The sequence below is a fragment of the Dufourea novaeangliae genome, unplaced genomic scaffold (assembly GCF_001272555.1).
Source record: "Dufourea novaeangliae isolate 0120121106 unplaced genomic scaffold, ASM127255v1 scaffold88, whole genome shotgun sequence".
In the NCBI taxonomy this organism is placed as follows: domain Eukaryota; kingdom Metazoa; phylum Arthropoda; class Insecta; order Hymenoptera; family Halictidae; genus Dufourea; species Dufourea novaeangliae.
Window position 1 is genome coordinate 498,945 of NW_015373960.1, and position 69,177 is coordinate 568,121.

The following is a 69,177-nucleotide window of genomic DNA, read 5'->3' on the forward strand; positions in this document are numbered from 1 at the left end:
TTCCCCTCCTAAATACGCAGCGAGCACGAAAGCGTCTTGTCTTCATCTCGGAACATCCGACCAACGAAACGAACCGACTTGTTCGTTGCTTCTTTCGGCATCGTTCGCGATAGCTCGACCGCGAGGTAAATGTTACAGCGGCGATAAAATATCGTTCTGGTAATAGCAATATCCGCGTCATGCCGGCTTGCCGCGCAAAAACGCGCAAGGGAACGGGGATAGGGGAGAACAGAGAAAGAGGTTTTCCGAAGATCGCGAAGAGATGCATCGGAGAACGGACCGCGGCTACCAGGAAGAACGGTCAGCGTTCGAACAGTGGCCGGGTGGCAGGGGGTCAAACAAGGCAATAAGTAAGATTAATTCGGTCGCGTCGGATGATAGAAGTTCACCAGGATCGCGGCAAGGACGATGCCCAGCCGTCGACCGTGGCGGCGACGCGATCGACGATTAGTAGCCTCGAGTTTTTGCAATTCCGTGCGGCTAAGCCGGCCGGAGAGCCCACTGACTCTCGTAATAAGTCGATTTGACTCGGTCGGTCACGGTGATATTTTACTATCGTTCCGAGTTAGGCATTTTTCCTGGATTCGCCGACGCCGCCACCGCCGCGCGACGACTGGCTCGAGATTACGCTCGCGGTTGCGGCGAAAGAAACTTTTGCTCGCTCGCAGAAGCTTCAGGTGCGCGGCGGTCTGTTCACGATTCCCTCGAGTAATTCTCGCGATCGGTACTTTACCCGCGGGATGATACGTACATACACAAATTACTCGTTCGCCGGATTAAGCGCTACTTCCTTAATGCATTTTACCGGTTCTAGAAATGTTGCCGATCGAAAACGACGACTAAGAACGATCCCACCGCGAGGCGTACCTTAATCAGCAACACGCGTCCATCCTCCGATATTTCTGGATATCTGGTTTCCGTATCGTTTTCTCCATAGGCGAGATTGCATTCCGGATGATTCGAAACTCGGTATCCTTGGTTTCTTATTATTCTGCCTTTTTGAAGACCTTTAGAAACACCAGAATAACAGTAGAAGTAAAGATAGTTCGAATATCATAAGTTCATTGCAAAAATTACAATTGACGACAGTTGTCATCCACGCGATCACTCCAGGGTGAAGCGTAACGACGCGATCGGCCCGCAACGGTAGGCTCGTACGAAGCCTCGCGCACGCAATTGCGGATAATTTCCATTCCGATAAACCGACCACTAAATAAACAAGAACTGTCGCTAACGAGCTTCTTCGCTCCGGGTGCCTACAATTTCACGAGAGTAATAATTGCCACCGTGGTCGACCGTCGAGTCGCGTTGCCACCGACCAAGAGTTTTTACGATTCGAAACTGCCGCGCTGCGCCGTGCCAGGGATATTATTCCAACTGCAGCGTTTACCGGATACCAAGCGGCACCGGTAAACGTAATGGGTTCTGCTGACAACCGGTGATCCGTGAAACCGTTTATCCCCCGACTGGAGAGGATCCGAACGGAAACGAGGGATAAAAGGTCGAATAGGATCTCCACCAAGTTCTTGAAAATCTCCGATCAAACGTGACTCCAAATTCTCATATTATTAATCTATCGCACTTCGATGCTCGGGCGACGAAACGATCACGTCCGTTCTTCGCCGTGTTTATGCAGCCGGGACAAGCTTTTTCTTTTTTTTTAATTGTTAACCGACGTGAACGAGGTCCGAGCGCGCCATTCCAGGCGACATTTATCGGAATCGTAAATCACAATTTCGAACGGAGAACGCTCGAATTCGCTCGAATTCCCTTTACGCCAATGAACCGAGGAACGCGCGCAGAACCGAGTCGCCCTTGATTTATGGCCCGATCCAGAAGAGCGTATCTGGTCCACCAGGACGAAGTTTATTCCACTCGTTAGACCAACAGGTGGGTCGTTAACAGACGTATTTATACACGAGGCGCAATTCACGGATGCGTCGCCGTATCACGTTGGCCGATGTATTAATGCCAGGAGAAACGTTGAAGCTGAAGTGGTCTTGACACGGCCGTGCTCGGGGTCCAATTATTATCGGCGGTCGGCGATTCATTTTTGCGCGTGGTACCAACAAATTGCAAACAGGATTTCGAAGCGAAGCTTTGTCCGTCCACCGTTCGTAGCAACGACTGACTCGAGGGAGAGCAGATTCCTAAGATCGACGTCGTAGACTCGTTACCCTTCTGTCGGGGAGTCGTCTTCTTTTCTTTCTATTTTTTTTTCTACGAAATGCGCGGAGCGCAAATTGAGACGGTTCGTGGTAATGTCAGTCGTCACGCACACGCAACGTTTAAGCGGATCTTGACGGGAATCGAAGAAAGGCGAGTGAAGAACATCCCGCGGATTCAGCCGCGTTGCGTTCCCCTTCCGGTTATCAGACCCGCGGATCTCGTCTTGGATCTTCGGCCGAATTGCTCGTATATGTATGTGTGTACCACGGCTCGCTTTGATCACCCCTTATTCTTTCGTAATTGCCCTTATATTAGCGCAATCTCCCTCTTTTTAATGGCCGCCCGTGGCTAAACTTAGCATACAGTCGGAGTTTCAGCAGAAGAAAATTCTCGCGTCCTTGTTGAAAAAAAGCATCGCGACGGTAAATTGTTTCGCGTGACTCCCAGTTTCGTTCTAGTCCAGACCGGCTCGACCGGCAGAAAAACTGACCGATTATTTACGAGACGGACGAGAAATGGGATTACGATTTACCGGTTTCATTCAATCGATAGCCTTGGATGACGACCTTCGTTGATGATTCAACGAGTGCCTGCACCGAACGCCATTAATGTTCTTGTTTTCTCTGTTTCGTTCCGGTGCAGACGACGGCGAACCGTGTGATCCCCGGTTGGCTGAAAACGTCTGTTCGACGAGCGATAACGGTAACCGGTAATCGTCGACAAACGAGGAAAAATGTATCGTGTGGAACCGCACCGTCGCGACATCGAGTAGAATACGAAGTTTCGGTACTGTCGGCGATTAACAGAACGACTAGCCTGCCAAGTATGTTTGCTCGGCGACAACGTGTTCACGGACCATGAAGAGAACCGTGGAAAACAATCAGCCGAAATCAACGTCGCTGCTCAGCCTAAGTGCCTAACAGTAGCGTTCTATGCTCGGCGAACTAACTTGCATACGTCCGAGCCCGCGACCACGTGACAATATGCAAACGTTTCGACTCGATAAGAAAGAAGTTCCGATAACGGAAAGAATCAATGGGAGGAAGGGGGAGACGTAACACGGGGTGCGAAACGCTAATTAAAAGTTCAACAAGAGCCGTGCGTCGCCGGTCGAATCTCGTCTGATAAAATCGGCTCATTCATCTACGCATTCATCTGTCACGAGTGTTCGCCATACCTCTAATTTCGTACATCCATTCGCTGTCCCGCTGCTATAAACATCGCGTCGATCCATCGGCCGAAGGATCGGTCTTACGGTTCTTTCCAGCCTGTAATAAAGTATCTATTTATCTGTCTATCCGTCCATCGATCGTTCTAGGCGGGCGTAGACGATTCTCCCGTGGGTCGTGCGAAGTTATTCCACGACAATGATCGGGCCTGAGCATGCTAGTGTTGGACGGTCGGGGGCGTGGAAAGCCCATAAGTAGGCAACCTGCGTTTCTCGCGAGGACGCGCCTGTCGACGAGGTCGCCGCGGGGTTAACCGCTTAATTGTGACGATCCCCTTGATTTTGCTGTGCTTGTAATCTCGGAATATGTACAGACAATTGTTTCTATGACTGCGACATATTCGGGTCCACTTATGTATGGTATCCATGTACAATTTCGAGTTGCAAGGTCGCTTTGAATCGCCGGAAACAAGGATTGATCGACAAAAAGCGTGTATTTTTTGGACGATCGTTGATTAACTTTGGCCGGACGTAGTTGCGGTTCGACGTTTCAAAAAATTGGGGGCCTTGAAGAGCTGCGGTTCGCAGCGGGGTCGGGTGGATATTTGCACTTCCAATGAAGAACATAAGAAATAATAACGTTAACCCTTATTCTCCTGGTGGCTTCCAGAGCACTGAAAGCATACATTGTGATTCTCGTGTAACACGAACGGTTGAATGCAGGAACGGGCACGCGTGTTCGTGGGAAGGTTACGTGGTAGCTGAATCGGTTCTGGTGTCGGCGGGCTTTGCGCAGTTGCGTGAGCCGTTCGTTCCCATAATTAATCGGATCGATGTAACAGCATCCGTTCGGATGGTTTCTCAGAGCTGCTCGGAATCGACTGGCAACGACGAAGGAAGGGTAACCGGATCGGCGGTGTGTACGGAGCACCGTGGCTAATCGAGACTTAAAAGAGGAAGAACTTTTTTTTACTGTCGTCGAGGGGCTGGATTTGTTCCCCATCCGCGAACGACGAACGATAAACGCGATGGCATTTTTCGCGAACGGACACGAAGAAATTCCACGATCGAGCCTCTGCCGATGGTATCCGCGGTAAGCAGAGTTGGGCAGAATTCTATTCGAATAACTTTTTTTATCTTTTAAATAAGTACGTTGAACTCGAAGAACGCTAAAAATGAAGGAAGATTGGCTACGAATCGAAAGATTATGTCACGGTTCGCGTCACAGTGTCCCAGTGAGCGTCGAACTCGATTATTCTGTTACTCGAAAGGTGAAGAATCGTAGCGTCGCGCTTTCTCTTCTCTCTGGAACGGGGTCGAAATTATCGACGGTAGGTCGTCGAATGTGTTTCGGGGGTACCGGTTCCACGATTCGACTCGGTCCGCATCGCGTCTGGTACCGTTAGAAAACTAGGGAGCCACCGTTCACGAAATCCCAGAGGTACGAATCGAGGCTCCCGCAACGGGAATCTCCCGGTGAGATGCGAGAGACCGCGAACGAAGGAAGTCGAAAGGAGGAGAAAGGTCGTTCCCGGCTACTTAATTTGCGTTACGTTCTCCCGCTACGGCTGGTTCCGCGATCCAACGTCGCTCGAGCTACTCTTATGATTAGCCTTTGTTGCCTTACTTTAATTATCCCATTCTTGTCCTGAGATCCCCGAGAAGCTCGTAGCTGAAACGCGGGGGCGAGAAACTTTTGTCGGAACAATCGTACGTTTCAAGAGAATCCGACTGCGACGGGTATACATAATATACGGTATATCTAGGTGTATAATACCTAAAAGCGAACTGAGCTGTTAATCGTCTCTGAAAGTATCCTAACATTGCGAGAAACAATCTGTTCGGCGATGTTCGAGGAAACAGTCGCGAGTATAACGAGGAAAGGATCTCGGAGGAAATAACTGAGATTATCATCGGGGGCAAAGGAGGAACACCTCCCGAAGATGTTCCTTTCGATTGCCTGTCGAGCTGGCCGTTCCTCGTGATTTCTCGGTTCTTCCGCCGGGGTTCTCGTCGAACCTCCATCCTCCTCCTACGCCTCTATCCGCCTCCTCCCACACCAGCCTCTCTCGTAATCACTATATTTTAGTTCGTCCGTTCGAGAGGCATCGACTGTGGCGCGCGGCAGCCAATCGGGTACCAGCCGGCTGCTTTCCACTCTTCCTCGGGGTTCAGGGTCGGTCAAGGACTCGCGGCGTGTCGGCACGACGCCGCTGCCAACCACGATCGAAGAGGAGGAAGGGGGAAGAGTTCGTGTCTATTCCTCCTGGCCGTGAATTCTCCTCGCCGTTAATCCCTCGCGAACCTCGTCACCGTCGCTAATTACGGTTATTACTCATTAGTCCGTAATTTACCGAGCTATCCAAGGTCGTTCGCGCTCGCTGAAACATTGTCAAACTTGACAAAACGAAACGCGGCGCCACGTAGGTCGAATCATCCTTCCACCTTTTTCTTTTTCTCGTTGCATCGCCTATCTCCCCCGTCTGTCTTCCGTCTCGCCTCATTTCCATTTTTCCTCGGGTCGCGATAGACGAGGCTTAAACGCCAGCTTACTTATCTACATTCATTACTGCTATCGCTGCGCCCGTTCTGCTCTCTTCGAGAACTTCCGTCATCGTCCGTGTTCGTTCTCACGCGTTCCCGTAGGTGATCGCTGCCTGGCAGCCTGATCGCCACGAGCGAATCATCCTCTTCGGCCTCGAAACTGTTGGCATCCCCGGCGTAGCACTTCCGTGGAACGGCGAACACGTTCTGTTCATCGATAATTGTATCGTGCTCCACGGAGTGGTTACCGTGGCCGGTGTTATTGGCATCCGGCGCGGTGCGCCGTTTTCGCGCAGCATCATCCCGTCGATCCAGGCGACCTCATATGAATACGTAATAACACGCTCGAAAGGGCCGGTCTTTTTCTTGCTTCTTCTCTTTCTGCCTCGTCCCCCGACTTTTCTTTTTATCGCAGCGTCGATTCCGCTCGATCTATTGGCGATTACTCGCCAAGGTCGCGCGTTCAGTCAGAACGAGTCTATTTATAGGTATGCACGGTCCTGAGAGCGATTCTCGGATGCCGATTCGCGAGCGGGAAAGCTTCAAGATCGATCGTCACGGAACTCGAACGGGTACAGGCGGTACAGGTCGGTGCAGACACGTTGCGGTCTTCGAACCTTCCATTTCCTTTAATTCTCGATTGGAAAACGAACGCCTACTCGAGATCGTGACCTAACCAGCCTCGGGAACCAGGCTGGAATCGTTTTCCCGGCCGAGCACGAAAATGATCGGGGACCGAGAGTTAGCTACCCCTTAAAAGGGAGATGCTGCGAGCGCAAAAGGACGGGAGCTCGCTGTTGGCAGTCCTCTGGACGTCTCTAACTACCAGCAGCCCGGAAGTCGGTTGCGTGCTTTGTAGACTGCGTCGAATCGTTTATACGCTTCTGTGTTCCTCCAAAGGAACTCTCTCCCCCTCATCTTCTTCTCCTCTTCTTCCGACCCCTTATAATGTTCGATTCAAAGGGAGGACGATATCCCGTTCAGCTGGCTGCCAGCGAACGATATACGCGTCCTTTCGGCCAATACGTTTCCTCCTTTTCCCTCGAACCTTAACTCCGTAACGCGACATTATCTCGACCAGCGTTTACGCGGAGGATGGAGCTCGTTCATCGGTAATTTATACTTATAGAGGTAACTTAAATATTGTTTACGCATTAAAAAAAAAAAAAACGCGTAATGGTCGGACCGTTGTGTACGGAGCACGTCGAGTCGATCGTTCCCGGAATGCTCGTTTTCGTGGTCCACTCGAACCGATCTAGTCCGTCAACGTGAACCACGGAATTACTTACTTTGGTTCACTGAATATATACAAGATATTGGAGGAGTCACGATAGAACTACGGCGAGTTTGATGAACCATTCGCCGGATGGTATCGATATACAATAATATCGACGCGAACAGATCGTCCCGATCGAACCCGTTATTCGTTCGCGCTCCTCGATGATTTACAACGCAGACCCGTAATTAGAAAATTCTTGACTCCAGCGATGGCGGCGATGTGGCTTTTCCATGTGACGCGCGCAGTGCATCTTGGTTCGATTCTACCGGGCCCGGAAGTCGCAGAGGTATGCGCTGCTACCCGCTCGATCGGCTGCTTGCTTAGCTCATGCGAAACGGACTGCGTTCCGCGCGAAGGAAGCGATCTCTTATGATGCCTGATTCGAAGGGAAGACGGCTGCCCATCCGACTGGTTGCGGTAACGGGCAATAAACGTTCGAACTTTTACTGCCTGTGACGGTAAATACGATTGCTTAACGAACACCAGCTAATCAAAGGATTCGCTGACATCTTAACCCTTTGCGGTTCGAAGTATTTTTGGTATTCTCCTTAGGCCTTGCATAAACATGATACAGTTTAACACGTTGACTGCAAACAACTCGTATTTGAAACATTGCAAAGAGGCCCGATTATTTGAATACCATTACAATACTTTTCTGTAAAATTAATATCACAGTATAATTTAAAACAAGACAACCTACCTCTATTGACTAAACGCATACATTTTCGACTATTTATGACTTAAAAAAACGAAATAAAGTGTGTCTGGTTACGTATCATTGGAAAATAGGAGGAGTTCTGTGGATCGCATCGAGCTAGAAGATTTAACTAAAAGAACGCGGAAGCGAAATTAAAAAGATAATTGACATTGTAATCACGGATTAGGCATACTCGAACAATTTCATTACCGGGCACGATCGTCCCTCTTCGAGACAATCCCCGTGACACAGCAAGAATCGGGGGCACGTCGCGCACCAACGACAAAAAGAGAGTTACCATCCTTTTGCGGTGCATATACCATCGATGCGATGCGATGGGATGCGAAGTTTTTGCGTACCCCGTCGAAGTGTTTTTAACACGAGGCTGTTACTCGCCTATCCTCTTCCATTTGTTCCACCGTTATTGACGTTTATGATGGAATCACGGGATGTCGGGGCGATTACTGGCTGCGTGTGTTTTTGAAAACGGGCAAAAATGCACCACGGGAAATAAGAACGGATGCGCGAGTGAGGGCTGAGCAAACAAATTCCAGTTGCTCTGTTTGTCGAACGATCTCAGCGAATCGATGCCGTTGACGTTTTTATCGTGTTCACGAGCATTCGTTGTTACTGTGTAATTAATATGTTTTGCGCGGTACAGAAATCTGCTGGTGCAAAGCGGGAATGCGTTTTCTACGGTTTCTCCCATCCGTTTACAGTGATTCCATCGCATGCAAAAATGTATAAATATCACGCCGTTTTTAGATTGCGACAGATGTGCGATGTAAAGTGTAATTTTCCAATCGAGGAAATAACGTGTCAATGTCGGCATGGACGATCGGCTAAATGCCGGTCGGCACGGCTTCGTCGTGCACGAGGCGTCGTTTCGAATTTCACGCTTGATTCTCGCGCGCGCCGTCGGTTTGCTACGAGTTACGGGGGATTAAATTGATCGGTGATTCGACGCCACGTGACAACAACCGACTGAATTCCGACGACGATATTGCAGGGTAAACGGGCCCGTACTTAGCTATTGCTCGACAAGGTGATCGCGTACCTATTCTGTTGCATTCTATGACGTACTTCGACAAACCATTCGGTAATGTCCGCTGTTTTTTATCCTCGTGTTCTTGTCCGTCTGGCATTTACTCGTGCGAGTTTCTCGACAGTTCCATAGCAGAGAGTCATCCCAATGGTTTGTCGATTTCGAGTTTATCGATTGTCCATTCAGCAAAATTCTTCTTCTTCTTCTTCCATCCCATTTTCCACGCTGTTAACTCGGCCTACCATTTGCTGTCTCCTCTTGGTCTCACAAGGGAAGGCACGGAAGTGTCCGCCTCCGATTTTTTGATTCCGTGCCTTCCCTTATCAGTGAAAAAAATGATTTGTAGATACGTGACATAACGCAGCGTCGATATCATCGGATTCAACCGACGAATGGAAAATAGAACAAGACCGTTTGTTGTCTTCGGGCTAATCGTTCCCTAAGAAACGATGGAACGCATGGGTATCCCTAACGACAATCGACGTTTTTGTTCATCTCGATCGCTTCTGCGCGCATTCCTTTTCCGAATCTATCACAGTCCTCCAGAGTTCTATTCGTTCCTCGTGCTTCCTCTTCTTCTTCGCCGTGGCATCCTTGCGGTTCACTTCTCGGGAGGCTTCTAATATTCCCGCCCAGTTTTCGAAGCAGTCCGCTAATTTCTCCCGTTCCCTCATCCTCTTCCATTCCGCGGGGCCGACCATTGAACTTGTTATCCCCTTTTCCGTGTTAGACTTTCTGTCACTAAATTGGAACGACGTGCTCTCCGTCGTCCCTGTTCGCGAGACACGCGCGTGAGGTGAATCAACGATGGCGGGCGTCCCCAACCGTGCGTTCGATCTTCGGTATAATTGGCTCGTCCGGATCACGGATCGTAACGATCACGGGCTGCTCGTCGCGAGGCGGGATCCCACGAATTAATCTCGAACATGGTTTTTCGTCAATTTCTTTTGTCGTTCCGTCGAGCCGTCGTCTATTAAGCTATCAAGCTTGCCCGTATCGGAGAATTTCGATCGGTCGGGTAGAATGTCGAACGCGTATCCGTTCGCAGAGACGCCTCTATTCTCGATCTTCTTCCTGAACAGATACAGACCGTGCACCACTCTATCGAACGAGTATCGATGTTTCTTCGCGCGTTTCTTTCACGCGTCGAGCCGGTGTGCGCGCTGGTAGAGATGGTAAGCAGTCGGTGGTCAACGTCCGGCCGTCTCCTTCGTACTTGTCGAAGCGGAATGGAGGCAAGAACGGCGAGGAAAAACAGGAGTACCAGAAGAAAAACGAGGCGTCGCGAGTCGAGTGTACGGTATCTTGTCGGGAAGCGAGGATTAAGCCGGGACTAGGAAAAGTCCAGGTTGTTTGGCGTTCGATCCCTATCTGCAATCTCGAGATTACCTATTCAAATGGCATCGTCGGAGTTTCTGGTTCTGCGCGCTGGTATCCGTGAAAACGAATGTTCCCTGTCCGCTGCTGTCGATTGCCTTCCCTCGAGAAGGAACTTTTCAATCTACTTGTCGCGGTGGCTGTTTCGCCTGCTTCGTGAATTCTTTCCCGTCGTTCCTTTATTTCGTATTTTAGACGTGAACGAGGGAAGGTTCGATGCGCTGCTAAACGTACAGTCACCTGTGATTCCGGTGATACATCATCGGTGCGACGATTCGCTCCGACCACACCTTCGCGGCGTAACCCGCAAAAGAGGAGGAACGCTAGAAAGAAGCTAAGACGTTGAAGAAGAAGATGTAGGAGAGGCGGAAATAAATAGTAAACGGTCGAAGAGAAGGCCTGAAAGAAGGAGAAGAGAGAGAGTCGTAAAGGCACAGAGGCACAGAGGCACAGATGCACAGAGGCGGAGAAGTTCGTACGCGATGGAATGAGGAAACCTCGAGGAGGAGGAAGCGGCGACGAGTCTCGGATGTCACCACGGGCTGGTCCACGTCAGGCGTATCGCGAACGGAACGACACGCTTCGCGGATGTTGCGTAGTTGAGGCTAGGTCGGGATTATAAACTTGGGATGCACGCACGCTCACCGGCGCGACGCGTTGCGGCGCACTTGTTCTACAGGCCAGGCCTGGCTCGTTGTCATTTTGACCGACCTAGGATCCACCGGGAACAGGTCCTTGACCCGAGCACGTTCGAGAATGGAAAGTAGAGGACGACGGCGACGACGAACTAGAGAGTGGAGAACGTCGATCCAAGAGAACTTGAACCGCGTAGAAAAAACTAACGCTCATTAATCTTGAGCGACGATTTCATTTTTCAATTAGGCAGAAGTTAATCGGCCGACGCTTCGAACGTCTGAATATCGACGATTGATGTGGGTGTCTGACCGACGACGCGACGACTGGAAGGATTAATCGTCGATGCTTTCTAATCGACCGATTCGGTTAAGCGAAAAATTGATCGATTAGCAATAAACCCGAGTCGTTGGTTGGTCTGGGAAGGCGATGACGCGCGTGGAGAACTAGTTTTCCAGCGAAAGAAGACAAAAGGCCTACGAAAAACGGTAATTGAAACGATCTGAAATATCGGTGCATCTAAGGTACGATCATTTTATGGAAAACACCCGCGATAACTCTTCCGGCAATGCTCGGTCAGCTGCAATCGCTTCGATTTACCGAAGCAGACGTTTACGTATGAGTCGGTTAGAGTACAATTTTATTCGGTTGCCGGTAGCCATCGGACCAAACGAGGGACTATCGGACACTCGAGATCCACGCAGGTATCTGCGGTTGCTCGACGAGTATTCGCGCTTTCGTTTCCTCTTTGTTGAGAATGCGAACGTTTCACTGGAACGCATAACTCGCGACAAGTTTGCAACGTTCGAGAAAGGCAGACCTTTCGCCCGAGTCCCGTACGCAGTGTTCGCGAGTCGCTCGAATCCATCAAGTGCCCGTTACACTTGGCCTTTTCATAATGGCGCGACGTTTGCCGACGCGCTACCATCCGCGTTAGTACGCGAACCAACTTCCTGTCCAATTTTCCGGCTTGCTATGGAACGAGACCAGAAGTTGTAGTTTGCGATTCGGGTGACTGGACTCGAGTAAACGTTTTCAAATCTGTTACCGTGCCGTTGCCTCGACGCACAGTTCGACCGATCGGTCGAGGGAGGAGTAAATGATTCGAAGCCTGGGGCGTTGTCGGTGGAAAAGAGAGGCTCTGACAAAAGTCGCGAAAACACCGGCAATTTCCTAGGCCCTTTCAACCGATAACGGAACCGTAATGATATAATGCAGACGGTAGCGTATACTGTAAACGGCGTAACGACAACCGCGTGACTTTCGGTGCATCGCGTTTGGAACGTCCAACTACATCCTTGCAAAGGATGTCTTCAAGGAAAAACCCGACAACCGGGTAGGAGGTGTCTTTAACGGCCTAGTCAATTTAAACGGATGATCTTAGACATTGCCGTGCGGCGATTTTACCTATACACGTACCTTCGGCGAACTTGGCAGCGTTTACCATCTCCCAAAGGACACGGAAACGCTTTCGGATTTCGCGAGTCTCGAATAATCCAACCAAGAAATTTCCTTGGAATACCGTGTATCCGCTTGAAATATGGACTGAAGCTGCGAAGCATTGCGACTGTTTCTTCCTGAATTCCTGAATCGAAATTCCTCTTGGAAAGTCGCAGCTCGCCGCGATCGGAACAGCGTATTCCCGGAACGTAGCAGGTGAAACAGGAGACCGTGTCGAGGCATTCATATTTCGTTCACCGTCCATATTTCCTCGAGGAACGACGCGGAACGTGACCGAAGCTATCGAGAGATACTTTTCCCGGATGATTACGGGATACCCGAACGAACGACGGAATCGGGGAGGCGGATCGCTGGCACGCGGCTCGGGAGTCGCGCCCCGCTCGTCAGTCTGTTCAAGGTCGTTCAAGGTCGTCCAAGAGGAGCAAGGACCTTGGACTGGAGAGACGCTCGTGTAACAAACTGGTCCCTCGGCCTTCGCGTCGAAATCAACGAGAGTAACCGGGCGTCAAAGAAGGCGCAGCTCACTTTTCGTCCTTCAGAAGTTCCCTCTTCACCTTCGTCTTCTTATTCCTCTTCTTCATCTTTTTCTTCTTCTACTTCTTCTTCATGCTCTTTATAATCTTGTTCTTCTTCTGTTTCTTCTACCTCTTCTTCTTCTCTTGGTGAATTTATCGAAATCGTTGAACAAGTAGTTCTTCGACAAGTTGACCCTTCTCTTTCGTGACTTCCCTTTAACAGCCATCCAATTTATATACCTACTTTCGTTCCGATAAAAACCGAAGAATAGTAACGCGATGAGAAAACGTTGGATGATGTGAGTTCTAGTCGGTAGAGAATAAAACTCTGTAAGGTATGGTTACTCGGGGTGGCGCAGCGCGGCTCGAGTATCCAGAGGCAAGAAGGAAACTGCACGGCTTCCTGTATCGCGGAGCTCGTCGGAAGGTTTTTCAAGGCATACGTTGTTTGCGCAAACGCTCGAGCTGTTTCTTCAAAGTTCCCTCGTAACCGTTTCGCTACTTTCTGGTCGTGATTTCCTGTTCCGAGCGGCACTCGACATTCTTCCCCTCTACGGGTTAGTAGCCCCTTATCGTCGTTCGACTCGTGGCGCGGTGCGTTCCGCTCTGTCTTCGGTTTTCTCGCGACTAATAATAAAACGCCCGATCTTCTTACATATTACAGCGTGGTACGGTTCACGCACGAACGGGCACCGTAAGAAGCGCCACACCGGGATGGGCGGCATGGAATCCGGTCGAGCCTGTGTCACGCTCGACACGCTGCTGCATCGGCCCGCGCTCGCGTTCATCGCCCGATTTTTTCGCCTCTATTCTCGTCCAGAGTACTCCGTAATTCTTGGGGCCTCGCGGACGCGACATCTTGCTTTGCATGATCGAGTCGAGTCTCGCTGGAATAGTTACGGACGCGGAAGACCGACGAGGAAACTCGATTCCTCGATTTGTCGAGTCGGTGCTGGGACAGAGTCAGTCTCCCTTCGAAGTGGAACGGTTAGAAAATTGGAAACGATCGGTTGATCGGAAAAGCATCGATTCGATTAAAAATTTCTTGCGCGTATCGGTTATTCGACGGTAAAAATCGGCTACTATTTCCGCGTCTAAACATAGTAGAGGCGGCGTTTGGAATAAATATTCATTCCGAGCAGGGTTCCCCGTTCGTGGATCGATCCTTCGATCGATCAGAATCGCGCCGCGTCGCCTGCGCGTACTCGGCGTACCTAACCCTTGAAAAACGTGCTTGCCATTCCACGATCGATCTAGCGGTATGATCTATAGCCGGAGCGGTCTCGCGTCGGGTAGTATCGCGTCGCTTCCTCGAAAAAGGATGCTTCTCGCGTAATCGCACCTCGCGTTATTACACGCTTCCTGCGTCACATAAATCTCTCCGGCTTCGTCGTATAAATTACCGATGGGGGGGATACCGGTCGGTTTGGCCGGCCGGCGGAAATCGTGGAAATCGTGGATGCAACGTCCCGAAGTCTCGCGATTATTCCGCGCGTGACACCACCTCTTCCTTTCGACCTGTCGAATGACTTTATTATTCCGTCGAGTCGATGGCCGATGAAATATAGTCGCCACCGCGAGGCATTCTTTTCCCTCGATTCAACGTGTACTCGATGGACAGCAACAATGGAGAACACCTCCTGAGACTGTTGTACCGTGACGCAATACAAGTCACTCGTCGATTACCCATTCAAGTACTCGGAGTGTGCGTTGCTTGGAAAGCACGTAACGCGAATTCTTCGATTTACATAAAACCTGCACGTACTTCTTCTCCGACGCAACAACGAATCCGAACCTAGTACATTCTACGTTCATCGGACAACTCCTTAGTCCATTCGGCTTACTCCGTGTACATATGTCCCGTTTACAATAACAACAATACTAATAATACCACTTCTCGTTCCGGCCGATTATCCTGTCACTCGCGGGAATAACAAAGAAGCTCCCGACGACGCGTGGAGCGTCGCGAACTTTTATTTCGTGTTATTACACGAATGGGAAGCGAGACGAAGAGAGGGACGCGGAAGAAAAACGGTACACGGTCGTGCTCCAGTGTCACGCGAGTATTTACTCGCTCAAAAAGTCGTTTCGCCATCCGGTTCACTCGCGCGCTCCTTCACCGCCGCTCGTTGCCTCCATGGCGAACACACACATTTTTTTTTTCTTCCTCCCCCGCTTTATTTTTCCTCGTCTGGAGCCTTTTTTGTCGCATCCTCGTACACGATACTTTTATTCGATCATCTTAGTTTTTCAAGGATTCAAGGTCATCATAGGTGATCGAGAGATCGTACCATGAATCGTCGAGGAGCAACGACGTAATGATTTCGCAGAGAAAGGAGGCCATCTGTCCTGAACTCATACTCGATCATTTTATCTCATTTCTCACCCTAGGATTGAATCTCGTCTTCTGGCCGAGGACGAGTTAAATTGGCATGAAGCGTGACCGGTGTCCACCGTTCCCTCATTCTCGTCTGGCCCCTGCACGTGCGAGAGAGAGAGAGAGAGAGAGAGAAAGAGAGCAAGAGAGCCGGGGCTGAATGCCGTCTTCCGTATGTCGGTTTAATTACGCCGACGGTCCCGTTTTTTGCAGTACTTTTATTAATTGAGGGAACAAGGCCCGGTGGAACCGTTCGAAAGGCGAGTTGCACGCTCGCGGACAATGCGCGGATCAGAGCTACACGCGTCCTCCCGACAAAACGCGATTACGGTACATTGTTCGTCCTCGTGTGGAGACTTGCGCTCGCGTTACCCGGAGGATTCGCTCTGACGCGGGAACTTCCGTGTTTCTTGAGCGTTTCGAGCCGAATTTTGTCGTGGATGATCGATGGGTATCGACTTTAAATAGCCCCGGACACAAAGGGAATATTCGTTTCGTCACAGTTGGCCGACAACCAGGTTCGAGAACCGCGATCGCGTGGCGCAAAAGAACGCCGCTAATGAAGTTCGAGTTATTAGATGCTAATTGCTCTGACCGTGGCACCGAGCTATGAGAACGTTCTCTTCTTCCATTGTTACACCTTCGTCGTTCCAGGGGAAAAGTATTGACTACCGTGACTACCGTCTGCAACCTTCATCCCGTAGTCTCGACACTGAAGACTCCAAAGACTCTTCCGGTCTACCCGGCTAGAAAAATGCTTCGAATATCGTGCATACGTGTACAACGTCATGTATGTAAATCAAGGTTTTTTCCTCTTTTTTTTTTTTCTATAATCCGCAAACAGGTTTCGAACCATACTTTTCCAGTCACCCAACGATAGCTCGTGAAAGAACCTCCACCCGTCCGATGGGGGGAGACGAGAAGAAATTTTACAGCTTTCACACGGAAAACTTCCGCGCGTTCCAACATTGTCTTTTTGCCGGCAAGTCGCTCGATTGTCTCTCGTAATCGCAACGATCTGAATAAATGGACTCCTCGAGTCTCACGTCCTCCGCGGTTTTAACGTAACGCTGGATTACCAACGACCAGGGCGCCTGAATAGTTCTATTTAAGGTGGTTCGACCCTGACTCTCTAGTTAATGCAGCATTTACATTTAATAATGTATAAAAGTTATATCTATGAAATTCAATAACATTCTTTTTTATGAATAAAAAATATATTTTGGTTAATCGTAAGTCGAATTTTATTTAATTCTCTAGTCTTTTAAATTTGGCACGAACCACCTTAAACGGAGAGAACCGATCCCGCGGTCACGCAGCTGCATCATCTATTTTTCTTTTTCTCTTTTTTTCTTGCACCGGTGTAAACGACCTTGACTTTCCCGTCTCGCTCGATGAATTCTCGTAAGACTCGAGACGAGCGTGAAACCGCCCGCAAACTTGTCCCGCCGAGGCTCGAATATCACGGAAGGGATTACACGAGGAAGACATCGGGTTGCGAAGAACCGCACGGATTCACCACCGGTAGCAGAAACTGGTGCTCGTTTCCAGCCATCTAGGCGCTAACGATCCAAATAACTGGCCTGCAAATCGCAGGCCTCCGCAACAGCAACCAGCGGGATTATCAGACCCGAGGTAGGACGTTTCCATCTAATGGAGAACCGATCCCGTCTGGTCAGGCAACTGCCCCTCCCTCGGTCGGTGAGTACTCGACGAGTACTCGACGAGAAACCCAGCGGCCACGATGTAAACGACCTTAAGCGTTGCTCGACGATCCTCCCACCTGCGTGCAGGATTTTCAACCGATTTCCCGGGACGAGCAGCAACGGTACCGAGATCGCTAATAAGATCTGGGAGATTGAGACTTCTTCCTTTTGCGTCGCGCGGTTTCCACGGCTCGCAAGCTATCATTCCACGGATATTCTTTCGAGCGTCTTCCTTTTGCCCATTTCCCGCCTAGATGACGGGACGCGTACATTCCGAGCAAGAGCGTGTGTGTTTAGCGTGGTGAATGTGCCGGAATCGCTATGAAAACGATAATTTAGCGCCGTACGTGTCGACCGGACGAATCTATGGTTGGACCGCCGAAAACTCCTGACCCAGAAATCAGCTGAACCAACGAACGATACCGTTACGGATTTCCGAGTGGTGTACGCGAAATATTCGAAATATCCTTCCTCGTTCCTAACCGTAAACTTGACCGGTTTAAGACGTACCAGCAAATCACCGCTAACGATCGCTTCGCATTTCGTAGATGCTCCCTTCTCGTGCGAGCGCATTCATTCCGTGAGCACGTATCATCCACGAAGAATTCGTAAAATCGAACATGCCAACGGTGCCCGGGAAAGACGCGAGGAGATTGAAAGCATCGGTAACTACTTAATGGTCCTTCTTCGAAACGTAGTGGGTACAGGTACCTACGCACGCGTTCGCGCAAAAAACGGGTTGCAATTGCACGAGCTACGAAACGTTTTCCTTAATACCCGGTGCGAGGTGAAACCGATGGAACGTTACAACGTCAGCATCCGCCTTCGTACACGCCAAGACAATAATCATAGAGGAAGAAATGCTTTAGACAAAACGGAGGGGCAACTAAATAGTTGGTGACAACTCCTGGACAATAATCGTGTAGAACAAGCCAGACGATAATCGAGAGGAATCTGTACTCCGGTCGTTGACGTTCTAATTAATCACCCTCACGACCCTAGGCTATGCGATATATACAGTCAATTCAAAGAATTCGAAAGCTCCCGGTTGTTCTATTCGAGCCCGATCGACTCAAGGTGGTTCGATCGATCGATCGGTCGTCACCGGCAGCGCGCGTCACGACACGACGTGGTTGGATGTACCGTTGGTGTCGCCAAACATCTCGCTCTCTCGACGTCCAGCGTGTCTGGTGGATCAAGATACGCGAGGGATTCTCGCGAAACCAGTCGTGGACACAGCCGAGTGGCTATCGGTTCTCCTCGATGGATGTAGATCTGCGGATTAGGTGAACCGTAGCTTCGAGACGGTTTTAATGCGACGAATAGAAGACAAATTGTGCGCAGGCGACTGCGAAACTTTCGGTGAGAAGCAAGAAAAGACGAAGCGGTTGAAGAATAATTAGCTACTTAACGACACGTCATGGGTACCTACTGCCACACCGTACAGAATCGCGTGGATAATTGTACAATTTCACGGCGACTCGGTGGTGCATTACACTCGAATCTTGTAGCATAGTGAATAGCATAGTTATTATCATTATTAGATTAAGTACCAATGTATTCTTATATCTATCTGAATTCTATCCTTATAATTGTTATATCTCGTTATACCTCATTTGATAATTATTGTATTAGTGTGCCATTCTGTGTATCGTTATACAACACATTGTTACCTACAATTGACTGATTACAACTGGATTGTATACTAAAGGGTTATTACCTTTAGTATACCCAACCTCGCAAAGTTCAACCCTGTTCGATGTAGAAAGGATGCATGGAGCGTACTGCGGACAACCAAGGTTGCGAGCAAGAAGATCGATTCGAGGTAGAACTATGGAAATAGTCAGATTCCGTCGAGTCTGTCTCCCCGAGGAACGTGTGAAACGGTAGTCGCTACGTTCACGGTACGTTAGCTATCTGTATCGAATGAGACGCCTCGACCATGGGACGATTCGTATTAACCGTGAACAATTTTTAATTTATAAAGCGTCCCTGATTTACGAGTCCAGGCTGTAATCTCGTTTTTCGGTTTACACGAGACAGACTTACATGCGTTCGATTCGGTTTTTATAGCACATCGTATATTTACTCCACGGTCTTACGACGTGGAAATTAACGTCAGTCCTGCCGTTTTACGTTCGTCGGTGGTTCTTTTAAACATCAATTCGTTCTATATTTGGACTGTTCGGGCCTGAATCAGGACTACACGTTCGAATACCAAACCCAACGTCGCGTTCCCGAACACGATAAATTCTCTTGTCACCGGTCTCGCTTGGAACGTCGTATTCCGGCAATCGATCGGGGGATTTTATTCTTCGCGCGACTCAGCCGTGCAGCGACAAGAAAGCTTGGCCAGCCATAAATTTTCTCAACGGCAAATCGAATGGCGTCGAACGTTCCGTTCCGTTCGGTCTAAGCAGGCCGCCACGAGAAATCTTTCGGCGTCAGCAGTCGAGCACGTTGTTCCCCTCGAAAAGCTCGCGTCGATCTTCCCTCGAGCTTCTCGCGCTCGATTCGCCGTGTCCGTTGTAATTGAAATGTCGTTTCGCAGATTGCAGCCTGATGCAGGATGCCCAAGCGCCGGTACCCTTTTATTCCTTCAGCTGCAATCTCGGTGCGCGCACGTAGGTATAACAGCTGGCAAAAGAGACGGGTAGGTACAAGAAAAGGCGAATTCTTCTTCGCCATCGACCATATAGATATTCGTGACGTTTGTTCGCAACGTGCTATTAAGAACGACTAGGTTGCGTTCGTTGTCGAGCCACCAGACGAAGCCCCCGTGGTAAATCACTCGATTTATTCTCGTTTCGTTAATAGACCATAATAAAGCAGAGATCCGTTTGCGTCGTCGACCAGACCAGAATCCGCGAGGATGTGCCTCGATGGCGCGGAGGTAACTGTACCACTATCAACGCCGTTCCACGTACCAACGTCCGAGAGAGCGCACGGTCTCGATGGCTCCACTGTAGATAGGCCTTTGGTGATCGTTTTGTCGACTGCGACCAGGCTACGATTAGGTCTACTCGGTTGCAATTGGTACCACCTACCAGGCTGAGATATTGCCGTGCACGAGGAACACGTTCCCCGGCCGTATTTTTTTTTTTGCCGACCGGATAAAAGCTACGTCGACAGTCGAGCGATCGAGCTTCCGACGGGGACACGTTTTCGATTCTACCCTCTCGCACGGTGGTGGCCTCGGTCACGTCCGATTAATTTCGAGTTATCTCTGACCGGGCACCACGACTGGTATGCTGCTGCTGTTCGTGTTTCAATATTACGTACGTCGTGAATTATACAGCCCGAAACACGTAACTCGTTCCCCGCGGCGTACCGAGATCTGAATTCCTTTTAAGTCCCCGTGGAGGGGAAGATTCCCCCGTAAAAAGGAAACAATTTAACAACGCGACTGTAGCAATCGACTCGAAGCAGAACCGTTCGGCGTTTCATCGGATAAAAGACGCAAATGAAATTTTCGCTCGTAATCGCTTCAAGTTCCGCGTATGTATATCCACACGACGAGTACTTACCTATAATATACATACATACGTGTGTGATTAATCGTACGACTTCACGATGCTTACGGTTCAGCGGAACGACAGCGGGTAAGAAGTTCCCAGCAGATCTTTTGTATACTTCGTTAACGCGGTTCGATCTTGGAGATCCACGTCGTACCCGATAATTACCGTAATTTATTGCAGTCCGTTCTATACGAAGATATACACTTTATATCCTCGGCCAACATATGTAATACAGAATAACTGCGATGGACATCATCGAGCAGTTATCTCCGGCAACGTAACTCGGTCGTCTTTTTCTTTCCAGATTTACCCCACGATTCCAGGCTAATGTTTCCCGGCCAATCTCGGCGGTTTGATTAATAATTGCCGATTTCTCTGCCGGTTGGACGACCGGTTAATGCTTTCCGTGGTCATTTCAATCGAGCCCCGATACGCTACCTTTAGAAACCGAATGATTTACAATGCTTCTGACGGTTGACGAGCTCCTCGACGCCACGCGTCCCTCGTTAATCGTCTGCATTCCTCTGTCCGTGTCTGAGTATTCCATGGAAAATTCACTCGGCGAACGAATCAATATCCCTAGGACGTGTATGTGGGCTTCAAGGTCACCGGAATATGCTCGAACAACACGCGGCCGTCAAATCGGAACGAGCTCGATCGAGCGTGCCGGCGCGGAGCGGTGATCGGAATCCCGATATCGATATCGGATGTCCGATTTTCCCCGACCTCGATCGATCTCTTACGGTAGCCGTGATAACGGTTTCGGTATGTCCAGTGGCGATCGATCGGAACGATTTGCGCGATTGGCGCTGACGCATGATCCGCGAACGGTAGCTAGCTACCGATCATGGCGGTCCTCTACATCGTGGTTGTAAGGATATAAGGCAGTGGTGGCCAAGCTTTTACATACCATGCGCCAATTTTTTCACGTACGAGTTCAGATGCGCCATACGTGCACCTTTATTACGACATAAGAGTGAAGAAATTAGTCAATTTCTAAATTTCTAAATTTCTAAATTTCTAAATTTTCAAAAGTTTTCCACGTTTATCCAGCGATCAAAGCAAATATGCTTTATCTTAGGTAGTTCTAGTGTTAAAATATAGCCGCTTAGAAAAAATATTTTTTTAACTTAACGGTTCTTAACGACTCCATCCTATTGGTTGGCAACGCAATATGGACGTTCTTCGGAAGGGCACGTTACTGGCTAATCTTGAAGTCTGCGCACGAGCATATTTTCTATCCTTACTTCATTCTCTCCATCACCGTGTCGAACGCGAAAGACTAACGACACGAGGCGTTAATTGGAGTAACTCGATCGCCGCCCCGCGTAATGGAGAAACGGGGTTGAAAACGCTCGACCAGCCGAGTCGGACAAATTGCGACCGCTTAATACCCTGCTATCCCCGCGAGCCTCATTAACAATTGCAAATGGTAATGCAGACCTCGTTACCCGTCGAAGGCGACTGCTCGACGTTTATTCTCGTGGCTGGTTACGCGAAATCGGTGGCAACAAAATTGAAACGATAAGAAGAACCACGCGCGCAGACGAGCGTGCGACGATGATGGACTCCGCTGCGAACATTTTTATCGTGGCGCATCACGGGCGTCCTACGCGGACAGGCTCTTTGCGCGCGTACAGACACTGGCGATTTTCCAATCACACGCTCTCCGCCGGACAAGCTGTTCCCCGGGACGCATCTAAGAAAGCGACAACCGTGCTCGCGCAGATGCGGCCGCTCGAGACACGCAGACATGGGGATTAATTTTCCTGGAAGAATATAAACGAGCTTCGCATTCTACCATTCTCACTCTTTTGTTCGTTAAACCCGTTAATTTTCATTCTTAAGCGGTTTTCATCGTCGTTCATTCTCACGTAGCAATCATACCTTGGACACGTTAAGTAGGGGAGACCGGGACAGATTGCGACACAAAAATTTTCACAATGTTCTCTCAAAAGTGTTTTCCTCAATCAGGAAATAATTTGCCTGACTTACTGCTCGCATCTTTGGTCAACTCATTCAGTGTAAATATGTGACAAAATCTCTGATACTTAGGCATCTATGTTCATCTCAAACAAATCTGAACTTTTGTTACAATGTGCCCCAGCTCGGGGTAAATTGTAACCCGTCTGTTTTATTTAGTTAAACACAAATATGAATACGAATAAACATTTCCAAAAAATATAATTGAAAATGCATATCATTATTAAGCATTTCATATACATGGATTAAACAATCATTGCTTATTCACTGACAGATACAAGGAATATTTCAGCAAACGAGAAACTAGAAAATTTGTATTATATTACAACTTACCCCGTATTACAACCTGCCCCGTTCTCCCCTACTTATATGTACGTACACGTTGCATACTAAGTCACATCTATCGTGTACTCGAAGGAAGCAATAACCGTGACCGTAATGCCCGGCTACCTCCTAAAAAGATCTCGACGATATCCAGTCAAAATGTTCCATAATTATCTGCGGCAGGCACGCCCTTCCCGCGTTGGCGAAGAAATTACGATCTTCCGTCTGGACGACCCAAACCGAACGGCCGTTCGTAAAAGTCAGGAGGATTTTTTTCGCGCCAAGCAGCGGCGCTGGTTGAGCCATCGCGGCGAGGAGCCGATAATCTCAGGGTAAGGAGAGGCGTTCAAATTGCTCGGACGATTCCCAAAGAATTACATACAAGGGGGACGTGCGCGGTGCGGCCATACTCGCGCGATTTCAACAAATTACCTTACCCGACTCGTAAGTCGTAAAAGGGCTTAATAGCGGACGCGTATATAGATGATCTTAATGGGCCGATCTCGTCGACAATGAATCGAGACAACCGGTACCTTCTTTGATCGCTAATAAAGCCTTTCCGCCGCCGCGATGGGAGAACACCGCCGTTTCGAGATTGGATATTGACAATTGATTTCCTCAACCCGTCGATCCCCACGAAACCTGCTCCGGCGAATTTTACGACGATCACGCGCGCCGATGCGGTAACATCGATTTTCGACGGGTTTCGAGTTCGAGAGACAAACGGAGACGGTGAACGAAGGTGTACCACAGTCCGTCGTATGCATTCAACGGAAACGTTTCGCTCGAGAGTATCCCCAGTCCGAAATTGCTTCAGCCTCGAACGGGATCCGCTGCTCGATGTACGGGTGTATTTTTTTTAAATCGTCCACTGTAATCCTATACGACTCCGCCTCAACGGGATATGTAATAAGAAAGATGTCTTAACTGTACGAACCGAAAGGATAGTGCGGTCAGCGGCCGAGATGCAATTCAATTACCAACCCTGGTTACTGTGGGTAATCGTCGACATCCTCCTGAACGGCTTCGCGCAACGTTATGCGTGACGTTATCACTTTTGCCTCCGTTCTCCGCTTCGCGAGTGCACATAACGCGTTCGCGTCACGTCGCGTAACTTGGTCGTGTAATTGTGACGTCTTTGGTGGCCAGCTTTCTCCGTACATGTCGATGACGGAGGGAGAGAGAGAGAAGGGATGATCGGTAGAGAAGGTGGTGTTAAGAGGCGAGCGTGCATAATTACATTTTCGTTGGTACCAGGCACGAGCGAGATTTGGCGAACGGAATGGTCCAGCAGCATCCGGCTGGAGTTGCGTCCTTCGTCTCGGGGTGCTTCGTTCCTTGATCCTTGTCGGCGATTAGTCAAGGTGAATAGTGAGCAGCCAGGCCGAGCGTGCATACATTTCCGTGGGTGCAGAGTCACCGGTTTCGCGTAGGTACGCAGGATCGCGTATACGTGGCGGAAAGGGAGGGAATCGGAGCTGTTTCCGAGGGTATCGTGTGACGGCCGGGACAAGGGCGCGTTTCATTTTGCTCGATTAAGGTGGCTTACGGAAATTTTGTAATAATTATGGATTCAGTTGAAACTTTCAGCTTTCAACAAGTAACATGTTATATTATTTTATAATTATTTCCATGTCTGTTCTTCTTAAAGCAAATTGCCGCGAAGATTTCTTACAATAAAATCTTTTCATTGCATATTATTTTCAGTATCATATCTTTTGCCAAATTTGAAATACAAAAAAAAACGAAATAACATTTTGATTGTAAAATGACAGTATCGGAAATAAAGTTCCGAACGAAATTATTTCAAATCGTTATTTCATATTTTCATTACAAATAAAATTTGCCCAGGTCTGCCGCGGAACGTCCTGTAGCAGCCGGGGTCGGCGAGGATGGTTCGCTGAAAAGACCCACCGGCCGCATCCTATTCCCTCGGACGGGTTTATACCCGATCCTGAATTAAATTATTAGGCTCTTAGTTGGGTAACCGCAAGGGGCGCGAACGGTGGGGAACGAGGAGAGAGTAGACGCGAGCTACGGGGAAAATTATGCGTGTGCATAGAGGGCCGAGTTAAGTGTCCAGTTAATGGACAGGTACATAATTTTACAGTGGGTTCTTTCGGGCTACGAGGCAGCGCCGAGCACGCCGAGCACTTGGCTTCCTTCGAAGCTCGACTAGATCTTTGATCTGAAATTAAATTACCGCCGCTCTGTGCGTTGTGTCCAAAGCGTGTAGGTGTTCACCGGGTACACTGCAACGTTTGACGATAATTTTCAGCCACTGTCGTCCCACCACCTCCCGTCAAATCTATTTGTTTACGAGCTACTTGAGGCCAGAATGTAACGCATCGAGGGAACCCCTACACAGGGGGCTGACTTCCTTTTTCTACGTTCGTGCACGCTTAACATGCGATCTCCGAGATCGTCGAGCACCCAGTCTCATGATTTTTCGGTAATTCATGGACGCAAGATCTGGCGGATAGGAGACAGTAGTTCGAACGTTCCCGTGAAAAGCAAGATTCAGGACTCGCGTGTGCCCACGACACCGCGATATCGCGACATCGCGCGTACAGTGTCGGTCCCGAAGGCGTGCGACTTTGTTAGCGAAACCCAAAGCCGGCGTCCTACGATTTTGTATTTATACTATAAGTCGACGTACGATTTTTCCAAAGCCCATTATATATGTATGTTCGTATATCCTGCGCGGCGTTATTAGCGGAGCTATCTGCTCGAGCATCTATGGACCATGAACATTTTCTGCGGGACCTGTCAATTATACGGATTTATGATCCCTCCTCCCCTCACCCCGTTCTCCCCCTGCCCGTCCCACCTCGCCGCAAATCGCCTCAGCTCGTCGGTTCGCCTTGCCAGGCCATCCCCGTGCCGCGTATTCTGCGAATACACCCACGGCACCCACATACGCACCCGGGGAGGAACATCGTTTCGCGTGTCTCTGGCACGGGAGAAAAAGACCGCTGACTCGCTGATTAACGATCGTCGTTAATCGCGACTGCCTCGGTTACGGTTAAACGCTTCTGCGCCGATGGTTAATCACACGATTCCTCGGCCGGATCGGTCACGAGCAACGACGTTGATCGATGAATTTTTGATGGGGGCACCCGCGCTAAGTTCCTGCCCGATTCGGGACGTGCAGTTTCTTTCGAATTCTGTGTTAACGGGGGAACAATATTCCGATTGATAAACCCAACTGTTGTTCGATGATCAGCTTCCTGACTCACCAATGGCCCTATCTGGTAATCACAACCGAACTGTTATGTCCAAAACATCTTACTCATAGTCACTTCTGCTCTCTTCAAAGTCCAAAATCCTAGAGGAGGCTTCTGACTCGATCTGTAGCTAAGGGCCATTGCAACTTTCTCCCCACCGCAACAAGTAATACTATTATATATAAGCTTTCCGAAAAGACACAGGGCGCAATTCTTTTATTAAGTGTTGCACTCAATTCCACAACCCGGAATCCAACACTGTTCCCTGGAGAAAAAACGAATACCAAAGAATAACTCCATATACAGTATCCTCGTAATTTCTCCTTTATTAAGCACCGACCATTCGATGCTAATGCTATTCCCATCGCAGTTCCGGTGGTTCGTTGTACACGATTCTTCCCCGAACGAATGAAATTTCATTCGACGGAACACGGAATCCACGACGTTCTGTGTAAACGCGGCTCAACAACTTCGATTACCCCAATTAACGGAATCACCGAAATGCCCGCAATTAAACGGTACGAATGATGAACAAAAGAAGAGAAACGCCGCGGTGCAATTAATTTTAACCGTATTCAAATAGGCGTGCGGCACCGCTATCGTGCGGCGTTCAAGTAATTGCGGCTTACCGGCGCTTTATAGTTGGCGTTCGCTGTTAACGAGTCGAACGGAAGACGCAGAAACAGAGCACGTTCGAGGAATTAAGGCGCGTCTAGGGGTTCGACGGTCTCGAGGAACCAAGGATCGTCGTATGCCTGTTGCGTGTTCCCTTCTTTCGTTCGCTCCTGAATATCTACGACGCTATAAACGTGGGCACGACGCGAGCGGCAAACGTATTTCGAGGCGTCTCTCTTATGCACTCGGAATGCTCGCTGCTTTTTCGACTTCGATTACACCCGGACATGTTTAACGAGTTTCGAATATTTTACGACTATTATTTCAATAGAAGATACACAGGATTACATCCACTACCGCGGGATCCGGGATAAATGGAAATTCGATAAATCCCTGCGATCATCTCGTGTCGATGACGTGATATAACGATCGACGCGTAATCGAAACAGGTTCTAAGAGGCTTCGCTCGAAACCAGATGGCGCGATTTCAATAAAGGGTCGTCGTAGCTTCGATTAAGGAAGGAAATCTCCCATTTAACGATCATTGTCGACGATGAAATACACTCTGCAGATGGCTAGAACGAAGGCGGCTTTAATAGCGCGGCTAAGCGGAGTGTCAATTAAGAGAAATTTATATGTATAATTCGTCGATGGTGGGGCGAATCGTGCTTGAGGACAACAATTTATCGCGGAATATCGATCGTTCGATACCGTTGGATAACGACACCTTCTGCACGAAAGGCGACGCGTCGTAGCGAGCCCGAGGTGCATCGCGTTGGAGAACAAATAAAAAACGGTCGAGGATACGCGTGGGTGACGTTCCTCCGACGACAAATCGATAATACTCGCGACGACCGTGCATTTGGACCGGTTCCGCCGAGACAGGTCCCTTTCTTTTCCCTTTAATTAATTCCCTTGACCGATCGATCCACTGGACAAAAAATGGCATTGGTTAATCGCCTCGGTCCTCCGACAACCGGAAATCGATGTCCAAGTTCCCAGACAGAAATGACGAGACGAGGTCGTGTATTATTCGCTGAAATCATAAGGAATCTCGATCCCCGTCGAATTCGATTCTCCGATGAAATTAGCGAAGCCGACTGGCATAACTGATTGAACGCAAGGAGTCAGAGGAGCGAGACCGTGAAAAATCTTGAATAGGGGCGTACGGTATTCGACGAATCTTGGGATTTCGCGGTTGGATTCCGACTGAAATCCCATCGTTCGGGAACGAATATCGATTCCTGTTAGGAGTAGGTGACCTTAAAGGATGCGTGGAACTTGACAGAAGTAACTGTACCGTCTCGACGCTGCGTTCTCGGCTCGGTCAGCAATGAAAGCTTTCATCGGCAACAGATGTCGGACGCCACTGTGTCGTCGATTATCATTCAATTCTTCGATTCATGGTTCTCTTCTTGTTTCCGTTCATCTCTAACGTACGTCAGATCCGTCTAACGACTGTTCCACGGCCATTCTCACGAAATCACTCCCGTACGTCTCTCGCACTAGTCAACTCGTCCGGCGAACAGCCCCTATTGTGCATCTATCCGATAAATTACTCGATACGATGAATGTTTTTCAAATTCGTTCAAAAACCAGGAGGAATGCCCTCAAAGGCGGCGCTTCAGCCTGTCCGGTAGCAACTCCGCCGACCGATCCTCCGCTCGATTCGGAAGAAATCTCTCGCTTCGCTCGGCGATTATTCTGCCAACTGTCTTAAGCCGGCGATGCATCGCGCCGCGGCGAGTCCGAGAGAATAAAAAATGAAACGATTTGTAAGAGCTTTTGTCCGTCGCGGCTGCTAGAGTGATTTATGGGCTTTTTGTCCGTACTCTCGCGTGTCTCTCGATTCTCTTTTCTAAAAGCGTTGCGCCGCGCCACGATCGAGAGGGTGTCTAGGCAGGAAACGGAAAAATCGATCCGGCGACTGGCTCCCCTTAAAGGCGCGCAGACGCTGCGTCCACATCGTGGCAGTCATAGTTATAGTTCCAGCTCCGAAGAGAAAGAGAGAGAAAGAGACCTTGTACGGCGAGAAGGCCGAGTTTCGCGGCCAGCCTTTGAGCGACCTGAACGCCAGCATAAGAAAGCACCACGAGACCGAGAGAAGCGAGCAGAGAGTGCGTTGCACGAACCACGATACTCGCGGGGTTTTTCTTGCGCCGAACGATTCGGTAACGCCGAACGATCCGACCACCTTTAATATCAAGGATAACGATACCATTCGCAGTTCTAACGGCCGTTCAAAGTACACAAATTGTAGCTGCGCTCGGTTTACGATGCGATCCAATGCGGCCAAGAGTTTTCCAAATAACGCTACCACTCGCAACGCGGTATAGAGCCTCAATTTCATAGTCGTAACGATTTCACGGGAATAGATAGCATCCGGTTCTATGCGTTCAGGACGATCGCTGGACTGTTGGCGGTCGAAGGGACCAGCTATTGTTCCAGCCGCGAACAAACGCTGCCACTCCTACGTAAGTCTCGAAGCAACGGCCTTGAAGAATACCTTACCCACGATTTCCGCCCTCCAATGGAATGCTTCCAGACCAAAGACGAATTTGCATCGCGATCGTTACTCCAGCAATTAGTTAGTCTATGCTGCAGATTCCAAGTACGGTCCCACGTTGGTCGCGTGTGTGCGTCGCGAGCACTCACGTGCTTCGAGTGAGTGCATTAACGACCCCCGGAATCACGAGGGGTCACCTTTGTATCCATTGGTAACACGTACAGAGCGTGACAAGGTGCGAAACGAAGGGAAGAATGCTAACTGCCAATTAACTTCTAAAGGTAAAGTCTCGTTCGACGTAGAAACATCTCGACGTACACGTTATTATGAATGCTGAATTTTAAATAGAAAATACCTTCTAAGAGTCAACGCAAAATACTAAAACTACCGAACCCGTCAAAACAACGGATTGCAGATTTTGTATTTTAGAATTATTAAAATCCTAGAGATACTTCCAACGGAATTTCTGTTAAGCTCGAATTTCTTAAACACTTCGTATTATAGTATACTAAGCTATATTGCATTGTATATTGTGTGTACATTGCACAGGCACGATTTCCCGAGGTAGGTTCCCGCGTGATACGCGCGTAATTACGTGCGTTATCCCACGCAGGGAATCGTCTCGAAACGCGTTATCGGTCTGAACGGCTGGTCGTGCGATCGTAAACCGCTGGCTAATCGAGCCGACACATGCTTACGCGATCGTAGGCAATCCACGGAACGACGCCGTAATCGCAGCGACACGCGCGAAGACGCGTGGCGGCGTGGGTGTACTCGAGTGGACGTGGGCTTTCGTTCTTTTGTCCATCCGGGTGGTCTAAAAGGTTCGATCGTACCGACTCTTTCATCGAGATTCTCTCGATTCATTGCGCGCGGACGGAGATCCGACATCGAGCTGCAATTACAGTGGGCGGTCCGTATTCGAAATATCGCGATAACCTTGTCAAGGTCAGGCATTGTGTCGTTTAATTGATGGGACGTCCGTGCGCTCGACGATATTAAAAAAAAAAAAAGGATATCGTAACCGTGAGTTTCGTTTTGCAGAATGGAAGGGACGGGGATCTTGTTTCGGAGCCGAGCTGGAACGATCGAATGTGATCGTTGGTAGAATTAGGGATGAATCGATGCAAGTAAATAAAAGTACATTATTCGGTACTTTTGTTTCGATACCGAGTAATTTTGGTATCGATATGTACGGTTGCGATACCAAGTATCTATCGAAGAAAAGTACCCGTTACGAATGGAGTGAGTGTCGACCCATCAACATTAAATATTTTCAATATTAAAATACTACAAGTATAGGATACCTTGGTGGTATCGATTCAGTCCTAGTTAGAAGGCCGTTGGCAGCGTAGATTGGATAAAAGCGAACAAGGATGCTACATGGACAATTAGAGCTCCGATCCAATAATTGTACAGTTACTCATCTTTATCCAAGAATGTAGATATCACGGATTACCACACTCGTGCGTTTTATCTACGATTTACAGTTCCACGGAAGAAGATGCACCTTATGCTGTTTCGACGCAACCAATGTTGCCGTTCGTATCACAGTATCCGAGCAACCGTTTGGCTAGTGCATTCCTGTGCATTCAACTCTTTCGTATCGACAATAAAGCCGGGCCTACGGCGTTTTACGATCCTGATTCACGAGTCTTTCACTGGCTGTGTTCATAAACGTGATTCTATGCGAGTCTGCGATGCGCTCGACTTACGAAACCCGAATGTCCGAAGTCGGGGGTACCGACGTCGGTCTTTTCGTAGCACCGTTTCGCGCTCGAGCGAATTGTACAATGTACTTACAGACCGGAACGTTATTTACTCATCGGGATGATCCTCCGCAAGAAGTGTTTACCATCGAAATTTACGAGTAGGCCAACGACCTGACAAATTTATTTCAAGTACTGAAATAAATCTTAAATCGAATGTTTATTTGGCATAAATGTCAGTAATTCCCAATGCCAAGTGGTAGGAGGCTTTTTGCCTACGCCACTTTTTTCCCTAGCGGAAGCCGAGTTTGCACGTCAGTGTACACTAACGAACTAACGAGCAAATTCTGTTTCTATTAGGGGAAAAAGTGTCGTAGGGTCTCCTATTACTTGATCTCGGGAGTCACTGAAATATATGCTAAATTAACATTGGCTTGAATATTTATTTCAGTACTTGAAAGAAATTTGCAAACTGGTAGGAGACCCTTACCCCTACGCCTCTTTTTCCCCTAGCGGAAGTGGAGTTTGCTCATGAAGGTACATAGATACCTATATCTCTTTTCCCTGCACGTATCTACGCAGCCTCCGCTCGAACGATCTCGAATTAGTTTCGAATACCCGTAGCGCAACTTAATTTACAACCGTTTTACAAGTGGTCCGGTTTTTCCGCGAGAACCTGCGGCTGAAATTAAAACGACCGCGGGATTTTTCACGGAAACTAGATCCACAAGAGCTCGCGTAAACTGCGCGACCCGCAAGGTCGCTCCAGGACGTCTTAAATAACGGAATACCATTCTTTATTCAACTGTTTCGCTCTTATCCTCTTATCCGAGCTACGTTTACCGCAAACCCCGCCGTGGCTGGTATGTGAACGCGAATTTCATTATCCGCGAATTAAGGGGCTATGCTAGGATTTCAGAACATCGGATTTTTCTTTTTTAAGAAAATGTTTGTTTTTTTTTCTATTTCACACAACCACAAGAGTCTATATACTATGGCCTCCGTGGAAAGAAAATTTCCTTAAGACGCTCTCACAAACGAACTGTAACTTTTAAACAATACATTGGTTTTACTTCATGAATATTATATAGCGGTCACACTAGCATAGACCTTTAATCGTATCGCGAAACCGGCTCAATCGAACCGGAGTTTTCCTCGAGTCGAAAGCGACAGGAAACGGAACGCAGAAGGGTGTAAATTGAGTGATTTTTTTTTTCTATTTCGTCTCGATGAAATTGCACGATGCATCGATTACGGGAGCAACGCGTTACGCGAATAATGGGCTGGCTTCGGTTGTAATGACGGTCAAACATGCGCTCGGCTGGAAGTCGATGGCGCGCCCTCGGTGTGCAGCCACCGTACAATCCATTAGCTTCTCGCGCGAACACCCGCAAAAAGGCCGTGCAATATTTCAAGTCGGGAGTTAACTGTACTTCGTGGCCGATCGTGGCCGGTAGCAAGTGGAAATGATATCCTCGGAGTCGTAAAATCTTCTACGAGGCCCGGTCGCGTTGGCTTCTCTCTTTTTGCGCTCGTTCCGGCGATGCTTCTAATTAAGATTTCAAGCGTACTTGGATCGCCGAACGCTGAATTCTTACCCGACAGGACGTCGCGATACCTATTCCGATTTAATCGCTGTCCGATTAATTACATCTTCCCTTTACGCGACGTTACGGCAACAATCATGCCAAACATGCATCGGCAAGGCCCGTTTCTCGACCGAGACGCGACGACACGTTTCACAAATTAAAGGAAACCACAGGTGTTCACGGTCGACGATTTTTCATCCTCCTTCGACACCAAAGCCAACGACCTTTCGTATCGAGAAAAGCGTCTCCGATGTCTAATAATTATAAGTATCATCGGACGAGTCGATAAATAAACGACAAGAACCAGTAAAATTTTTCAAACATCTGTCCGGTACCATCACCGTCATGCGACAATGTACCGTTGCCAACCGTCAGCGCCGGCAAAGATCATCGAGTTCGACTCGACTGTCGGGATTCGTCGCGTTCCCATAAACTACGGTATCCTCCGGGACCAGAAATATGTAAATGATCGGCTACCGACAGGTTTTCAGGAAGGTCATGGAATCGCGTAATTCCACATCCGAGCAACGTATTCTTTTCCCCTTTTTTTTTTTTCGAATGTCAGCTCCCTTTTGACGCATCAAGTGGCGCCTGTACATATATTTACGGATTTCGACGGGGTGAAACGTATTATTAGACGGTGCTTGAATTACAGTAAACCGTATAACCACGGAGTCGTAAAATGCTGGCAAGACGATACGATGGCGAGCTTCGAAAACGGTAATAACAATAATGTGATCGGAATGGGCTAAAAAACGTGATACCTCGGCATGAAATTGCGCGAGAAACTATCGACGACTGATTACAGGGCATCTTAAACTGATACAAGTTACCAAGTTAGCTCTCGATGTATCTTATCGACGATAAAACGTAATTTTTCAAGCCGAAACGAAAATCGTTAACAATCACGCGATTCATCTTTTATTTTCCTGACACTTTATTCGTTGCTGTAGTCTCAGTCGTATCACGTAAACGAAGAGTAACTTCAGTTTTCTCACGTATGCCGTGTAACCGTGGCGGGACAAAGACGATGGTAGCTTCGCATTCGTGCTATTCCGCGTGGCTCGTTGGCACGGTCTCGTCTCGAAACAGCCATCCATAGAATGTCCCGAGTGTGACGCTTCGAGGACTTGTTAGAGTCGAAGTACAGGGCCGTTTGCTACGTGTCACGGGCGAACAACTAGAATACCTGTTCATGGGAAAAGAACGACGCGGCGGCCGCAAAAGTTGTGCACGTGGACGTGACGCGTGACGCGACTACGTAACAACTCTACCGCGAAAAATCACTTCAATTCTCTATGAAATCGAAAGACAGAGTAGCCTCGAGTAACGGGACGCGCGGATAGGTCGAATGCACTTTCGAGTGTACGAAGCCACGAACCGAATTCGAAATTCTAGACGGTATATGTCGGTTTCGCGGAACTGCACCTACCTGGTCGCGTGACGCGATTCCAACGTGGTCAGCTTCGCTATGCACTCCTGGCCACCCGCGATTTTTCTTAGAAATCGTACTGTTATCTTTCCGTGCGGAGATTCCGGATCACCCTTGGGGTAAACGAACGGCGGTAGAGAGCAATCCGTCGACGTCGTGGTCATTAGCACGGGTAACGGTACCGATTCCGAAACTGAAAAGATGGGACAAATTGAAATTCCATGCACGGTAAAGCCGGCCGCTAAACAGGCGCGAACGGACGACCGACAGAATCGTGGAACTTTCGTGCATCAGCTGTCCGTCCGGCGATTTTACGAGAGTCGAAGAATCTCAGAGATCTTTGGATCGGCCGAAAGAACGCAAGACGGCGCGTGGAAGTTGCGTGCAGATAACTGTAGGTAAGCCCACCCGTTTGAAAGTCGGTCGACTATGGGCCAGTGGTCTCGAGCGGACGAACGTGATTTCGCGGCACGATTTTCGCGTTTTCCGGCTTCTGCTCGCGCCACGCCACACCTTTAGCCACCCACGAATTCCATGCCACGTATATAGTATGTACGAACGCTTATCGGCTGAAAACGGCTCGCGTGAGAACGCTGGTTCGTGGCTGGACTGGCGGAACATCTCCCCGACGAGATCTTTGTGGAATTGGAACAGGAATTTCACGAGGAGGATTGTCGGGAGTGGCCTAACGTGATACAGCACTGTTTTGTTTCTTTTTTGCACGAAGCTGAGCCTCTGCATAGATTCTGTTTACTCTGTTCTGATTGGTTCCAGAAGGGGACCTTTTCCCACTGGTGAGAATAACGCCGTTGTTCGTGTCGCATTTATCGAGGGATCATTGTAGTCCTCTTAATCGATCTGTATAGATCGAATGCCTTTTGGCCTAATCGCTCCACGCGAATTAGTAACGTTCTCCAAGACATACACAGGCATACAGAAGTGAAGTTTTCATCGGGACGACTGTTCTTAGATTCCCGTTATTTTTATACCGCTTTATTACCCGTTAATAATTCCGGCGTTCACCAGCCGCGCAACGATTCCCGTTTCGCCGCTAGATCCGATCGAAAAATCGCGGATTTCGTCGTGGCGCGGCGCTCTGTGAATTTACACATAGATATACGTAACCGGCTCCAGCGTCGAATAACAAAAGCCCGTTAGCTCATGTCGTGCCGATATTTACGTCGGAACGAATCGCAATTAACGTTGCCGGATAAACGCCGTATGGACGCGGCATTTATCGAAGCCACGGCCGGTTAGTTAATCGCCGACATCGCGAACGCAACGAATAATCCGCGGGCATTGCGGCGCTATCGAGCCCTCAGCGGCTGAGCCTATCGTAAAATAAAGCGATTCCCGTGATGTTTTACGAGCCGCGCACGGCAAGCGTCTGGATTATGTTTGCATCGTCGCGGGAAATTTGTCGGATGCTCGCGAACTCGCGTATTAGACCGTACCGAACGTGTTCGCGAATTCTTCGAATCGCGATGAACGAGAACCTCGATAGCTTGAGCTAGTAAACGCGTGAACACGTTGGCTAGAAGAAACAATGCGGCAATAAGAGTCAGCAAGGACTGTTCACGCGATACGATTTGCACACAAAAGCAAAGGTGGGCATTGTTTTCTGTTTCAGATCGCGGTGCCTGTTCGGATAGTTCGTTTTATCGTAGCCCAATTAATTCCAGTGTCGCGTCGTGTAAAAATAAAAAAGTGGTCCAAAATAGGCAACTCTCCCCTAATTCTCGCGGTCTCATCTCGATCGTGTTCCGATCATGGCTTAATAAACGCCGTGTGCGAACAACCGATTGCTCGAATACTGATTCACAAATTTTCGCTCGATCATCGTTAATTAGACGGCCTCCGTCGTTCGGTCGTTACCTCGAGAGATACTAAAAAGAGCCGACAATATTCCGTGGCCGCGGAAGCGCGATTATTAAGCGAGATGACAGGCAACATATGGTCGGCGCTGTTTTATAGAAGCTACGCCCGGAGCCCGCATAGACCGATGGAAACTTGTTACACGAAGATGCCGTATAAACACTGGATTTATTGTTAACAACGCTCGACACCGTTGCCGCCGTGGCAGCCGCCGCCGTTCCACGATCAAGATTGATGCGCGATACCCCTAAACGCGGATTGTTTATACGCTGCGAGCGCATGATTCTGCAGGATTCGCACAGCATCTGCCGCGAAAGGTAGCGGTTTAACTCGTCGAGCTTCCTCCAGGCACGGCCAGCGCGGCAGAGTACACAATTTTAATATATTCGATGAATCATCGACGAGTAAAGATACTCGAGCTGGCTGCTGATCCTCTAAAATACAGGTTTAATAGGAACCAATGGACCGTGGAACAATTGAAACGCAAAAGAAAGGTGTCGATGCCGAGATTATATACAGGGTGCTCGAGTAAGAATCAACACTCGAATATCTCCGTTGTTTGTGGAGGTATGAAGAAACCTTGGTAACAAAAGTTGTTCAGTATAGAGAGTGCTATAATCTGGTAGTAATACATTTTACGCTGGTGGAGGAATTTTGGAGATTTTTTAAGGCCACCTTTTTTTTTTGTAAATAAAATTATATACTTTTCTCTGCATTAACTGATCCACAGCTCGACATTCTCTCTAAAAAAGTATTAACAACTGTACTCGAAAAATGATTACTTTAGGAGATATAATCGTCTTTCTATGGCCTATCTCCTAAACTAATCATTTGTCGACGTACATAGTTTAATACTTTTTTCTATAGAAAATCTCGAAAAAATATAGGATTTCGTTAAAAACAAAAATCAAGGTTACCCTGAAATCTCCGAAACTCCTACAGCTGCAAAAAAATTATTACTGACAAATTATAGCCCCCTCTATACTCAGCAATTTTTGTCAATAAAGTTTTTTTCACATCATCGAAAATAACGGGGATATTCGAGTGCTAATTCTAATTGGACAACCCTGTATGTATACGGTGTCGTATAGAACATCTGGTGGCACGTTACGAGCAAGATCCATAGACACGTGAACACCGCGCCATTATAGCGGTCCACGGCCACGGATACGGCTCGCGTGTTCCACGGCGGATCGTGCTCGATCTTTCGGTATCGAGATTCCGTTTTGAGGGGACCTACTTTCAGTGGTCGGCGCCGGATACAAGTTTGTGCGAGTGTGCAAGCGGACGACGGAACACAGCGTGTGGTGCGTTCGATTAAATTCCTCATTCACGGTAGAATCGCTCGAGCCTGACCTCCGCGAATCTCGGACGCTGTTTATGTACGTCTACCGGTTGAATGAATTTCAATTCTGCGACGTTCAAGGTTTACCGTTGCGCCAGAGATTAGATAATGCATTCGGTAGCTAATAGAACCGTGTAGCTGACTTTGCTGTTTCGATCGTGAAGTAACCAGTTCTCTCGTAATTACGCGTAGACGGGAAACGCGGCGTCAAGCTGATTGAAACAATGTTTAGCTGTTGCGGTAATTAATCGATGCGAACGACCGCGAGAAATCACGAAGAAGAATTTCTATGGCCTATTCTCTATGGTGAGTTTACAATTTTCATGGGTACACGCACGAGTAATTTTCGCCTTTTCCGGGACAATGGAAAATCACGTCCGTTCGCGATCGATGGATTTATCATTCTCTTTGAATTGCCCGGCGGTTGCTTCCTTCGGCGGTTCGCTGAAAGATAATCCCGCTGCCTGGAAACGTGCTGGAATCTCGATAAGTCGCGCGGCACCGCGAGAAGCCTCTCGTGTACGTTCACGGGTGATTGTTAAGAATTTTTTCGAGATGACGCGCGATAGCTACGGCTTGGACCGCACGAATCGGCCGGAGGTTCTCGCCCCCGCCGCTTGACCCGCGAATTTTTCCTCGGCCTCGAGAATCCTCGACACTCGGAGGAACCGAGCTTCGCTTCGAAACGTGTCCGTCTCGTAAAGATACCCTGTGCATCGTGGCATTCGTGGCGCCAACTACCGTATACGACTAATCGGAAATACCTGTCTCGAAAGTGTTTAATCTACTCGTATTGTTACGACCGAGGGAATTACTATTGAACAATTAGTATATTTATTACCTAAATGGAATCTAAACGAGATACCCCATCCTTTTTCTGCGTCAATTGTGTTGTGAATCAAAGTCACACATCGAAGTGTGTGTGTTACATTGTAATTGTGATTTGGATTTCGTAATTAGATTACATTTTGCCCAACTCTGCTGGTACACGTGTACACGGCTATTCCCCGTATAGATGTCCCAAGCGAGGAAATATAAGAGATTCGAAGGAAATGGTGAGATCCAGTATAGTGTCTCAATTTCGTTCGATGTAGAATTATTTTCCTGACGCGGCACGCGATAGAGGATGATCGGATGGACCACGAGGATTTCATCGATTCCCCGCGGTTCCCGGGAATGAGAATTCTCCCGTCCTCGTTTGCAGCCGGAATGGTAGCCAATGGCTAGGGATAAGAGGTCTCGGGATGCCGGCCACGAAAAACGCGACGATTGCCCGAGGAACAACACGGCTAACTATGGTGTTTCAGCTACTCGTCGGATAATGACAGGACTTGGCAAGGCGATAACTGGAAGAAGGGAGGAATTACAGGTTGTGAGGATCTCGTAAGTACAAGCCGCGGAGCCGGAGCTAAGCTTTCACGTCCTACCGATACCTATTTTCTTCCCTGGGACTGCGTGACTCCTTCGTTAATTTGCAGAAACGCGAAAGATTGTTCGTCGTTTTCGTCACGACGGAGATTCGCGCACGCGACGAATACATCCGCTATCGCCGAATGGCTAGCGTTATCAAATCACTCGAACAGACGACCGGTATCCTGGTATGTAACCCGGTTGACCGTTTTCAACGCATCACTGAACCCGTAGAATATTCATTATACGTACTCAATGGCCGTACGTGGTTCATTGGCGTCCGAAAAGTAGGCCTCGCTCTCCTTGTTATTGTAACACGTCTTAACGACGATGACACGAATAAGTTGCCACGATAATTGTCGAAGTAAATAACGAATGAACGTGGATACGGGGCCGAGATAGAAAGGCCACTGGAATCACGGGCGAACCTGTAAACGAGCGGCTTGCGTGTATGCTATGGCGGAGTAACAATAAGTCGATGAATCTCGAGATGGACAAGGTGCTCGGACGAGAGCTTGTCCCTCGTAGAGTTGCATTTAAAGAAACATTAATTGCATGACCAAGCAGAAATCCTGCTTATGCAGTCGGCTGACGATTCACATGTAAATCTACTCGTGTCATTGTCCGAACTGCGTCTCCCGTGACGAAACGGACATCTCTACCTGTTGCTACTAATCGATTAACGTTGTTCCTTTTGTATACAAATTGGTCCATGCGACGGGAAACGAGCACGTACCATGGAATACATATTTCGGACGCGAATCAACCGTTCGTGGCGCTTACAAACGTGTAGCTGTGAATTGTCGTTGACCCAAAAAACTATTCCTTGCGGCTGTTTCCGCATCGTCACGAAAGTGTTTACGAACCGCTCGACCTGATAATGAGTTCATCGACGCTTACGGAAACGATTCGACGAGGCCCGCGAGCTATGAGCAAACCCGCTTATGTCACCACCATTCAGTCACGAGCTTTTTATTTTCGAGTCCTCGAGCTATTTCTTTCGGTCAGCCTACGCTTGTCCTCCTTCGTATTTCTCTCGATACCTCGGCTATCGATACACCGAGAACTTGAACTCTACTGGGCGCGTAGCCCTGCCGATCATTACCGTTAGCGATAGCCACGACGTCGTAATATACGCAAGCTCATTTCTTCCGCGCGTAATCCAGCGTGTTTGAAGCTAATTACGCTGTTCAACGTGTTTGCGTTCGAGCTCGCCCTCGATCCAATCGGCAGACCAGGCTTAGGCCACCGGCGACCCTTCCAGCAGATTTTTTCGGCCCGTGGGAAAATGTCGATAACAGGGTTCACAATCATTAGTTTGGAAAAGCCCGTGTTGTCCTCGGGACGACTATGCATTTTTTCGATCGCAGAGATTAATAACGAAGAGTAATTGACCGTAGTCGAATCGTCGGCATTAATAATTGCTATTGAAAGCCGACCTGCACGCTACTGCCGCCGCCGCCACTGATACTCGTTCAGACCCTTTATCATTTCGCCTGCTCTTTCATGATATCTCCGAGATCTTTTCGAGCCCAGAGTTACTCGTAAATAATGAAGCGAGTCGACGAAGCCGTTAGAATTTTATAGATAAGTCTACAGCTGGAGGCGTCGAGTAGACTCAAAGGTCAGCTCCATTTATCTTATGGTTTTCTTACAATTAGATTCACAATGAATCCCAGCGGTGGCAGTGTCAATAATAGTGAAATTTGACTGGCTTGAATATTGCAGAAATAAGCTCGAACTAAATGTTTTTCGTAAAACTTGCTAGTCTAATATCGAGATGTGTTAATATTAATTTTAAATTGCAAAAAAAAAGGATTTTGTCAGAAGTGGGATTCGAACCCACGCCCACAGAGTGGACTGCGACCTGAACGCAGCGCCTTAGACCGCTCGGCCATCCTGACTTGAAAGATCTCTATCCAAAATTTATATAAGAGGACGGAACCAACTATATTTAGAATTCATACATCAAATTAATATAAATAAATTCTTTAACTCGATTTAGCTATAGACGACTATACACTGATACGTGAAGCAATAGATATTGAATCTAATTGGGCGAATAAATATTAATATTATTAGACTGTAAATAGACCAGTAAATTTATTGCCGATTGAAGAAATGAAAAGTATTTCGTAATGTGAATACCTACATTTGTTAATATATAATAATTGTAATATATCGTAGATCGAGAGTAACGGCTTGAGTTTATATCATAAAAGCATGTTCTATATTTTGAGGAACGATATGAAATTGAAAGTTTTGCAAGAATGTTTAGCACTGTGAGTGCCTTAGTAGATTGGTCCAGAAATGGAAATATCAGTGGCAAACTTACGAAAATTTTATGAAGCTGCAAAGATCGTATGGAAAATTTGCAAGTTACAGATGAGAGAATTATATGCGATGAACAAAATCACCCCACTTTATCAGTCTAACTAATGTTTAACCCTACTTTTATTAAATCTATACAAATACTATTACAAGTATATTGTAAAATCTTGTATGCCAATAGTATTTAAGCCTACTTTAATATTGACTTTATACAAGTACTATTATAAGCATGCATATTGTAAAATCGTATATATAAGTAGTATGTAAGGCAACTGTTAGTAAATTAATAAAAATATAGCTGTAAATTGTACATTTCCTTACGACCTTTTCCACAAAAAATACTTAAATTGTACTTACAGGTTATTCATTACTCCTAGCACTACCTTCACTATTATTCATAACTTCATTTTGTCCAAAAGATAACAAAAAAACAATAAATAACACTAATAAAATAATAGATACCGGAGCTTTATCAACAAGCGCGGGAAAACTGCGAAATCGGGATTGTATGTGAAAAATTATGGTAACCATCTGGTGTCGGCTGGCGGAACTAAACGCAGAACGTCAACAAGCGCGGGAAACCTGCAATATCGATACTGTGGCGTCATCAGACGATGATTTCTAGAACTAGATGACTTCTAGAATTTATAATATTTCAAGAATTTACTGAAGTAGATAAAGCTCTAAAGGTTATCCGAGTTCCATCTATTTTAACAAGCGATTGAAGCTCTTCTAATCCCATCGTTTTCAATGTCAGTCCTGCCTAAATAAAATAGCGTTCTGGAGAAATGGCGCTTTATCCAGCCGAAGCTATGTCTATCACTCAAAGTTAGTTCTTCCATTTATATATTTTGTTTTGATTCCCTTTCTCTATTATCGACACAGTGCTTCACAACTACATATTGCATTTGATCACAGACGAGATATAAGAATAGACCTAACATCTTATGGGACTCGGTGTCCCACGAAAATGATTGTTATTGTCCTTGACATTGATTTTCGTCTACAAGAACGAAAGAAAAAGTAGGCTTAGATATTGTTCAGGCTTATAAAATATCGCAACATTTTTATTCCCGTCAAATCATATAGATACACGCAATACGAATGGAATATATAATAATTCATTTGTGCTAATAATACTCAGAATTCATGCTTCATCGGTAACGTCGGGTATTGACATTAAAATGGTAAGGGGGCTTGTGACGCCCTCGATGCATGGGACAGAAAATTACATTGCATGTTAGGTCTATTCATGTATCTCGTCTGTGATTTCACTGGGATTTTATTGTACGAACATAAATGTTAGTTAATCTGCTCTTTTTGAAGGACCATTTATAAAGAGTCCCGTCTCAAACTATCATCCACCGTGGTCGTGTATTAAAGAAGTAATTACCAGGAACTAGCGTTTGGATGTCGGTGACGTTAACTCAGATCGAGGGTAAATTGGTTTCTCGACGTTTCGAAGTCAATAAAACGGTGCCTTCGAGGTCCAGTCTCTGCTTCTCGAGCAAAGACCGGTTGTAACGTTGCGTGTATGTACTCGTGTGTACAGTTGACCACGTAGAAAGCTTGGTTGCGTAACGAACAACCGGATCTCTTGCAGAAGCCGTTTCCGTGGCGCGGCGGAGCGCCAATCGACGCGACGCCGACGACGTAGGAAACGGGAACGAAGGAGGAACAAGCCGAGAAATTTGGAGAAATTTTTGGACCTGTCGTTACGCACGTAACACGAAGTGAGAGGACGAAAGTGGCTCGTATCGAACAGTTATATAAACATCGAATAAAAGAGAAAATACGAGAGAGACGCATTCCAATGATCCGGCTGACGTCAACGAAGGAACAAGCAATAAGAGAACTGCTCGATCTTTAACGTTTGCGGAATAGCAACGATGCTAGCTGTATGAACTGTCATCAGAACCATCGACGATATTGAAACCCCATTGTGAAATTTTCAATCGAAAGCACATATTTCGCAATCCACCGTGAGCGTCTGTAACGCGTTGCCATACGTTTCTTCACGAAAATATTTAAGCGAATACACTCCTTGGATCCAGAGAAACCGAGGAAGAAACGGAAGATTTCACTGGGAAGACTAAACCCAACAACCGTCCATTTGGCACGATGTTCTTCTTCGGAGAAGAAAAATAGTGGAAAAGGTGGAAATCCACGATAAAATGGTCCAGTCACTTATTTGTGACGGGAGAAAAATCGATGAACTTTTCTGTTCACCTTAATTCAAGCGTTTTACGGGACATACGAGGCGAAACAGAGGGCTGCCAGATTTGTCGATTACACCCTCGAAACACGAGGGCTGAATTCGCCTCCATCGTTTCCAGGATTTGCGACCTTTTACGTATATTCGCTGCCGGTACATTGTTTATCCCATGAAAACCGAGCTGTAAAATGTCACTGTGCGTTTTACGGCGGAATGCACCGGAAAGAAAAAACCACTGCGAACTGAGGAAAAATTGTTAATCGTGAAACGTTCAGCTCCCTCTTCTCATCGCGATTTTCCGATGAAAATATTTGTTCTTTGTTCTCTTGTTGCATATAACCTCGTGTCAATGTGCTATTGCATTGAAAACGCAGCAACGTCCGAGTCATCGGAACGTTGTTCCAGAAACCATAGAACAAAGGATAGGAAAGGCTTGAACACGGTTTTTTCTAACACAAGATCGATGTCTTACAACCAGCGAACTTGTGCAACAATGTGTTTCTCTGTACTTCACTTCCTTTGTTATTATTGGAAACTCAAGACCGGATAGAATTTACGACAAATGTATGCATACATACAAATGTACACCTACTGGGTGTCCCGTAACTGATGGTACAACCGGGTAGAGAGCGATTCCATGTGAAGAAATAAGTCGAAAATATAAAATAACATTTTTTTATTTAAAATTTAGGCTTGGCTAACGCGTCTGTTCATTGCATTCTGTTTCTACTTACTGCTATGAATACACGCATTACAAATAAATCGTCAGTCTCGAATGAAAAAATGTTATTTTATATTCTCGACTTATTTTTTCACGTAGAATCACCATCTACCCAGTTGTACCACCAATTACGGAACACCCTGATACATGTATGTCTGAAGAGATTCTGGAGTGCATTCGAATCAGTATTTCGCCAAAGATACTGCAGACATCCACAGGGATAAAACGGTGCTATAAGTACACATCGCAACGAGGTAGGAACGAGCTCCTCTGGATAGCTCGTAACCCGAGCAATAATTCAGCTTAATGCTCGAGGCTTTCCGCAAACATTGTTAACGAAGGAAAAAGTATATTAGCATTTATAGGTACGCGGAATCTACGAATTATGGCGTAAAAACTACCACAGCGCGGCGTACCGTGTATCATATATTACGTTACCATCCTCGTTTAACATCCGTACCGAGGAACGCTGTAATCATTCTCGCAAGATGCAGGCACGATTTACCGAAGGTCCATTGGGATTACAGTAATTACAAAAAGGAGTGATTACGATCCCTAAAACGAGAATCTAAAGGACGGTTACGCATGTACGTAGGCATGCTATGGTCACGGTGAATTGATTTGATAGAGGCAGACGTAAGCACGAATTATCGATCGAGGATAAAGAGTGAAAAACGAAGGAGGAAATTTTGCCGAATAAGTAGAGAAGTCTCCGGGCCAAGATCGTCGTGGAATTTATGGAGAGTTTCGCTCGAAGGAGACAAGCGGCGACAGCGTACGGGGGCCGAAGAAGGAAATATATTTACCGTGGCAAAGTGCATCGCCGAGAGAAAGGGGGACCGCTGTCCACCGGTGAACGCGACTGCTAACTTGATTCGCTTCATTCAGTGCGTGGTCCTTAGTCTCGTGTGTGCGACCACCTTTGTCCTCCACTCGGGAGCAATTCGACAGTTCGTGATCACGATCGTTGGCGCGTGAACTTGACCATATCCGAGAATCGTACAGTGATCGAGGTTCGTTTGAATCGTCTAGTTGTTGTCGGGTGGTCGGGCAATTCGGTCATTCTGTTCCGTGATTCGTTTCATAGCCGCCGATAAAAAGGATCGGACAAGTGTACGACATAAAATCGGTTGCGATCGTTTCGACAGAAATATAAATTGGCAACCATTCGCACCGGCAATACGATCGCACGAGCGGCTAGTGAAAAAGGAAAGTGTGCCTCATTCCAGAGTCGTAAACAGCCGGGCACACCGTTGTTGGGCTCGTGTCAGCGATCGGACGCGCTTCGTTCAAGAATGTTCGACAATCTCGGCAATCTGGACAACTGAGTAACTGGAGAACTAAAATTACCCGTCCCGCAGGCGAACATCGGCCGATGTTGTAACTCAGAATGACATCCGGAAATTTGATCGAGGAAAACCGATGAAGTGTTCGCGAGTCGTGTTGGGAGAAGAAGTCGGTCACCGATTCTCTGTGGAGCGTATCAACGATAAAACGAAGGGACGGCACCGAATTGATTAAACCTTCGAACATGGCCGCCTCCTTGACGTATCTATTGTTGGCGATATGCTGCATCGTTCACACGACCATCTCTAAAAACGAGTCGAACATCCTGAGGCTCGGAAAGCCACGGAACAGATCATCGATCACGGACGAAACGCGTAATTCGAACGGGACCGATCATGGGAACGAAACCGAGACGCCGAAAGAGCAGGGTCGCTTAATTGGATTCAGCAAAAACAATGCCGGACTCGACTGGAAGAGCCAGCTGAATTTGTCGGAGGACAAGCAGGAGCAACGCGAAAATCTCGACGTTGATTTCATGAAGGAGAAGATCCAGAGGACGGCGAACAGTATCCAATGGTTGGCGGATCTTTACGATCCTCTGAAGTGGGCAAGAGTGCCTGGAAAAGTCGAGGGCAATTGCAAGAGAGACTTGGAAGTTTTCTTGAAGTCCCTCAACGATGGGAAACTGTGGGCCGCTAAAAGTGAGTAAAGCGAACACCTTCCGTGCACGACATCGGAAAATAATCGGGAAATTCTGGCATTGCTAAACAGCACACGCTTCTGTCTGCGAAACCTATGGTTACGAGATTAATGGCGACACTAATGGTAACGTGGCACGTGTTTCACGATTGACAACTCGCTTGCTTCGTATATGTACATATTAATCCTTTTATCGGCCCAGTGGCGAACATGTTGCCGTGCACCGCCCCGAGAAATTCATGCTTCGCTAGGCTCTCCAAGTGCCTGGTTGCGCGCTCGCTCGCTGGTTGACTCGATTGCCAAATACGTCGTTACTTTGCGAAACTATAATTTACCGCTTCGTAATGGTTACCCCGTGTCGGTCACGTTGTTGCTCTCCTTTCGTTTGTTCCGGAACGATTTATCGCCGGGGAATGCAATTAAAACGAATTCGACGAAAGCAAAAGCGATCCTAGCATTCTTTCCTCGGACAATGGAAAATGCGCGGTTGCACGGAGCCGGTTATTACGCTGCTTTAACGCGAGTCGTCGCGAAATTTAGGTCTCGGCGCTAAGGATGCGAAGTTATTACGGTAAATCATAATGGAGGTTAACCAACGCCTCAGGGCCGTAAACTTTCCCGCTCGTGACGTGTTTCGAAACCGAAATCGACGATTAGAGGAACCTAGTATGTACGTACGTGTATAACACTGACGTGCGAACTCAATTTCCGCTAGGGGAAAAATTGGCGTAAGAGGAAGGAGGTTTTATTTCTCATAAATTTCATAATTGCTCGCGAGGATACATACTGGTTACTTCAACGACTCGAGTAACATGTAAGTTTTCAGAAGTCCGAACAGCGACCAAACCTAGATCGAATCGAATGCCACCCACGGTTTCACTAACGGTGGCATTAACCTCGGAATAATTCAAAGCCCACTATAGATGGAAACGCTTTCTATATCGCGCAACCTCCAATACTTTATATAATTTAATTTACCAGCGTGTTTGTGCGAATATCGAACGCTGTTCGTTTCCTAACGCAAACTTATCAGGGTGATCGCAGTTCCGTATCACAGAGATAAAAATACCTATGCAACCATGAAGTCACGATTTGCAGATTTCTTTTCAACGAAGCACACCATTGGGGCCATTTATTTGTTGTTCGATATATGTATAATCGCACTTTCACGCTCGATGATATTTTTATAACGAGCTGGTAGATCACGCCGCATTAATTAATTACGCGGTGATCATGGAGGGTCAAAGGAGCCCCAAAGTTCGTTCAAACCACCCCCGCAACGGCACCGAACGTCAAAGGCCTCGGCATAGATCACGCTTCGGTCAGCTCTGGTTGGGTCCGCGTGTCGCGGTTCGTCGAAAGCTCGGCGACAAAATCCTAACTAGAACCTCACGAAACTCTGGCCATAAATTAGTCGAGCTGGGCGCAAATCAGAGCCGAAATTTCAACGGGCAGCTACGGGAGAGCTCTGTCCGCGGCGAGAAAGGCGCGGAGGGGACACGCTGGACATCGATCGAGGCTGCGGTTACAGCGCGGGGCCAAATCGGCTTTCACTGTTTTCCAGATTTACGGTGATTTCCGACGACAACCAGACAAGCGGATTATCGACGACGGCGTAAGCGGGAGCGTGCAAATTCGCGGGCAAACCGCACGCGACATTAACCGATTCGCGGCTGGCTAGCCCGTTGTAACGAGCGACTTCTCGATCCTAAATCCAGAGCCAGAGTGTGTCAAGTATCCTTTCCGACGATAAAACTTATTTCGTTTTAAATCGTCTAGTTTTCAATATAGATACATAATGATCTAAAAACGATATTAACACGTTCACTGCCAGCTACGAGATAACTCGTAGTCGAAACATTGCAAACATGCTGGATTATTTAAATACCTCTACAAAATTTTGACATAAGATTAATATCACAAGTATAATTTAAAACACGACAAGGAATCTCTATTAATGAAACGCATATATTTTCAAAGATTTATGACTTAAAAAACGAAATAAAGGGTGTCTGGCTACGTACTGCCTTTTCCACTGTGGCAGTCCACGTGTTAAGTTCATAGTTTGAAGACAGTGTAAAGTTCATCACACACAGGGAAGAAAAATAAATATGAATGCTATAGTTCCAAAGTGGTTTACTCACTTTTTACTCTCACTGTATAAACGTTTCCTCCCGTCTGTTCACTCTCGAGGAGCATGCAACGTTTGCTCCGACGAACGAGTCAATTTTTCGTTACAGATCATGTGAAGGGAGCAGACAAGTATATTTTCCATTTATTTACGAGATAAAGCGGCAAAGCCGTCGGACACAGGCTGTTGGATTTTCTGGCGCGGACAGCAACCATTTCGATGCAATGTACGAAGCTGCCCGTCCAGCTTCCGCGTCGCCGTTTTGTATTTAACAGCGTTGCAACGAATATTGGCCAAAAGTTGGCAAACATATCGGCCTTTGTCAGTGATCCCATGTCGGCAGAATCAATGCGCGGTTCACAATATAAATTTTCTATGGCTTTGTCGTCGCGTTGCACGCGTTTACCGCGAACGTTGAAAACTGAAACTGGCTGCGTGAATGGAATTGGAGCAACAGCTGTTTCACCAGAGAGACGAGCATTGCAACGATAAGGAGCACGCGCTCGGAAATAACAGAATGCGTATTCGAAGATGTGTATTCTGGTCCCGTTGAAAATCATTCGACGATAGTCATCCCGGCGAAATTACCAATCGACTGGAGAAACATCTTTCGATCCTAGGTTCGAGGGAATGTAAATTCCTGTGAAATTACCCTTTCGACGGTACGAGGCGGTATTAGATGCGCGCAAGGTGTTACACCATCGGCATCGGGCAGACCATTATCAGGTCGTTTATTTGACGCGTCAAGCCCAACCGAACGAACGAGCTGCGCTTCACGTGACGTTAGTTTACTCGTTACAGGTTACCGGTTACAAGATTAAGCCACGCGAGTCGATTATAGACCGTGTCGCGAGTAAAACGTAACTCTTATGCGTGAAAGGCGATCAAACGGTCGTGTTCCAGTTGCTCGATTTCATTCATCGAGGCGATATAATTTCGATGATCGGGAATTCGCGTAAAATTACGTCGAAGAAATCGCAGCCCAATGTTTGCTCGTCGTCGATCGACCCCACTTTCTCCGGTCTCGCGAACGCCTCCCGATATTTTACGTAACTGCGTACGAGGGCCGAAGAGCTTCCAGACGCGACGCGCAACCAATCCTCCGAGATCGTTGCGGAACACGAAGGGAACAACGGTAAAAAAGGAAGATTGAACAACGTCGAGGAAACAGCTCTCGTGAAAGTTGGAAAACAAAACAGCAAACGACTGTTAGATGGTTCATGGTTCCTCGAACGTAGTGGATGGTTGTCAGAAAATTTTCCGTTCCCTCGGACGCTAAAGACTTCCAACGATTGTTTGGTCGTTAGGTATCGCTGGCCATCTTTTCGCTCGTAGGCGTACACCTGGCGATATACTAGCACAGATTAATGTGTACTATAAAAAGGCGTCCTTATCACTCTGGTTCCGCGAGAACGCTTTCTTGTCGCGGTCAATTCTTCAGGGTCTGACTCTTTTTTGCAGTGTCGGACGCGAGCGGCCGTTACTCCTCGCAATTCCATTTTGGTAACGGCTTCTGGCTTGGTTCGAGCACCCTTTGTCGGGAGCTGAACGCCAACGATGGAAAAGACCGATCGGAAAGCCACGACAGACCGCCTTATCCACTGAAATTCCACGTAGCCAGGATGAACCTCATTCTACCGAAGGAGTTCGAACTTTCGGTAAGTATCTTCATCCCGGTTCCTTGCCAAGGCTCTTCCAGAAATCGAAAATTTTCTTGAACGCAACCGATTTGCGTTATTGCGTTCAACTGAAGCACACGCGTCAATCGGCTTTCCGAAGTCGAATGAATGCACAATGAACACTGTAACGTCGGATGAATTATTACGTGGATTAATTGAACGGGAGACTCTGAGTTACACAACCTGGCGAAACACGTGACGGATCGTTTTTCCCCATGGACCGAATTAGTCGGGGACAATTAATCTGACGCGGTGATATAGGTGTGTACATATCGTCAGGTGCATACACCACGATAACGTTCGTCTTTCTACTAAACAGACGAAAATAACGAATATGCATATGTATGTCGACGTTAAGGCGATGTCGAAGAATACTTCTTGACTAATTGGATTATGATTTCTGCAACGTTTTATATTTCGCGATTATTCGATTCGCAGTTCGTTTATGCAAAATAGCTGAGCGATCTTGAGAACGGTAATACCAGTTCGACTTACTTTACAGAAAATTCAAAGCAATGAGAAAATCGTACAAAGGCAGGAATAGGAATTAACGTTGTTCGCGGTATGGAATAAAATCAATCCTTGTTGCTTCTAAATCTCCTGAAACCCACGGGATACGACGCGATGGACTAGCCAGGTTCTGCACTTTTCACGGACGAACAGGAATCCTTTGATCCGACGAAGATTATCGCGCGGGAATCCAGCTTATGTCCGGCGAGTTTGAAACCACGTCACGCGACATCCGTAACGATGGCGTGGGCGTGGTATACGCGAAGAAATAGTAGAAATTGTCCACGCAACGAAAGGGAGAACGGTCGGAAACCTTGATGGAAAATTGATTTTGACAAAGTAACATCTCTAGTAACACTGAACATCCAATTAACATTGAAACTAAATTTTCTCGACTCGGCTTGTTTCGTTTCCGAATATGTGTCGTCTTGAATTCGAGTAGAGGATGTCATATCGTGGGCGTAGCCAGGTTATCAGTCGAAAGGGAGGGGGTGCAATATAGTTTTTTTCTTCTGGGAGGGATGAGGGCAAAATCCAATATTTTTATTCTATGGGGTGGGAGGAAAATCGAATTTGTTTTTTCTTCTAGAGTAGTGCAAATCCCACTTTGTTCCGAGCAGGGGGGGGGGGGGCTACTGCACCCACGGATGTCACTCGTTTCTCGAGATTCAGCCAGAGAATGCTAAATCCCGTTCAGCTAAGGTTTCTCCGGTGATTTCGAATGATCGAATTTTGTTCGCAGACGACGCAACTATTTTTGGGGCTCTGTTTGCCGGCCACATGCGATCGGGCATCCCTGACCTCGATGCTACGAGCCAGCGCGGATCGGGTCGAATGGGAGGGCAATTCGACCTATCGATCGAGCGGCCCGAAGATTCACATCGCCGATGTGAAACCTGTGCCTTCCAGCAATTACGATCCCTGGCTCGATCCCAAACTGTACATCCTCCTGTAAGTAATGCAAAAAGTTTTTCCAGCCCCCTGCGGCTGCTCGTGAACCAGCCACGCAAACCGAATTTTTCATCGTGCCACGGCTGCTAATGGACCCAACTTCGAAAATCGTCCGTTCGCTCGATAGTCGTCCTACCATCGTCCGCCAAAGTACAAACGCTGCTGTTATCGTAGCTACGTGGTCAACACAACTTTGCTTTGCTCGCGTGTCTTTGTCCGATCGTTAAAATGACTACTTCGTCTGTGAGTCGTGAAAACTTTATAGGTCGTTTATACCCTCTATATATGTAGGTACCTGAAGGTTATCCCGTCCTTCGACCCACGAGCAAAAAAATCTTACACGATGTCCTCCGTCGGATGATGAAAAGAAGTTTCTTCGGAAGTTCGTAAGGACCGCAGACAGACGTTAATTCTGCGATCCGTTACATCGCGTCAAGCGAATCCTTTGATCGACCGATATTTTCGGGCAGAATCTCGCGTGCAAGACGTCCACCTGTCAATAGTCGCACCCGTCGAGTTACATAAAAATTATGCTAAACGGTTCCGTGTGTGACGCTGGTTCAGGTAGTCACGGGACTAAATCTTATACACTGTCATTCGACAATACGGTTTTTGCCCGGCACCTTAAGTTACGTGACCGGAATTTGCGCAATAGTTACGTTCACTTTGCTAAATAAGTACGGCCCAGCTCGTACACACGTCTATATAATTTCGAGCTAAGATTCGCGGGTAGAGCCAGTTAGTTAACAAGTTGCAGAAATATGTTGTAATTTCTGCTCTACTGGTTTACACAAGAAAAATGTTTTCTATCGGGTGTACGTCGAAATTCAAGAGCCATTGCTCCCCTTTCATCGGAGGAAACTACTTTCCACGATCGTTCGCCCGGCAGCAATCGATCCTCGATGTCCCCCTTAATTCGCAAAGTGATTTTTCAACACTCTTCCTGGATGTTCCGTGTCGCGACACGCTTGCGAGCGATTTAAACGAAAGCGATTATGTTCTTAAGGAAAACGGCACACGAGAGAAAGGCAAGATGCAAGAGCGTACCTACTCGTGTGACGCGCACTTCGCTGAATTTTTCTCTTTCCGAGTGGTTTTAAGAGTCGTCGAGCTTGCTGCAACGTTTTTTTAATTACACGTTGACGTTACGCGTTTTCAGTTCGCCTCGCTGCGCATGGAGGAACGTGATATTAATCGAGGTATACATACTCCGTCCTTTCCATCTCTGTTAATAAGTTCCATCGAGGATCGTTAACGTTGGAATGTAATTAATAGTAACACACTTTCTGCAACTTTCTTCCTTGGCTAGATCGCTATCCTTGCGCAACCGGCTACTGGAAGCCGGTTTCAGACGTCGGTATCTTCCGTGCGCAATAGAAAAGTAATTTGCCACCTGCAACAGCGCTTTGAACGCGTACCCTTTGATTTAATAATTTCTCAGGAGTAAAGCTGCCGCGACGCGTTATTAACCCTCTCGTTCCACTCTCGACAAATTGTAGGAAAGGAACGATTTATTCGATCGAGCACGCCCGACAGCGATATTATGCAACTCGTATCACGGTTACATCGAAGCGCAGCGCAACGAGTGTTGCGTCAAATCTTTATCGGAAAAAAAAATATTCCTAGACGCAGATCCCCGGTCTAATTACACAACTCGGTTTTTGCAAACATCACTCCGGGATGGATTGTGCAATACGACCGCAACTCATCGTAATCTGCTGCTATAAGTTAATTCAGGAGTCTGTGCACGAAAGGGATGCTTAACTATCGCCAAGCGTCTCGTATTCGTTCCAGAAAAGAAATTCTCAAAAAAGTCTGGGTTAGGTATAATTGTATCTGTATAATTAAAACGTAATAAATAACGTTGCGTCACACGAAGAAAAAGCGGGAGAAAGCGAGAGTTTGGTAATCAGAATGTGCCGAGAAATATACTGTACGTACGCGTATGTTATACGTACATATATGTTCGAAACACGTTGACCGGTCGAGTGCAGATATTAATAATGTAACCACTCGCTGACGGTGGTATCAAGTTCAAATCGATCGTACAGAGGTCAAGAATAACAAATGGTTGTCCTTATTTTTTTTTTTTCGACCGATTAAATTATCGATTCCACGATAGTCGGATTAAGCGTAAAAGGATGTCTCGACGCCCAGCACCGTGGTGACTTTACCGTGGTGGTACTTTATCGAAAATTCGTACGAAGCTCTGCTCAAGATGCGGTGAACTTTAATAGAATTCTCGAGAACTACCCCCGCTGCCTGCCAAGAACCTCGGAACGTTCCTCTCCGCATGAGGATAAGCTATGCAAAGCGATATAGAGCTTCGGTCTTTTTAAAAGTACCGAAAGATCGATCTTAATCCCGCCGATTCATCATCGTCGAGCTTTCGCCGCGAGAATAACGTCCAGTCGTAGGTATGCACATAGTTGCGAGAACATTTGCTTCTAATTTCAAACTTTCCCCCAACTGTGAATCACGTCAACGTTCATACATCGCGCGGTCAAATAGAAGCAGAACTTTACACCTCTTCGCGTCCTTGTACGCGATACATATTAATTATCCGATAAAAAGAAACGTGTTCAAGTTCCAAGGCGAGTTACAATCTAAGCGACCGATTCAGAGCGCCCGGCTGATTAAGATCTAATTACGCTCGGTTCGATGCACGATCGATCGGAGTCTCTGAAAGTCACAGACATTATTCCCGTTGGTCCCAGAGTCGCGTTTTGCATTATTTACGATGCTTTCAGCCATGAGATGGGTTCTGAAAATTTTATTCCAACCAATGGAAGCATTGTCGGGCGTCGGCTTATTTTCAAAACGAATCGACTCGACCGGCGCGGCGTCGACGCGCCAACTTTTCCTTTTGCCGCTGAAACGATGTCAGTGAATTGCCGATGAGCCAGTTCGACTCGCGTGGATTATGCAACGGGCGTTGCACTTGCGAATAAACAGAACCAAAAACGTTTTCCCGATGTTTGCTTTCACCGTGGAGCCTTACGATCCCCGTTAGGTCGACTTAAAAATACGAAATTCGACTTTTCCGATGCACGGCTCTCTGAAACATTCACTGGCACTCGTGTCGAGAAGTGTTTACAGTCGCACGGACACTTCGATTGCATTACGCAAGATGATCGAGAGCCTTAAACCGTCGTGGCGCGAGAAAGTGGTTATTCTTACTATCACGTTCATTCCACTCGAATGCGGGTTTCAACCGATACCTCGTTTCCCATCGCATCGATCCAGCGAAGGATCGCTTTTCACGGATCATCGACAGAAAAATCGATTTTTCCGGCGGATCCATCGAATCGATCAACGAAAATTGCATTTCGTTATTCCAAAGAAATACCGCAAGATAAATCCACGCCGATTCGATATCGTTTCAGAGCGCACGTTGCGTAACAGCATCGGCGAACTGGATCATCGAATGATCCACAGTCCGTTATGCAAAAAGGTGCGCGGCCGATCTGTAATGCAAATGCACGCATAATCCTGCGAACTTAATCACAGGAAAATAGAAAGAACAAAGCCGGAGCAGAATAATCCGGCGAACGGGTGAGTCACGGAACGACCGGTCACCGTTGGGTAATTTAAATTTATGAATAACGTTAAGGGAAAACTTTTCGACGCGACCTTCCAATCAACGAGGTAGCTGCAAGTTTGCTTGGGCGTTCGTTTTAGTAATAATAATAATATTTTATTTATAAACGGGTTAGGAACCCTTGTGTTCGAACCTAATGTTCGACGGTGAGATGCGTCGCCGTCGGATTCTTTACGATTCAACGTCACCTAACCGATATTCTCCGAGGACGTTCGTCGCACGATGCAATTTACGGGTAAATTGAAAATTTGTATTGCAGTCTCGTCGTTGCAGCCTCGAGGGATCCCGGTAAGGGATAGAGAAGGATAGGACAAAACGATCTTCGACCTGGAAGCACTTATCTGCGAGCAACTCGTTAGAGTTAGAGGGTGCGGGCGGAAAAGTATAGGGCCCTTAGCCATCGCGAAACGACCACTTAAACTTTTACCGGGACAGTGCTTATAAACAATCGGGACAAACTTCGGCATAGGTCGCGATTAAACGGCAGGCGAATAAGAGAATGCAAATCAGTCGGGGCACAACGAAAATTCTCGCAAAAGTTTCTTAGCCTGATCGCTTTCCGACTCGATTCTCGTAGAATTTTATTCCACGTTAAAACCGAATGATTAATAGGCTTGTCAATGATCGATCCATCTCTGAATGGTAATTAATCAAATCGACGTGGGAAATATAAATGAATTTTAATCTCGATAGTCATTCCATGTTGTAGCAAGGGACGCTAATTATAGATTTGCAGAAACGCCACAGCAAAAATCCGTACACGTTAATGAGCAGGTACCATTAAACGCAGATTTACTGTCGACAAAACATGCAGTGTTATTAAATACTCGATGTGACTACTGCAATGGCGCCGGTGACTAGATAAACTGTGGAATCCATGTTAAGTGTTACCCTTTCCTAAACCCTCGAGTGTAAAGGAACATTATTATTGATTGAACACCGAAAGATTTCGTGGCGAGAAAAAATAACAGTAAAGAAATATGAAATATTATTTCAACAGCAATGAAAGTGAATTATATCGCGGCAAAATTATATTTCTTTGCGACTCGTATTTCACTGGAAATAGAGCAAAAAGCAGCGGCAAGAAAAAAGACGTACGACGGGAAAAACTGACTCGTATCTTTATGACTTAATAACGATTTAGTAGTCGCTGCTAGGAATTATGTGTTTTAATATACATTTAAATGGTGGACCGTAGTAACGCGCGATTACTAGAATCTCTTGAACCAAATGTATAGTAGTCGCATAAAACTGTGTTCGTTAAACCTGGCCAAGCAATGGAAAAACGGATGCGTTGGACTGTCGGCAAGCTCGTTAAAATTCAGAGGGTATCGTATCGATCTTTTTCTTTTAGAGGAGTCGGAGGAACGATAGGTCTCCTGATGCTGTGCGCCACGATATACGAATACCGAACTCTGCCGACTCCGAAGGACCTCGAATCCTCGAGCACGTCGAACAATAACGAAACGCTCAGCAATTTCTCGAACAAAAATCTGAACCAGGACCGTAGGATATCAATGGGCCAGGACAATGGCGAGGAGCTGATCGAGAAAGGGAAGGATCTGCAGAAAGATTTTCCTGATCACGTGAAAAAGGAAGAACAGCGAGGCGGTAAATACAAAGTAGTATATTGACGGCTTATCCACTTCGATGGAATCTTTTGTCGATCGAAATGGTGGAATTTTTACGCGGTAATTCTCATCTTTTCAGGTTTCTGGTTAAAGTGTTTGACAGCCTTTAATCCTATCGCGAACGGAAGCAAGATCATTAGCACAGAGCCCGCGGCTAGGAACAATCTAACTTGCCTGCACGGACTACGAGTATTCTCGTTGGGCTGGGTCGTCATGGTGCACACTTATCTCCAAGTTTTTGCCATCGCCGGTAACGTTATCCACCTTTCTGGAGACAGTTTTACAGCGAAGATAGGTACTACTACTCCAGCGTTGGAGTAGTCTTGTCGCGGCGGTTACTTTGTTACAACATTTCGAACCCCAGGGAAACGCGATTTCTAGGGATAATTGACCGTAAAGAAATTAATAATTGCCACAATTTAAACATTTTTCTTGGTAACAGTAAGAATTGTAATAAGCGGAAAATAGACTCTGATGTTTAAGAGAAACGAGGAGGCGGTTAAATATTCTATAGTAACGAACGAGGTTGTAATACGGGCTATCTAGCTGAAAACCGTTTCAAAATCTCGCTCGAATCCACGGATTACTACGAAATTAAATGTATACAGTTTGAGATCCAATTAAAGTGTTCTACTTTCTATGAACAGCCTTCGCCGCGAACCATGTTAATGTATTGGTGATGTAACGAAATGTACCGGTTTTCCTTATCCACCGTAATCGAGCCTCCGTTCTCCCGATACACCGAATCGAGCAGGACTTTCACTGATAATCCCGTGATGATTACTTTCTCTGTCACGATTTACAGAGAACAAGAGTCTGCGGAAGGTAACCGAGCGGAACTTTATGTTCCAAACGATCAGCAACGCGACATTTTCCGTGGACACATTCTTCTTCATCAGGTAAGAAAAGATGAACGAGAATTGTACGCGAAGCAAAATCAATTCTACGCATGGACAAGTAAATCCGCAAGGATACGATTCTTTCAGTGGCTTGCTGGTTACAATCCTGTTCTATCGATCCTCCGGAAGCATGAAAACAGACAAGGACGGCTTCGCGAAAACGTGCGTCACGAAATTTGTCATCATGATCCTTTACAGATTTATCAGGTAGGCAGAGATCAGCTTCTACGCAGTATCTTCTATCGCGAATCTTTCAAAGTATTATCCGTAACAGGGAAAACGCGACTTTTAGTGGGAATAGCTGACCATCGATCAAAAAACTCGATTCGTAACCGTTCGGGACGATATAGAAACGTCAAATAAAGGGACGAACGCCCTTTGACAAAGGGTCACCCATTATCGTTCAGAGGGATATGAACACTGACATTTTCTTTCGATTTCCTTTCATCCAGATTGACGCCAGCGTATCTCTTTGTCCTGGGAATCAATGAAATCGCCATAAAGAACGCGCAAGCAAAGACAGTCTTCACGCCAGCTATCATCGATCACTTGACTTGCGAAAAATTCTGGTGGAGGAACGCGCTCTACCTGAACTCGTTGTATTCTCAAAACGAAATGGTAAGAATCGAACGAAACGCCGTAAAATAGCCCCGTTGTCTCCCTGGAAAATAATTGGCTGGAAACAATCGTCTTCGCCGACGAATCGATAATCCAGTAATGAGCCTGAATGCAGTACGCGATTGAAAAGCAAAGATGATTGAATTGAAAGAGTGCTATGCAGTCGCGGGGACAAAATTTCAAACAGGAAGTACCAGTCCAGGCGAAGACACCCAGACGAGGAAGGTGTCGGAGTCTCGATCGTTTTCCGATAATTAATTCCATCGCTCGGAGAAAGTTCCGAAACGACCGCGACAACGCGGATCGTCTAGGCTATCCTAAAATCAATTTCGTCGACGATTGAAAAGAGTCGGTTAATTACCAGTTTCACGATTGTTTGGCGTACGGACGTTCGATCAAGGACGATTGTCCGAGTCGATTCGTTGCTCTTTGGAATTCATTGACAATGAGAGAAACTGCCGAGGAAAGGGTGAAAGTACTTTTCCACGCGCTCGAACGACACGTAACCGGGCGTGACGTTCGATCCATTAACTTCTAGCCTCGATCGTATACATATAGATTTTCCCGAAGCCGAGTGTTTTCCGACACTTTCGCAGGCTCGACCTAGTCTAAGCCCGTTGAACCTTGACGCGATTATCCTATACGATGAGAATACTCGATTAACAACTTTCCAGTGTATGAGGTGGAGCTGGTACATGGCGAACGACACGCAATTGTACGTTCTCGGGATACTTCTGCTGCTACTGTCCATTAAATATTTTAAGACGATTGCGACGGTCGTTCTTCTCCTGCTCGTTTCGTCGTGGTTCACCACTTTCTCTATCGCTTATTCCAACGACTACGTTGCCAGGTAATTAAACAACTCGATCACTCGTCAATTCTATGCATGCAAATACGTTCCAGTTCAGCTCTGTTTAATATTAAAATACCTCTGTTTCTTTTTTTTTTCCGTGGCATGTTCACTCGCGGAATACATTATTCTTCCTTTAATCGGGGGGGGAAGAAGAGTTCATGACACGTATATCATATATCTCTTGAATAGTCGATGCTCCAATTTCCAGTGCCTCATAAGTCTAGTAGGGGCTTCTGGTTTTCGTTCAATTTTACGACACCGTTATCTCATAATCGTTGCGGCTCAGACGAATACCAAATTTTCGATTTTCTGCCTGGTCTGCATCACAGAGAGAGAGACAATGATCCCGTAGAAAAGCTTGATATTTTTCTTCCCTCAGAATCGAAGAACCGTTCGCCCTGTTCGACAAGCTGTACGATAAACCCTGGCTGAGGGCCGGTCCATACTTCGTCGGCATTATCACGGGCTACATCCTCTTCAAGACGAATTGCAAATTGAAGCTGCCGGTGGTAAGTACTTTCGAGTCCCGAGAAGATAAACATCTTCTTAAGGGGCTATGCTAGTGTGACGGTTATATAATAAGGTAATTTTTGAGAATTTTTTAAAGAAAAACTATTGAACATATCAATTTGAATAATATATATATATATATATATATTTACTAAATAATATTTGTATAGAGTCTTGTGCAAATTGCAAGAAAGAAAAATTCGATTTTCTGAATCCGTCACACTAGCATAGCCCCGTATGATCGACGAGGGAACCGAAGCTGATAAATCTTCGGGTCGAGCGTGAAAACCTTTCATGGGATGAAATTTCATTTGTAGCATGGTTTGACTGCAATAATTTTTGACAGACGTCGACACTGTCCTTAAAGGCGGGAAAATCCAAGATAACTATCGAGCGACTCAAACGCGTGTATTTCAGGTGGTGCAAATCATCGGCTGGTTCTTATCGAGCGGCGTGATGATCTCGCTGGTTTATGGCCTATATACCGGAAATTTATCCGTGGCGGTGAGCTCCGTATATGCCGCCTTAGGACACACCAGCTGGGCTATGGCCGTGTCCTTCATCGTGATACAATGCTGCACCGGATCCGCCAGAATGATCGACAGCTTGTTGTCGCTGCGACTGATGTATCCGTTATCGAGGTTAACTTACTGTGCCTACTTGGTGCATCCTGTCATCATGATGATCACTGTTGCTCAGATGGATGGCCCGTTGCATCTTCACAACGGTATCGTGGTGAGTCTCTAGGTCTATAGTACTCTGATCCTCTCGTCGCGAGTTCCATTTAACGAAACGATCGCAAGGTCGCTGGTTAGGCCTACTATCCACTAAGGCATCTAGTCATAGACACGTCAACGTAGCGTACAACATGACGATTACGGTACGCTTGAGTTTCTATCCACTTGAACGAAGAGGACCTTATCACCTTATGTTGTAATTATATTTGACAGCGTAAAAGTCGTCAAATGTCTATGAAGGGTCTATGACGAGACGCCTTAGTGGACCTTGGAGTCCCTTGGCCTCGATCTGCCACGTTCCAAAATTAAAGAAGCGCCTTTTATCCCCGGCGTATCCCCATCGATCGTCGATTACAAAGAATGTTTGCGTAAGATCGAAACCTCCATCCCATTCCATCCCATTCCATCGTACGGTGAATGGAAAAGCCTGAAGGCTTCGTTTTGTTTGCTTTTCAAGCTCGTCCTGTACTTCGGCAATCTCGTCGCCTCGTACTTGATGTCGTTCTGTATTTCCATCACACTCGAGGCGCCCGTAGTCAACCTGCTGAAGATCGCTTTTATCTCGAAGAAGCGGGTAAGGTAGAAGAAAAAGATCGAACGTAGCCTATCGCGCGATCGACGGTGAGTAATGGACATTTCGATTGCGCTCGTACAACGTACATATTATCGAGAGAACGGTATCGATCTCCATCGGTGTTTCAGGGAATAATCGCAGTCCTTTTGACGAAGAGAGAAAGCGCCAGTTCGCACTGGCGGGCGTTTTCTGCAGCAGATAAAAACCGCCTCGCGCGGATCTAGTTTTCACGGCGACACCGGGCGTTCGGCTGACGAATTCAATGGCATTGGATTGACGCTATTTCGTCGGCAAATATTGTCCGATCGGTGTGCCTGGAATCAGTATCGAGCGGAGCACGAGTCCAAGACCACGGAGATCCATATTCCGTCGATATTTCTTTGCAAATGGTAGCCTTGAGACTTGCCAACGCTCCCGCGAAGAAAAATGGGAATTCACTGCCGGACATCTTTTGTATTCCTTTTGTACTTTTAAGTTATATTTGAGTCAAATATTTGCGAATAGAGTGTTATTTAAATTTTGATTAAATTCGTTTGAGATTTATTCTTCCTTTTCAGTTCGTCGAACGCTATCTCACAGAGCAGCTGTAAAACTGGCCGCGTACTCATTAGCTTTTCCCATTAACGAATGTTGTCGCCTCCACCGATCCTTTTGATCGTCACACATATAATGTAAATATGTAGAATGTTAGCTGAAAACTGAGAAGCATAAATGCGGTTTTTCTTGCACAAATATCAAAAAGCCGAGTGTTTCTTCCGCGAATCGATTAGTCAAAGTGTTTCTTTGTTGTCGATCTTCATTACGCTACGAAAGCTTTCTCGCAAAACATCGCCGAAACAATAGACCTCGCGCGTTATACTATTCCTGTAACGTTCGCAATTGTGCCTGAACAGATGCGCGACGAGAGTGTGTACACAACGGGCAGCAACGAGAAAACTTCGAGGGTACTTCGACAAATCGCGCATCGAGCGAGGAAAGAAATATCGAAAATGTTTGCCGAGTGTCGCGGTACTTACTCGGTCGTTTTAAGGCAAGAAAGCGAAATTGGAAACGCGGATAAACGCGTCGAAGCAGTTATACTTTAAAGCGAAACTTCGAACTACTGGGAACGATAGCAGCAGTCTTCTCAAACTCCAGGAAAAATATTTGTTTAGAAAGTAAACGTCTGCGTTTATTTTATAAACACCGATACGCTTCGACCGTGCTACTTGCGTTTATTAACTTCACGAAAGGATATTGAATGAACAAGATTGATGGTCTATCGACTGTCGAGTACCACGGGAGGACTATACTTATAGGTACCTAGAACTAGTCTTCGTACAATTTCAACTTTTTTCTCAGGAGAAAATAGAGGTGGCGAAAATACAGTGAAATTAATGATATTATTTACTTGCAAGACCCCACGGTGTCCTTACGTAATTAAATGCTTAGCGAAAACTTTTTGCCGAGCAGGTGGCGAGCTATACTTTTTATCAAGCGACACATTGTTTTACAGCAAAAAAAAAACTGTGCTCGTACAGAGCGTCACACAGACGCACCAAATTTCATGAAATACAGAATTTTTCGTCAGATGTAGATACACAGCAGGTACGCACTGTGTTGTGAGAACTACATTTAGACGATTCGTCGTCGGATAAAACTCTAACGGAAATCTACAAAAAGAGTCTTTGCTTTTCTTGTATTCGTTATCATTACCTCCTGTTCATTAAAATACTGCGCTATTTGATAACAGATTATTTTTTTTTTGGTAATACTTATAATGGTGTATTGTAGATTCGACGTTTAAAATTGCCATATAACGGAGTGCCTAACGCACTATTTCCGCACACGGTTTCGATCCTCGCGTGGCGCCCCGCGCACGGAAGCACCCGATTAGTAATGCAATTAACGTCCTGTCGATTAAAGCCGTATCGTATCGTAAAATGTTTCGCGTCCGCCCAACTATCGTGGCCATCGCGACGAACCTGTCCAGCCCTCGTGCAATTTGCCTCGTGCGCCACTCGACAATTACGAAGAAAATTGAATGACATTTTCGCGAAAGTTTCCCTTTGTTCGTTCGCAAACGCTCGACTAGATTAAACATAACACATCGTTAACAAAGTGATCGGAGGAATGAATATCTTGTATGTATATCCGATAAATCGAACCGAATACAAATCGATCGTGTTTCGAATTTCTATTCGAGCAAATGGAGAGAGAGAGAGAGAGAGAGAGAGAGAGAGAGACAGTTAACAGGTGATTCTTGGCCGTGCAGCAGGTAACCAGAGCCTAATGCTAATACAACTACGAGCATTCCTACCTAGATCGGCAATCCTATTTGCTCGTATCTCTGTGCAGCGTCTAAAGTGCCCCGGTCAAATTGAATCCTCGAGATTCACCTCGCCTCCGACCGTCTCCTCCGCCAGATTTTGATCGATCTGTATTCTATCGAGCGTCTAAATTTAACAACCGATACAATTTTCGCGAGTGCAGGCTATTACGAATTTCCTGTGGACTTTCGGTGTCTAATGGACAAGGACTAGCCACTTCGAACAACGCAACAGGAATTATATATACCTGTTCGATGATATTTAACGTTCCATTTATTGTATTCCCTCGCGCGATCAACCGACCAACGATAACGTATCGAGTATAGGCTCGTTATTTCGAACGAAACGTGTGATTGGCGCAATATTTCGATATCGGTGCGGTTCATTCGCTCGCGATTGATTCTCCGCAATTATCGGAAATACCAAATTCGAATTTTTACGCGCTCACCGGCGCGTTTAAGTAAACCCGCTGGACCGTTCGATCGATAATCACTGAATCGTGTATTACTCCCGGCTCATTCGTCACCGACGAATATCTGACGCATATCCGCGTCAGGCTCGACGTCCACGGGCATCGTGTTCTCGGTCCATTTCAAGTGATTTCGCGGTTGCGCTGCGGCGGTACTCGTGTGCATATACGGCGGATCCGCTTTGTCGCTTTCGTATTGTCATGGGAACGTTATCGGATTAACTTCGCACCGTAAACGGAAAACGGAAATGAGATAACGTGATCCTGCGACACTGAAACGCGTCATTAAACCGATCGATGGCCCGTTAATTGTACTCGGTGAATTTATTTCAAGTACCGAAATAAATGTTGAATCGAATGTTTATTCGACAGAAATTTCAATAATCCCCAAGTGATAGAACGCCCTTTTCCTGCACTGATTTTTCCCCTATCGAAAGCAGAGGATGCTCGCGACGGTATACGTTCGTATCCTTGCCAAATAAGAAAGGTAGCGTGTATGTATTTGATAAAATACGCTCGATACGGTTCCACCTTGCGCGCTCTTCACTTTCCTCGCTTCTGCAGAGGAAAATATACGCGGAACAGTGGAGCAGTGGAACGACCGCAGACACGGTACATGTATTTCAAAATATTGCACTTTAAAGAAGATATATTCTTATCACCGTGCATATTCCAGACGGCATCTTGGTCGCGCGTACGTGAAATATACGACCCGGCCGGGAACAGCCTCGAGCGTAGAAGAATAACGCAACCGTGACGCGGAGTTTTTCGTCTTCATTTCACCGACAGCGGGACCACGTTTGCATTCTCTGAAATCACTTTTGACAAATGTGCCAGGGCGTCGTGGAAACAAAACGCGGAGTTTCGTCGCGGATGTTAGCGTACAGTTTCGCGTGTGGCTCTCGTTAGTTCGTGCAATCGAGGGTGAAATATATATAATAGTAGGTGTATATAAAGGATGTCCCAAAAATGTCCTCCGACCCGGAAATGGGGCACTCGGGGGGTGAATTGGAACAACTTTTTCCTTAGCAACAATGTAATCTGAGGTTAAAATACGCCGATACTTATGTAATTTACTAATAAAATGCATTGGGTCATCCACAAAAAATTGTGCGCGAAAACGCGTGTTCTCGAGGAATTATTGGAGAAAAGAATCTATACTTGTAGATTAACCGGAGCAAGAAGTTTTCGATCGGTCGCACTTTAAGTGTCCACTTACTCCTCGATCTTGCGCGGGTTGGTTCCGACGACAATAGAGGACCATCGATCCTCCGTAGATGGATGGTCGAAATTATCAAACGGTTTCGTGCCTCTAGACCGTAAAACGGGGCAAACCGTGGTGCCTCGAGTTCGTTAAACGATTTGCCCCTGACACGAGGCGATTCGTTAACTAATGTACCCCGACGGAGGGGAATTAATCAAGATCTCGTGCTCCGGCGAGATATCGAAAACACATCGGAAGCTTATCGCCGCGTAGATCGTGGTGGCGCAAGCGCGGGGCTCTATGTGGCGCGCGGCAAGAGTCGCATTTTCGCGAGCCAGTCGGCCCAAAGCCGTCGCGGATCGAACACGCGAGACAGAAGTCGGCGATCCTTAACCGTCGGACACGAGGTTTTATAGCGTCGCGTCGACCACCCGCGAAACACAGTATCGTCGACGGATTAAACGAACGTATCCACGATTACGGAAAACGAGTGGCTCCGAAACTCGATCGAATTGAAATGTTTCACGAAAACCCTTTAAAGGATCTTGTGTCCGCGGCAAAGTGTCATGATTTCCGCTCCGAAGCGATTATTACGGTTTCTGTGGGAAATATGAGGCAGAGGACTGGATTAATCGCTCGTGTATAAGAGGATAGGGGTATTCGGTGGTCTAGCATCTCGATGCGGGCAAGGACGTGACTCGACTCGAAGGGGGATATGATCAACGAACTCTATGACATCGGGGCGGAATTGAGGACCCGAGACACAGACGGACGGGGTACGTCGACGCGACGCAGCCAGCAAGAAATGAACTTTTACCAATCGATCGCTCTCGGTAACGTGATATCGATCTAACCGAACGAATACGCGTGCGGATCGAAGTCATAAACGAAAAACAATTTTGAAACGTGATTCGAGGAAATGTGTTATGCTGTTATCGCGAAGATAAAGTCAGGAAAAGTTCAGTGACTATTTCCATGCGACTATCACATCGTGTGTACAGAAAGCTTAATACAGTTTATTTAACCGTGACAGGACAGGATACACTGTTGTATTATACCAACGAAGGAACTTTCGATCTAGATATCCTTCGCCCGAAAGTTCCTGCGGCACGCGTCATCGAGCCCAATTAATTTTCCCGTCGCGGAAAGAAGACTGACCAAGTTTGATCGAGAGAACGATGAACTGCCAGAGAACTAGCTTCGTTACCACCAGAAAAATTGTACTCGGTGCGCGGATCTCGACGAATTAGCAGCTTATAAATCGCTAGCCAGGTAAAACACGAAAACGCCGAGGATCGTGTTGAATCCTTCTTGGTTATTACGACCCGTTTCATTCGCGTACATTAATGGTCACTTCGAAGTACGGTAAATGCTTCTACGATGTTTAAAACTTACGTCGATCGACCGTTAAACTTACACTCGATTAATTGTATATCCCACGAAATCGCAAATGCGCGGCGGTTTCGCGTGTTTCGTCTCGTCTCGTGTCGTTCGCATGCACAGGCCACTGCTTGACTTCCCCTCCTGTCCACCCGTCTCCGTTGAAACGTTGCCAGCTATTCGGACCTCTGATCAAAACTTTAATATCGACCTATTGGCCTTTCGATTGTCAATTTCATCGGTAATTCACAGCAACGAACGGTCTAGGCGGACCAACGTGCACTGTTCCGTTCTGCCCCTCCCCGAGACCCTATCAATAATACGTAATAATCGATGTACGCGTTTCGTTGCACTGTTTTCGAGCGAATTCCCCCATTAGTTCGTTTTTAACGCTAATTCCCCTTTATTTGCGACCATTTGTTCCATGCAGCGTCGAATTGTCACCGAGACAAACGAGAAAATAATTTGCCATCGCGAACGTCGATTGTCGTAAACGACTGTGCGACAGAATGTCGATGCACGTATTTAACAACGTCGAAAAACACCGATTAATTGTATAAAAATAAAAGGTACACCACCAATTCAATCGTACAACCGGACAGATTGACGCAAAGCTCTGACAACGATACAGGCGTTACAGGCGTTCCACCGATCGATAATACTACTTGATCGAGAATATCCAACACGTGCACGTCGTGATTTTGATTTAGGAATCTCATATTCGACTCCGATTCTTTTCAGTCGTATGAATCGATACACGGTAGCGGAAGTGCTTGGCATCGATATTATTGCGCGGACTGACCACGATCGGATTTCCAGTTTGCGTTGGAGCTAATTCAAACAGAGTAAGATACGCAGAAATCAGGGCATTCGAGACGGGCGATGGGAAACGTGTTACCTGGCTGCCGTATTTCGTATCGATTGAAACATTGATTAACAGGTGAAACACTCGTCCACGATGGAATTTCAGAGTGGCTTCGCGGCGCAGCGTTGAATTCTATTCAAATGAAATTCCACGTAGGATTGATCGCAAGCCTAACGAAACGCGAAACTCGGATCTCGAAAACGCGTGATCCCCCTCGATACACTCCAAGACAGTCTAGGGCGTAGTATTCAACCGGGTACCGTGAAAAGGATGCTCGACCGTCGACCGAATTTCATAGGGTTCCTCCCCCATGTCGAATAAATCACTCAGGATGTCATCGCTCGAACGGTTTCAGGGGAAAAATTGCTAAACTGTCACAGCCACTAGACGAGCTTATATAAATTTCGTCGGAACACGAGGGTCTTTCCAAGAATTTTCCAAGCGTGCCATAAGATACGAGAAGTTGTAGCTCGGACACCAATTTACCTTGCTCTCCGGCTTCCATTGTTGCGTTCCGTGAGTCGAGAACTCTAGTCGACTATAAAGGATGCACAGAAACCTGGACCAAAACGCATTCACCGCGTATTCCTCTTTAAAAGTTCATTGCTTCCACGAGCATTACTTGGTTTGACGCCGAAGCTGGCCAGCCAGGATTCCGAAGCTGTTCAACTTTTATTACCGACGTTTCTGGACTTCCGCGCGATCTCTGACTTCCACATTATCCTTACGACTTCCTTCTTACCTTGCTTCGCCGTTTTTACGAGCGATACGTACCGCATTCTCAGCCCCTTTCTCATATCCGTGGACAATCACTCGCATCGACGACCCCGAAGAATCTCTACTGTTCGGTGTGAAATTATTCTAGGGGAAGAAACTATCACCTTAACATTATCGAATTCCGCATAAACGCCTACAACGCTGGGACAATGCGATTGCATAGAATTCTCGTCGAACGTCTCGTTTAATACGGCTGGCCAGACGCTAGCTCGTTCTACTTACTTGGGTTCCGGGAGGCAACAGTATCGGTTGCGAATATCGATCGACAGACATTAAAAATTTCCTCGTAATTTCCAGCCCATTTTCCGTTTAATAACGTCGTGACCGCGAAACCACGACGAGAGGAAATACGACCCTTGACTCGGCGGAAAAGCCGGTACGTCGGGTCGGTTGCTTTAATATGTAGAACTAACTCACAGACGGCAGAGAAACGAGAAGCCTCATGGAAACGTTATAAACTTGGTGCTCGTTAGTCGAATGACATCTGACCGCAATAACCTGCGCCTTTGCGAACCTGCAACCGGTCTAACCGTCTTTATTTGAATCTTACGTTTTAAACATAGAATGTTTATGAACGTTTCCATACATTGGGATATTTTCTTACGGTCAGATCGATAGAAGCAGTCGGAACTCAAAAGGAAAATTTATCGTCCCGTCCAGAGTGCGAGCGTACGGAACAGGAAGTAGAAAATCGAGTCTACAGCGATGAAATCTTATAACTCGATACGTCGTAAACCGATGAGCAAATATTTTTCATCATTAAAACTCATAACTTTTTACGAGAGCCTCTTCTTTCGAAGGGAATGCCAATTATATAATCGAGATGTCGCGGTCGGCTACACAGATTTATCCCTTAATTAAACGCGAGCTAGTACATTCCACGGGAGAGTCGGTCCGTGTATTTGGGTCAATTGTTCTTTTTATCGGAAGAATCGTTCGCGAGGTAAAACGATGTTGAGGCGAGGCCAGAGGTAAATAACACAGGCGTTTCCATTCCGGAGGCTGCAGGCCCTAGTATATGGAAACATGAACTTCTATACAGGATGGGTTTCGATCCGACCCGGCGCAGTATGTGTGTGCCGTAGAAATCCGGGATACGTCACAATTTCCACGTTTCTAATCCCACGAGCTGTTTGACTAGATCGAATCACGCGATACGATCGGGCAGAAATTTCGACGATTTTGCCTGCGGTAAGATTCCTTTCCGAGCTACGCGCTAGACAATAAAGGGGAAAACTTCTGGTTCAGGGGATCCGCCGATGTGGCCGTTGAGCCGCTTAAAAGGTTATAAGGGAGTTGAAAAGGACTTGAACCTTACTATCAAATGGAACAAACGATGAGAATCGGAGTAACCATAAGACATCAAAGTTTCGCCGTATCCTCGAAATATATAGTAAATCGTAAAATAAATCCTCGGGCGTGTACGCTTCCCTGCCCCCCCTGTGCGTCTTCGGGAGTTCCGGAAGCAGACAATTTAAACGGAATAGTGGCAGGAAAAATTGAACAAGACTCGTACAATAATTCTGAGCGATGTGGTTCACCCAGATGTGTATCTGGAGCAGAGAATTCATTCGCTTTCTGAAATATTTCATAACAAGGGAACGATTCAACATTCTCGGCGTCGGAAAGAACAACCCTCGACAAGAATGTCATAACATCCGCGGACGAGCGGCATACCGGAATTTTAGGTCATCTTTAAACGATGAAACTTCGTACACGACG

The 69,177-nt window shown here is 46.9% G+C and overlaps 1 protein-coding gene and 1 non-coding gene across 2 annotated transcripts; one reads left to right on the plus strand and one right to left on the minus strand.

Annotated features, from left to right (window-relative positions):
- Positions 1–40,325: 40,325 nt before the first annotated feature.
- Trnal-cag lies at positions 40,326–40,408 on the minus strand. Its single transcript has one exon. It is a non-coding gene; the product is annotated as a tRNA-Leu (tRNA).
- Positions 40,409–45,302: 4,894 nt separating this feature from the next.
- On the plus strand, positions 45,303–60,600 carry LOC107186438 (nose resistant to fluoxetine protein 6). Its single transcript, XM_015574296.1, has 13 exons — positions 45,303–45,759; positions 49,350–49,546; positions 50,820–51,028; positions 55,984–56,240; positions 56,340–56,510; positions 57,066–57,159; positions 57,247–57,366; positions 57,612–57,777; positions 58,452–58,627; positions 59,010–59,139; positions 59,558–59,875; positions 60,335–60,498; positions 60,580–60,600. Exons 1-12 carry the CDS (start codon positions 45,303–45,305, stop codon positions 60,458–60,460), a joined length of 2,421 nt encoding a protein of 806 aa, XP_015429782.1. The 3' UTR covers positions 60,461–60,498; positions 60,580–60,600.
- The last annotated feature ends 8,577 nt before the right edge of the window (positions 60,601–69,177 follow it).

Bases quoted from the DNA above. Each gene is read 5' to 3' on its own strand.
- LOC107186438 (XM_015574296.1), top strand. From the start codon at position 45,303: ATGGCCGCCTCCTTGACGTATCTATTGTTGGCGATATGCTGCATCGTT. The intron at 45,760-49,349 runs GTGAGTAAAGCG...TCTTTTTTGCAG, and splicing joins GAAACTGTGGGCCGCTAAAA to TGTCGGACGCGAGCGGCCGT. The intron at 59,876-60,334 runs GTGAGTCTCTAG...TTGCTTTTCAAG, and splicing joins ATCTTCACAACGGTATCGTG to CTCGTCCTGTACTTCGGCAA.